General features: G+C 35.4%; 4 protein-coding genes and 2 long non-coding RNA genes across 8 annotated transcripts; 4 read left to right on the forward strand and 2 right to left on the reverse strand.

Moving 5' to 3' along the window:
* Positions 1-17,304: 17,304 nt before the first annotated feature.
* Positions 17,305-17,893, reverse strand: LOC127901953 (uncharacterized). Of its 2 annotated transcripts, XR_008054356.1 has the most exons (4): positions 17,751-17,893; positions 17,685-17,717; positions 17,520-17,585; positions 17,305-17,453 (listed from the first exon to the last, which is right to left on the reverse strand). It is a non-coding gene; the product is annotated as an uncharacterized LOC127901953 (long non-coding RNA). The 2 variants fall into 2 exon arrangements; XR_008054355.1 differs by having other exon boundaries at positions 17,685-17,823.
* A 17,297-nt stretch (positions 17,894-35,190) lies between these two features.
* On the reverse strand, positions 35,191-36,942 carry LOC102628585 (uncharacterized). The gene is made up of 3 exons (XR_371849.3): positions 36,359-36,942; positions 36,020-36,082; positions 35,191-35,379 (listed from the first exon to the last, which is right to left on the reverse strand). It is a non-coding gene; the product is annotated as an uncharacterized LOC102628585 (long non-coding RNA).
* Positions 36,943-43,259: 6,317 nt separating this feature from the next.
* On the forward strand, positions 43,260-44,910 carry LOC107178385 (exopolygalacturonase-like). The gene is made up of 5 exons (XM_025102810.1): positions 43,260-43,511; positions 43,586-43,909; positions 44,008-44,297; positions 44,345-44,579; positions 44,677-44,910. The coding sequence occupies exons 1-5, from the start codon at positions 43,260-43,262 to the stop codon at positions 44,908-44,910; spliced, it is 1,335 nt and encodes a 444-aa protein (XP_024958578.1).
* A 737-nt stretch (positions 44,911-45,647) lies between these two features.
* LOC102614588 (exopolygalacturonase-like) lies at positions 45,648-47,293 on the forward strand. The gene is made up of 5 exons (XM_006489190.1): positions 45,648-45,908; positions 45,990-46,319; positions 46,393-46,682; positions 46,761-46,992; positions 47,072-47,293. The coding sequence occupies exons 1-5, from the start codon at positions 45,648-45,650 to the stop codon at positions 47,291-47,293; spliced, it is 1,335 nt and encodes a 444-aa protein (XP_006489253.1).
* Positions 47,294-48,191: 898 nt separating this feature from the next.
* On the forward strand, positions 48,192-50,093 carry LOC102628288 (multiple organellar RNA editing factor 3, mitochondrial). Its single transcript, XM_006488969.4, has 4 exons — positions 48,192-48,630; positions 48,748-48,845; positions 49,412-49,477; positions 49,588-50,093. The coding sequence occupies exons 1-4, from the start codon at positions 48,287-48,289 to the stop codon at positions 49,824-49,826; spliced, it is 747 nt and encodes a 248-aa protein (XP_006489032.1). The 5' UTR covers positions 48,192-48,286; the 3' UTR covers positions 49,827-50,093.
* A 959-nt stretch (positions 50,094-51,052) lies between these two features.
* Positions 51,053-53,313, forward strand: LOC102627993 (uncharacterized). Of its 2 annotated transcripts, none has more exons than XM_025102783.2 (3): positions 51,053-51,210; positions 51,342-52,692; positions 52,850-53,313. In XM_025102783.2, the coding sequence occupies exons 2-3, from the start codon at positions 51,355-51,357 to the stop codon at positions 53,021-53,023; spliced, it is 1,512 nt and encodes a 503-aa protein (XP_024958551.1). In that variant the 5' UTR covers positions 51,053-51,210; positions 51,342-51,354; the 3' UTR covers positions 53,024-53,313. The 2 variants fall into 2 exon arrangements, with proteins under 2 accessions (XP_024958551.1, XP_052293902.1); XM_052437942.1 differs by having other exon boundaries at positions 51,092-51,210; positions 51,312-52,692.
* The last annotated feature ends 7,635 nt before the right edge of the window (positions 53,314-60,948 follow it).

The following is a 60,948-nucleotide window of genomic DNA, read 5'->3' on the forward strand; positions in this document are numbered from 1 at the left end:
CGTAGACACAAGTCAGAAGTCGATCACTAAACAGTCACCAGATCCTCCCATTTCCCAGGACTGAACTTCTATTATTATTATTGTTACAATGATTTCTATATAGGAATGGCAGCAACACAATTTTCATGGATGGAATCAGCTCTTCGGTAATTGAATGCCACTTTCTAGGAAAAGTTAAAAAGAGTAGAAGGGAAAAGATGTATTTAATTTGCGATAAAATTCAATAGACTGAGGATTTAGATCCTCTTTTGACCTTTCCGTTTGCTTAGACTTACGAAATCCATCGTGTTACTTGAAATCCAGCCCTGCCACTGATGCTCCATTCGTTCAAAACTAAACAGTAAACAGATGCAAAAGAAGAATCCTTTCTGGGGATTCTAGGAAAAATCCATTCGTTCAAAACTAAACCTTCCTGATAAAAGAACTTTCATTTCAATTCAATCCCGGGCAATATAATATTGTCATGTCCATCTTATCCTGCTTCTTTTGAACCTCAAATTATCAACAATGATTTTAAGGGTTATTTTTATCACTTATTTTTTAGATAGTGTATCAAATGCTAAATATCTTGTATCACCTTCATAGATTTGATGGGTTCAATTAATTAGCACCCACAAAAATAGTTATCATACTCAATCTGTTAACTAGAATGAGAATTTATCGCCAAATACTTCTTTGGGACCAAACATATTTATTTTTAGAGTAAGATCTTTATTTATGAATCTTGTTAGTTATCATTGCCGTATCCATTAAACTATCTAGTCTAAAGAAAGGTTCTAAAGCATCAACTCTGGAGCATCTCAAACCAATTAATTAATTAATGCATAATCATTCGGTTCTTTTTTCTTTTTTCTTTTTCTTTTTCTCCTTATAAAAAATTGTTAAAAAAAGTAGTTTCCTGAAGAGAATTTTCTTTTTCGCAGATGTATATCGAACACGTCAGAATGGATTGCAACTGAAGCTCTATCAAATAAAAGAATCTAGCAGATCCACAATCCCATAGAAACACAGATGGAATAATCTTCTTATTCTGATTTCTCCATTAGTTTATAGTGCTGCCGCCCTGCCCCTGTATAATTTGGGATATTTTGTTCTCGACATGGGGCAACAATGCTAGTAAAATAACAACATTGGCCCTATAGATATTTCTCAATAGCATCAGTTCTCAATTTAATGGCTTGCCCCTTTTTGCAGTTTTTTAACATTAATGAAGTGACATGATATTAATCTTTAATATCTAAAAGTGAAAGGGCTTTAAGATTTCTATAAAAGGGGCCTGTCCTCAAACGTTACTAGCAAGACAAACAAAAAACAAATTAAAACTGGTTCTGCTTCCTAAAGAAAAATCTTGTGCTCTTATTCACAATGGCCCGTCAAACTCAAACTCATCAAACAGAGAAGCTTGTTAAAGTTGCCAAGGAGGGCTTCGCTCTCCTCGACGAGTTCTACGGCAGCCCCAGGAAGTCCGAAGGGAGACTTAATCCTACTAAGCCAACGTACAATCATCATCAGTTTTACTACAAGAATCAACAGCCATACGTTTACCGTGGGCCCCAAGTCATCACTGTCAGGAAGCCAGTCGTCGATAGCAACCAGGCAGCTCAATTCTATGGCGGCATGGAGATTGTGGATCATACTATAAGAAAAGAAATTCGCAGTCGCAGGGCTTTCTGATTAGCCTTGTTTTTCTTTCTTGTGTATGAAGGTACCTAAATCACTACTTTGTACCAGTAGTAGTACTTGAAGCTTGCAGTTTAGTTTACTATGCACCAGCTTCATTGCCATCATTCGAGGAGAGAGCAAAGAGTCTTGTACTAGGTTGGCTTGCAGTACTTTTAATTTGCACTAGCTCCTGTAGAGTAGTTTGTATCATCTGCCTCTCCACCTTCTGTCATAAATAAGAATTCTGTGTTTTTATACATACATTGTTTCCTGTTTGAGCTCAAATCTCTCTCTCTCTCTCTCTCTGTGATTATTAATTATGCCTTTTAGAGTTGAATTAGTAATGGAGTATTTGTAGATCAAGGGTCCAATATGTTTGCGATTAAAAGGAATAGTTGAAGATCAACCATAAGAAATTGTTCAATATTGGGTTTGTGCATCTTATATGTTGTTTGTAGTCTACAATATTAATTTGTAAAACTTATTTATTCTAGCTGCAGCTCTTTTTATTTCTTGCACAAAAGCACAGCAGATATAAATCTAATTCGGCGAAGCAAAACTACCATAAAGATATGTTCCTCACACATGAAGGAAGTAAAAATGAAACAAAAACTCCCTTTTCGTGTTTTTTACAGTAATAGATGCGAGGGCCGAGGGAGGGAGTTTGAAGTGCGTGTTTTATTTACTTCTCGCTACGTGGACAAATACTTCAATCAATCTTGATAAAATTCATGAATATGTGGCAACCATTGCATGGATAAAGAGCAATGCTCCAAAAGCACCAAAGACTCTCTTATGAAAATAAATTACATTTTTTAAGGACTTCGACACTTTCAATGGAAAGCTAAGTAACAGGGAGTAAAATGGATTTTGCAACAAAATTTACAACTTAAATACCTATTTAATTCATCATGCCACTTTCTCTTCCTGCCTTATCTTAAATGAGATCAAAACAAGTGAAAAGATAGTTTATGTTATATATTCTGAGTCTGTTTCTTATCTCAAATAATTTCAAGTTTTAATTCACTCCAGTGATATTACATTCATCCGTTTAATGTGCAAGGACTCGTCCACCTTACAACAGTTTATGTCATATCCTTGAATAAAGAAATTGGGATAATCATTTTAGGATAATGAGTAGCATATAGTATATGCTATAAAATATTTGAATCGATAAGTCGTGTTGGACCGGAGTTGGACCCAGTCAACTTGTAACCCACATCCACCGGCCAGCACGTTGGGATGCTAATCTGTGCCCATGTTCAATATTCAGAGGTAAACGAAAAAATGCTCCTTTCGGATATACCTTCAAAATCTTTCATTCAGTCAAAGGGAAAGCATATTTATTGCTGAAAACATATAGGATCATCAAAACGCAGAGGGATAACAATTTTACACTTTTCAAGCAAGAAATCTTGTTTGAACAAGATTCCATTCCCTGATCACCTGTTAAACACGTTGTGCCACTCTCTTTCACACCGACATAAATATTTATAATTAGACCAAATCTTAGGAATCTTATTAGTTATAATTGCCACATCCAATAAAATATTACTCTAAAAGAGAGGTTAGTTAAGCATCCATTTTGGAGAGCATCTCAAACTTAATTAACGTTAAAAAGAAGTTAATTTGGGGTCCACAAGGGCAGTTCTTCTGCATATGTATATCCAATCTTACAAATCAATGATGGGATTATAGCTGATTTTTTTTTTCTGAAAAAGAATCTAACAGAGATCAAAATGGAACCATGGAAACCCAAATGATAGAAATCTTCTTCTTTTTTGGCTATTGGGCAGTTACTATAGAAATCTAACACAAACTTTTCAACAAATTTATTTTGTACAAACTCATGTGGCATGATAAGATTGGTTGAATTAAATATCACTTGGCCCACATGATTTTTTATTTTATTTTATATTTTCATTCAACCAATAAATTAACGCCACGTCAATTTGTATAAGATATGTTTGTACAAAAATTTATGGCTGTATCATCACTCTTAATTTAAAGTGCTATTGCCCTTCATAATTTGGGACACATTGACGTATTCCTCTATGGTTAATTCACCGTTCGAGTTATTACCATGGTTATATCGTTTTTTGTACCTTATCAACGGGAACAAAATAGAATAATTTGAACGGAATCACAGGAAGTTAAGATTTGGAGAGAGGCCATTTTGCCCGTCCATTTTAATATTAATGAAGTGAAATGAAATGATGCTATTTTCAATAATACCACAAAGCGTGAAGCTATAGAGGGCTTTAATGCTTTTTGGTTTCTGTATAGGGAGCTCAGCTTCAAACAGTAGTAGAAAGGCAAACAAGAAACAAAAAATTCTCTTGTTCAATTTCTAATAAAAGTAACTTTCTTGTGCTCTTATTTTTAGTGGCACCTCCAAAACATCGGAAAGACAAGGTTGTTGATGTTGGCCTGGAGGGCTTTGCTCTCTTGGACGAGTTCTATGGCCGCCCTAAGAAGTCTGGAGGAAGGCTTCCAATTAATCAAGCATATGATCATCATCAAATTCATCATCAATTTAACAACTACAGTCAATACCGTGACCCCCAAGTCATCACAATCGGGGAGCCAGTAATCAACAGCAATCAAATGGCTCAATTTTACAGTGGCATGGGAATTGTGGATTACAGACTCAAAATTCCAATTCGCTAGGCTTATTTGGCTTTCTTGCTTTCCTTTTAGTGTGTGTAAATGTACCTAAATCAGTAAACATATACGTACCCCATTTTGCAGAGTAGTAGCAACTTGAAGCTTGCAGACATAAATTATGCATGCTGCTGCTGAAAGTACGCCCTCCTTGTACTTTAAATGTACTTAATAATACAAATATATATCCTATATCTACTTTGAATTTATGTCTTCTTTATCATCTTTAATTAAATCTGTAAATGTTGTTTTCTTTTAATTTTGCACATTTCTTCTACGTTAAACAGGGTTCTACCAGTGCTCCTTGTAATCAATTAACACACCTCTAGTGGGTACCAATTGATTCAATTTAGTAAAATTTCTTGAGATGCATGGTATGAGAGTCTGACATGTGAGCATGGCCGCCTGCTCACATGTCCACTACATAGGCCAGCAGCTGCAGGGCCAGAACTTTGTTGGGTAAAAAATATGGACAATTACGCAATGTGCATACATCAACTTCGCGTTGCATGCATATATATTCCTCTTTCGCTCTTTTACGTTTCTCACCACAATATTCGACACTACCTACTGGCTACTGATACGTTGATAGATCTTTTGCAATTATAAGTCTGCTATAGCTCAAAGTTTTCGAAATTTTAAACTTAAAAGCTCCATATCTGAAAGAAAAGTACATTAACATACCCAAAATATCAAAAGATTGAACACATCAACCTTATGAATTAATTTTATCAAACGATTTGATAACATGGACTACATTGGATCAATTAAAGCATTTGATTTCACGGACTATAGATTATACCTTTCATGCTGGAGACGTGAACTGTACTTGACATTTTTAAGGACGAAAACGTGTTGGGATTTTTTATACACTGATCCCTATATAGAACACGTTGTCCCACCCTCTAACACACCCCTAATTGTTTATATTCAAGCCAAATTCTCTATGTATCTAGTGAATTATGATTGCCACATGCAACCAATAAATTATCAGTCTAAAAAGATACTTCTTAGTAAAGCAACTTTTTAGGAGCACGATAGCCCTAATTAATGTATAGTCCCTGACTTTCCCTTATTAAAAAAAATGTTACAAAGAAGATCATAATCATGCAAGAACGTGAAGTGTCCCAGAGGGCTGTTCTTGCTCATATCTACATCTAATCTTACAAATCAATAGTGGGATTGTAGCTGAGGTTCTTTTCTGAAAAAAGAATCTAACAGATCCAAACGCAACCATTAGAACCCAGATGAATAAAGCTACTACTCTTTTGGTTTTGGGGGAGGTATGATATTTCCCATTAATTAATACTAGTGCTGCCGCCCTTCATAATTTTGACACTTTGTTTTGTTCTTGATATGGGGCAACAAACTGCTAGTGAAATGATACTATATATGTTCCTCTGTCGTTATATGTTTTTATTTAACCTTATCAAATGGAACATCTTATCAGTACATATTTGAATGGAATCATAAAAAGTTAAGATTTGGAGAGACGCCAGTTGCCCCTTCTTTATTTCTTTTCTCCATTTTTAAGGTCAAAACGTTAAACTACAGACGGCATTATAGTTTCCTATATAAGGGGCAAAGCCTCAGATGTTACTAGCAAGACAAACAAGACAACAAAAATTACTTCTGCTCCTTGAAGCAATTTATTGTTCTCTTATTGGCAATGGCACCTCAAAAACATCATAAAGACAACCTTGTTGAAGTTGGCCTGGAGGGCTTTGCTCTCTTGGACGAGTTCTACGGCTGCCCCAAGAAGTCTGGAGGAAGGTTTCCAACTGCTCAAGAATATGATCGTCAATATCAAATTCATTATCAATGTCATCAATATAACTACTATAATCAATACCGCGGCCCCCAAGTCATCAATATCAGGGACAGGGAGCCGGTCATCAATAGCGACCAGGCAGCTCAATTCTATGGAGGCAAGGGAATTGTGGATTACAGTATCAGGACACCAATTCGTAGAGCTTATTAGGCTTCTTGCTTTCCTTTATTGAGTGTGTGAACGCACCTCAAACCACTTTAAACATATATCCACCCGATTTTGTAGTAGTGTTAACTTGAAGGTTGCAGCTGCTGAAATATATATATATATATATATAGGATCCCTCTAAGTTACATGCATGTACCTTACAACTCTCTCACATGAATACTGAGTGAACCCACATCATTCACTATTCATGTGAGAGGGGTGTAAGGTACATGCATGTAACTTAGCATTAGCCATATATATATATGCTCTCCTTGTACTCTAAAAAGTATTATATATAAATAATAATAAAAATGTAAAATATATATAGAGAGAGAGAGGGAGAAAAATGTTTTAATTCGGAATTTTAAAGTGTGGGAATGTCCGGGAAAACGTATAAACCATGCGGTTTAAGCGATTTAAGTTTTAAGTCTTTAAAACACCGCGGTTTTAAAATTTTCTCAGACGTTTCCCACACTTTATGATCCCGGACCAGAAAACCACTATATATATATATATATATATATATATATATATATAGATGTGTGTGTGTGTGTGTGTCTACTTTGTATATGCGAAGATATATCTTTTTCACCATCTTTCGTTCTGAAAATGTTTGTTGTGGTACATTGCTTGGATCACAGTATCAGAAAAGCAATTCGCAGTTGCAGAGCTTTCTAATTAATTAGGCTTATCGCTAAACACTCCACTAGTAGTACTTGAAGCATGCAGTTTTGAGTTACTACACACCAGCTTCAATTACTCTCAGTGCAGCTCGCTTTCAAGTCTGGATTATTGTATTAATTTATTGATATGTGCGTAGGGTTTATTACATTAATTATTAAGGAAAGGCGGCAGCACAAATTGAATTAAGCAACCAACTCCTGAGTAATTCAATGGCACTTTCTGGGATTTTTTATTTAATCTTTTTTTTAAAGAAAGGGATAGAAATTTCATTTCATGTCCGTTAAATAACTGTACAAAAAAGTCCACAAGCAAATGTCTAAATCAATTTAACAGACATGTGCACCAAGATATCGTCGAAGGATTGATCCCAACCTTCAAACAGAAAGCAGCAGAACGTGGAGAAATCTTCTAAGGATAACTTTCAAGCCATCGACTCACACTTAAAAAAATAAATAAATAAATAATAAATAATAATAATAATAATAACAATAATAATAAAGAAGGCACAAAATTCACTCCACACTGAATCCACCATACAACTTCTTTTCATCTTAAAATGGATAAGAACTAGAAGAAATATAATGCTATTTGATTCTTCCACTATTAATAAATAAATAAGTGCATATTAGTTCAGCGTTTCGAGTCTATCTAGCTGCTTTATAATAATTGTTGCAATTGTTTTCCAATTTTTCGTTACACATCTAGATTAAGGCGGGAGTTTATATCCAAATAAAAAATAAAAAAAAAAGGCCGGAGTTCATTATTTTAATGAGAGATGTATTAAAATTGAAACACACAGCTGTTTTAAATTACTCCTTTTTATTTCACGACTATCAAAATAATTCGTTACACCATCTCGCTTACTAATTATTTGGTGATGGAAAATTTGGGATAATCAATCACACAGTAAGTAGTGAATATGCTAAAGATTTGAACTCGCGAGGCTTGTTGGACCACGTCAACGAAAAATTATATCCTTATGGTCTCGGAATGCAACCCACCGACCACGACGGATGCTTTACCCACCAAAAGTGAAAGATGCAAATCAAGAAACGTTCTTCACGCAATGCAGATAACTTCAAATATAATTTTTATTATTTAATATCTAAAGAAAAAAAGAGAAAATAAATCTTTAGTCTTTAATGTATGCATGACTTGTGGTTTACAAATTCAACGAACATAGATAGCATGTCGTTTACATATTCAAAAGATAGATGCAATGCCATATGATTTCCACTCCAAAGTAAATATGCAAGCGGGACAAAAAAAACTCATTTATGTCTTTTTTTTTTTTAAGACAACAATTTGCCCTACTCCTATCCTATTAAATATCTTGTCCCATTCCATTTTCCTGAATAGCCCCAAATATAAATAAATAAATTTTGACATTTTTTTCTTTTAAATATCATCATAATTCAATATAACAAAAATCTTAAATAAATACAAAGTAGAATAATCAAATAATAGTTCTATTTTGACTACATGTGTATTCGAATGTAATTTTGTGCTAACATTTTTTAATTATATGTTTGCTTCCATTGCACATTAATATTAAGACTTATGCTTTAAGAACTACAGATTTAGACAGCAATCAACTTCAGCCATGTAAAAATATCTAATAATTCAACAATATAATAATAAACCAAACTAACAGTTAGGGTTAGCAATAGGACGGGATGAGATGGGATTTGTCAATCCCAGTCCTATCCTGTTTATTCAAGTGAGATAAAAAAAATGTCTCATTTCTGTCTCTTTAATTTTTTGGGGACAAAAATGTGTTCCAATTCTATCCCAAACAGGGTGGAATTCCAACAAGAAAAATTGTCATTTTTATCTACAACTGTCAATTATTTAAATGGAATTTATTGTTAATTGAAGTAAACTTCGGATGTCCTTTACTAAAGTTTTTTTTGTTGGTGTTGGATGATTAGGACTTGACATTATTTTCAGTTGAGATTTTTTAACGAAGAGGAAAGGTGAAAGTATTGTACCAAATAATGTTGTAATGTAGCCATTAATATTAAGAAATGATAATTAGATGGATTCAAATCCTCTATTCACCTTTCACTTTTTTTGAGATGGTTAATAAATGTCCATTATTAATAATTTGAATGGTTGCTATTTATCTTTTTTTTTTTTAATTTAACACCCACAAAAAATAAAAGCATTAGAAAATTCCGGTAAAAGGCAAGTTGAGTGGAGATCTCGATCCAGTATGTATACCATCTCTTTGAACAACATTTCTTCGTTCAAATTAGGTAATTTCATAACAGAGTAGCTTTACAAAGGCACAAATGTAAAAAACTAGCTTAAATCATATTGAAATTAGCAAGATGCGTCTAGTTGCTGGTGGAATATTCAGTCTAAGCTTTGAAAGAAAAATAAGTCCAACTTTCACTATGAATTAGAGGAATCTGATTCACCTAGACCTAACACTCATCTTTTACCTAAATGACGATTAATGTTTGGAATAATTTGAGCTCCCCAATTAGATGCCGTACAATCTCATCCATCCCTTGGGAAACAAGGTACCCATAGGAATTTGGAATTTCATTCCACACAAATTAATATTAAATTGTACATGGTTTGAACTTTGAATCTCGATTAATAAGGGCAAAACAAATGACATGCAAGCTAGGTGATAACCAGGTTTAATAACTTAAAACATTAATAATTGCTTCGTCATCTTATTATATTCCTTTTACTATTGCTTTTCTTTTCTTTTACTTTTTCTTTGTGTTAGATCTTGTAAATGTCGTATATGCACCTCCAAGGCCTTAACCATTCTATTGATAAGGACGAACATATATTGAAGCAATCATAAGCAAACTTCTCGCTATGTAGTCATATAGAAATTTAACAGAACATCATGAAGCTGAAAAAATGTGAAAAGTAGCATAGCTCTTACTTCTTTTTACCCAATATGTACATTAAAACTGCCAGCTAAAATATCAAGTTGATCAGGACTGAATGATAAAGGACAACATATACCGTTAATTAGTCGGTCTATATGTAAGTAAAAAATCAGTTTTTCTCATAAAAAAATTTTTAAGACCAATCTCATACAATATATAAGAATCTGTAATTTAGAAAATCATACATTGACAATCCGAGAATATGAACAATTGGAAGAAAACAAATCTGTCACCAAATAATCTTCCAAGTTATGACTCAAGTTTGATCAGCACTGGACGTGTAGCGTCCGTTTCACAACTTCCAAAACAACCGGCTTCTTTTGCAGTGTTTTTCTTAAAACATGTATTTTGAAATACCATCCCTTTTCTTCGTGAGAAAAATACACTTATATAATATTTATTGTAAAACCCTAAATATGTATTATCCTTTATTATAATTCAAAATAATTATTATTTTGAATTTAATATTATCTCTCCACTTACTTGAAAGCGGAGATCATGTGTAACCACTTTAGGGCCCACCTTTTAAAATAATATAAAGCCTCATTTGCACATGAATATAACACATAAGGTCTTAACAAATATTATAATTAGGTTTATCACCTAATATGCCAGTTTTCTTGTTTTTAAGTCTAGTAGTGATGCAGTCAATTAAATGAGCTAACCCGGGGATCATTTGGGAATATACAATAGTGGCTATAACAATTAAACCTGTAATTGAACAAGTCTAATTATTTAATTCCAACTCTACTCTACTATAAGATTGGAACTAACCTCTATAATTGTATGCTCGAATAACAATTCGTCCCAAGGCACATTGATCTCTTTACTGCATAATCATTTGTACCACATCGTTAATTAAATCGATATTTCAACTGTCCAATCAATTTAATTACATCTTGTTTATTGATACTTACTGGTTTTTTTTAATGATTATTTTCAATATTCTAAATATGTTGACACACTCCGGCTAAAAAATTCTATAATCAAGTACCGAAAACCCATCAAGAGATGTGTTGTACAAATTCTATATTGTTAATCTATAACTTCAATACTCATAATTGCTCCCACTAAGATACCTGGTAATCTTGACTACAAGTGTGTGTCGTGTCTATTGGTAACTCAAATGAAATAACAATTACAATCATGAAATTATAACTAACTCAAGATTAAGATTACAGTAAAATTAATGCCTATGAGATTTAATAAGTCTGACAGTTATTATAAAGTTAATTAAATCTCATATGTGATCATATTTAATGTAGTCGTACTACATCAATAAATTCATATATGATTAAGACAAATCATTCAATGAATTTATTACAGTCTATACCTAAATAAAGTGCCCAACTTTATTTATCAACTGCAAACTTAATTTATTTAATTATAAGACAACTTGTATTTATGTCTTCTGTGAATTTACATGGTGATCACATAAATACATATAATATGATTAAATGAACTTTACTCAAAATATTAATACAACTAAGATACTTGAATAAAATACATCTTTTATTTTATAAATAAGAAAAATTATTTATTACAATTAAATAAACACATATGCTTTTAAAGAGCATATTTTCCCAACACTATACTATTACAGTATAAAGAGAGCATATACGTTTAGCTCTTAGGAGCAACAAGCGTAGTTAAATTTTGAGCTGCAAGCTTCATGTTATTACTGTGAGTACATGTTCAGTAATTTAGGTGCATATATATTCATACTTAAAATAGAAAATAAGACTAATTAATAAGCCCTGCCAATGGCTTTTCCTATAGTATAATCCACAATCTCCATGTCACCATAGAATTGAGCTGCCTCGTTGCTATTGATGACTGGCTTCCTGACTGTGACCGCTTGGGGTCCCCAATAAACACAGGATTGTTGATTGTGGTGATTACGTTGATGATGATGATCCACAATCTCCATGCCACCATAGAATTGAGCTGCCTCGTTGCTATTGATGATTGGCTTCTTGACTGTGACCACTTGGGGTCCCCAATAAACGCAGGACTGTTGATTGTGGTGATTATGTTGATCATGATGATGATCACGATTATAAGCTTTAGACTTCTTGGGGTCACGGCCGTAGAACTCGTCCAAGAGAGCAAAGCTATCCTCGGCAACTTCGACAAGCTTATTGTTCTTCTGACGAGCTTGAGGTGGTGCCATTGGAAGGTAATAATATTAAGAGCACAAGAAAATTGATATTGCTTTAGAAAACACAAGTAGCATGAAGCTAATAACCTCCAGACTTCTTTGGTCCAGGGCCGTAGAACTAGCCCAAGAGAGCAAAGCCCTCCTCGGCGACTTCAGCAAGCTTATTGTTCTTCTGCTGAGCTTGAGGTGGTGCCATTGGAAATTAGTAATATTAAGATCACAAGAAAATTAATATTGTCGTAGAAAACACAAGTAGGTTTTGTTTTCTTGTTTCTCTTGTTGCTAATATTTTGAGGCTCCCCCGCCTTATATAGAAAACGATGAAGCCCCCTACATATAGCTTCACAGTTTATGACATTAAAATTTTAAAAAAGGAATAAGGACAAATATTGCCCTTTCTCCAAATCTTCACTTTTTGGGATTCTATTCAAATTTATTTCTATCAATGTTGAGGTGAGGACTTAACTCAAGTAGTAAGAGTATTATTTTCTTAGGGTTAAGGTTTTGAGTTCCAGTCTCATTAGGGTGAAATAAAGTATTTTTATCCTCTTATTAAAAAACAGTATTACTATTATAATCCATTTGGCAAATTACGTACAAAGACAATAAAGCCATTAATGTGAATTAAACTCAAAAAGTGAACTAATTGTAGAGGAATATGGTGTTTTAACTTATAGGGCCAGTGGTGTCCAAATTACAGAGGGACAGTACTACAATAATCTAATGTGTTAGCATCTGAAAAGGAACAAACCTTCAGGCCATTTCTATACTTTGCATGATCATCACTTATCAGTTTGGTTTTGGATCCCAATTAACTTCTTTTATATATATATATTTTAAAAAAAAAGCAGGATTCATGCATTAATTAAGATTAAAATGCTTCAAAATGGACGATTTAGAATCTTTATTTCGACTCAGAGTTTGTAATTAATTCGATCATGTGGTAATCGTAACTAATTAATTAATTAACAAGGAATCACATAAATAATTATCGTTCCAAATATTAATATTAATGTTTGTGTTAGAGAGTGGCACAACGTGTATGAGAGGGATTACGAGGAAAAGGAAAGAAAAAAGAAAGAAAGAACAATCAAAGCAAATAACTTCAGAAATGTATAATATATTAACATCTTTACGCACTCAATTTAGGACGGTATCCTATATATAAGAATTGTTTGACGTGAAAAAAAATACTATAGCTAAATATGTATAATATATATCCAATAGGGAGGGAGGGGGACAAGAACTCTTAAATATTATATTACAATAAAAAGTTGTAACCAAGCATTTTTACATCCCAGCTTTGCCATGCGAAAATTTAAAGAATGCCAGAGAAAAATAGTTTTGACTCTTTTTTATTTATATAGTTCAAAAGGATTAATTTATACAAGTTTCTAAAAATAGTAGCTACCTAAAAGTTGATATTACGTCCAAAGTCCCAATTCGACTCATCTGGTATGACTTTCAAATGGGTTAATGTCATTATGTTAGGAAACTTCTGTGAGCTATGGTTGGAAGGCATGGATGCACAAAAACATGGCCAATTCACCTTGAACCTTTACCTAAGCCTATTTCAGACCTTAACTCATTAAGGAATGCCTTGTACAGGCTAATGGAAAACCAATCATCACCAAACGGTTGTGGCTCAGTTGGCAATGCAGGCTGGGTAAGTGGGAAGAGTTCTCGGGTTCGATCCCCACTAAACACACCATTTGGGAGGGGTAAAGAGCCTTAACTGTGACTACACCCCGAATCCGAATTAGTCGGGGCCCAATGCGGTCGCCGGAAATCGGGTGGTTTAAACCAAAAAAAAAAAAAAAAAAACCAATCATCCTAAAAGACCTGAAGTAATATACAAACTAAAAGACTCATATTCCCAATTGAGGCCGTATTAAAGCTCCACGATATCCAAACACAGTATTATGTAATCTTCCAAAAGTCTTCCTTAAAACCCTAACTTCGGCCTAGCACATTTCCTACCCATACAAGGTATATGTTTAATGTTCAAGAAACTTAAATGGGATGCAGATAGGGTTGGCAAAAAAGTTTCGGCCAGCCTGGCCCGCATGGGTTGGGCCTAAATATGGGCCCAAAAGTTTGATAAGGACTTAGCAAAAAAAAAACCTCTTTTTTAATTTATAAGTAAAAAGTAAATTTAATTTAAATTAAAAAACTCAAAATACTAAATTAGTTTAATTTTTTTATATTAGTATTTGTTATTTATTAGGTTGTATTATTAATATTTTATGTATTGGACTATTATTCTATTATTTATTAGATAATTATCTTTAATTTAATTTTTTTCTTAATTAAAAAATTTATTTTATAATGAATGAAAAAGCCCAGGCCCGTCTAGGTCTAGCCCAAGCCCGCAAATTACCAACCTTAGATGCAAATCCTAAGATCTTAATTCAATTATGAAAGCAGTACTTCCTATCAAAAAAAGAGGAAAGAATCCTCAAAACCTATCTTATAGCATGATAATTTGTGCTACCTTCTAAGAATAAGACTCCTCGGCCTTATTAATTGGGTTTTCTCTCAAAAATTATTTATAGGCACCCTAAAATACGATCAACTGGGGTGAACAATATAGTAACATATACTTTAGCAATCCAGCAGTTATTTTAACAATCCCTAAAAACCTCCAAAAACTCATCTTTGCAATCAGCCATCATATTTGTTCAAGAAACGATCTCCTTATTGAATTAAGAACCCTAATTTTGGTTCCTTCTACACCAAGAAACCTTAAGTTAGCTGACACGACTTAAAAATGTTTGATTTTCTCCCAAGTATAAGAGTGTCTAGTTATAATATATCTCGGTGAGTCCGAGGTCGATCCACAGAGAAAAATTTTAATTTGTTTATTTTATTTTATCTAAAAATTGAAAATAAAACATAAATATAAGCAACTTAATTTAAATAAAACTATGAAATTGAATTAATTAGGGTTGTGGATCCACTCTTAGTAGTAAATAAAACTTAATAAATTCTTTTTGCCATTTTTTTTAGATTTATTGCCCAAAAGATTAATTATATAAATTATTATTATTTTCCTTTTAATTTTATGATGGATTAAGTATTTATTGTGCCAAAATTTAATTTGTCTACAATAAGTCAAAATATCATTTTACCATACCTTATATTAAGATATTAAGAATTTATTGTAACAAACTCCCTTATTTGTCTACAATAAATCAAAATTTCAAAATATAAAATATGTATAAAATTAAATAGAAAAAAAATTAATTTATAAAATTAAAAATAAAATTTGATTAAATCATATTTATTTCTTAAGAGTTTCACCTTCCCCTAATTATAAATATTTAGCTAAATATTTTTTAAATAAAGGAAATTATTAAAATTGAAAAACACATAATTAAAAAAATGGAATTTGAAAATTGAAATAAAACTAATTTTATTTATTGAAAATATATTAGAAAGAGAGATGAGAAGAAGAATTTGGGGGAAAGAAGAGAAGAGAAGGTGCGCAGAGGTGTGTTCACCCCCCTCTCTATTTATACTAATGCATGGTAAATCTACGCCACACAAATAAAAAAATCTAATTATATCTTAACCTTACATTTGTCCCACTAATAATCCCAATAATAAAATATAAGCCTAACTTAATCCACTCAAGCATATCCAACACATTCCACTATAAATTACCATACCTAATATGATAAAAACTTATAATTTTATAATTATCACATTTACCGTGGTAAAAACGTAAAAATTGACAACAAAAGTCTTGGCTCCTCCTCGACAATGACATGATTTCTCGGACTTCCGGAATCCAAATTTGATATCCGTACATTTGTTTGGAACCTCAAATTGCATGAAATTATTATTTTTACCTAATAAACACACAAAAAGACACAAAATCAAATATTTAGAAAAATAATTAGAAATTCACAATGTATTACACAATTACAAATATAAATTACATTAATAGCACAAAATAGCATTTTTATCCCTTAATAAACATACAATTTTTTAACACTAATCATTAGTCATTTTACCAATTTACCATCCCTGAAAACACCATAAGACATATTCCTTGAATTGCAACTGCACTAGGTTTTGCATTGGTTCCCCAGCCATATTTGATACTGAAAAAATATTATAGATTCGTTCCTCTTTTATTCATTGGCGTAATTTGCTCCCACGTCGCAGTTTACAACAAATGCCTTATCTTTTGAATCATAAGTCACCATCTGACAACTTAGCCATAGCCAAAGCATCAACAAGAGTTTATCTGGGTCAAATAAACACCTAGATAATCTTGTGGACACTCCTCGAACCACAAATGGAATGGTAGGTTCGTCGACCATCTCTAGTCTAAATCACAAGTTAGGCCCAAATTACATTCTCAATTGAAGAATAATTGTCTTCAGCCAATCTAGCATGAACATGTGGATGGATCAAAATCCTACCAAAACAAAAACTTAGAAAGAAAATATTGATATAATTATCATAACTTAAGAATAATAGCTGTCTTTAATTACATAATTTAAAAAATCAATCATCTTGTTAATTAATAAAGATTTAAACAATCAATCACTTTGTTTATTTGTCTTCCTTTTCATCTTTATTTTGATTCATTTCCTGCCATAAGCTTAGCTTGATTTATTATATATGCAAAATTGGTATAATACCTTATTTGCATTAGGAGCATAAAAAATAAGTTTGTTCTATAGATATTGGTAGGTTTATAATTAAAGCATAAATTTATATAAACAATAAATCACTCATTGGCCCACAAGTGGACACATTCTTATTGTTAAAAGCATTTGCTTGATTTTCTTTCAAAGGCAATAGATGGTAAGTTTTAAGTAATTAGATTGAAAGCAAGATGTTTCATTCAAGTTGGGAGAAATTTTAGAGGCTTTTTTCCCCCCCACTTTTACCAAGGAAGTTAAGTAAATTAGAGGAATCGGATTCGCCCAGAAATAATGTTTATCTTTTTCCAAGTGATGGATCGGAGGGAGAAAAAGTACGTTTGATTAAGCACACTTGGCACTAATAAGCCAATGCTTGCTCAGTCTAGCCAAAATTTATCCACTGGAGTTCAAATTATTTCAAATCATCATTTAGGTAAAAGATATATTTTGGCGAGACCAGGCAAGCATTGGCTAATCGATGCCAAGTGTGCTTAATCAATGCCCTTTTTCTATCCCCTGATCCATCACATGTGTTTGAGGAATTAAATAGAGCGACCATGATCTCCTCCAAGTGAAAGTGAGCAAATGGTTGAGCAGGTCACCTTGACCAGGTGGTATGAGCTTGAGCAGATCACCTCGACCAGGTACAATGAGGTTGAGCAGATCGCCTTGACCAGGTGGTGTGAGCTTGAGCAGATGACCATGTGGTATGAGCTTGAGCAAATCACCTCGACCAGGTGCTATGAGCTTGAGCAGATCACATCGACCAGGTGCTATGAGATAGAGCAGATCACCTCGACCAAGTGCTATGAGGTGGAGCAGATCACCTCGACCAGGTGCTATGAGGTGGAGCAGATCACCTCGACCAGGTGTTATGAGCTTGAGCAGATCACATCGACCAGGTGCTATGAGGTGGAGCAGACCACCTCGACCAGGTGCTATGAGCTCGAGTAGATCACCTCGACCAGGTGCTATGAGCTCGAGCAGATCACCTCGACCAGGTGTTATGAGCTCGAGCAGATCACCTCGACCATGTGCTATGAGCTTGACCAGATCACCTCGACCAGGTGGTCTAAACTTGAGCAGATCACCTCGACCAGGTGATGACCAAGAATAAAGACTCAGTTAAAATAAACCACCACAAAGCTCCTCCGAAAAAGCAGGGCACAAATTTGATCAATTAATGGTTATTGTCACGATCTAAGGTCGTGGGTGTGAGGTGTTTTATAAAGACCCCGAGAAAACCACACGGAGGAGATGGCTCTTTTTTCTCTTGATCTGACTGAGAAATTCTTTCTGGAGACTCTACTTTACTTTTCTGAAAATTATTCAAAAAACTTTTGGTTTTAAGGCAATATTTATTAAGCCATAGGAGAAATGGCATATTTGGTTTTTCCTATAAACCTCATAACTGACTTGAGCATCAGAGGGTTTACGCCGGAAAAACTTCCGGCACCTCTTACCATTCTCTGTAATTTCAGGTGCTTATTGATCGTCAGCTTGAAGATTATATGCTCATGAATGTTCTGCTCATAGTCAGAGAATATTCTCGGAGATTGACCAGCAGCTTCCCACCAACAAATTTAATGCTAATGCAGGGATCTGAAACTGAGTCACTAACCAATTGGTTCAGATTTCGGCATCAACAACATGGAAACGTGTCAGAAGGAATTTCAAATTTGCTTTCACAAACTTTATTGCTAGGTGGGTTTTAATTTAAATTTTAAAGGCTTTGGCATCTTATCACTTTTAATATTGTTTGTCTTTTGGTTTTCTTTTGTAAAAGAACTAAAGATCTTGCCACCTCGAGGCCTTACCTACCACAATGATAAACAAAAATATTTTGACAAAATCAGAAGCAAATTGCTGGCTTTTTTTATCGTCATTATTGAACGTCAGGAAGCTGATGAAATAAAAGGGCACATATATTCTCATAAAAGAATCGCAAATGATCAATATTTTCCGCCATCCAAAGAAACGAGAGGGTTCTAGGAGAAAATTCATTTGAATTTGATCCATTATTAATTTTTAATTAAAGAAGATCAAGGTGAATCTGGCGGCTTTTTTCTTTTTGATATGTTGAGATTAAGTTTAAAATTTTTAAGTATTCAACTCGAAAGATTAATCTATTGAATGGATGGTCATATATTATTTATCTTATTTTTCATGTAACCATATGATTTAATAATATAATAACATTATATTATTAAACTGTATAATTTAGTAGTTTTTCCAGACTTTAATAAAGTTTAAAATTCTGAACCAGATCAACACTATATACATATACAGAGAGAGAAAGGAGCATTTGAAACTTATAATGCTTAATTAGATTTTTTTCCCCTTAATTTAAAGGATGTCACCTGAGGGAATTTCAAATTTCCTTTCACAAACTTTATTACTAGGTGGGTTTTAATTTAAATTTTAAAGGATTTGGCATCTCATTCCTTTTTATATTGTTTGTCTTTTGGTTTTCTTTTGTAATAGAACTAAAAGATCTTGTCACCTCAAGGCCTTACCCACCACAATGATAAACAAAAATATTTTGACAAAATCAGAAGCAAATTGCTGGCTTTTTTTTTTATCGTCATTATTGAACGTTGGGAAGGTGATGAAATAAAAGGGCACATATATATATTTTTAAAAGAATCGCAAATGATCAATATTTTCTGCCATCCAAAGAAACGAGAGAGTTCTAGGAGAGAATTCATTTTGAGTTGATCCATTATTAATTATTAATTAAAGAAGATCAAGATGAATCTCGCGATACTTTTCTTTTTAATATGTTGAGACTAGATTTAAAATTTTTAGGTATCCAACCTGAAAGACTAATTTATCAAGTGAATGGACACACCTTATTTATTCTATTTTTCATGTAACCACATGACTTGATACTAGTATAATGATATTATACTATTAAACCATACAATTTAATAACTTTAGCTTTCTTGAATTTTAATAAAGTTTAGAATCCTGAACTAGATTGGCACTATATAAAGAGAAAGAAGAGCATCTGAAATTTATACAATGCATGATGCTTAATTAGATTTTTTTTGTTAATTTAAAGAATGTCAATTAAGAGCAGTTAATTAGGGATCCACATACACTAAACTGGTAAGATAAATATTGGATCAGGCATGTTGCCCTTTGCCTTTTTGCTTTTTTTTTTTTTTTGTTTAGGGGTAACATGATTGAAGTGACATGATATATTAATCTTTAATAGATCAAAGAATGTGAAGCAATAAAGGAACTTTAGATTTTCTATAAAAGGCGGTTGGCCTCCAACGTTAGAAGCAAGACTAACGGAAACAATTTTAAAAAAGGAAAAAACTTGTCTTTCGCTTCCTTATTAATTAAGCTCTTTGTGGTCTTGTACATACATCATGTCCCTAATGGCGCCTCCCCAAGCTCATCAGAGAGACAAGCTTGCTAGGGTCGGCAAGGAAGGCTTCGATATCTTGAACAAGTTGTACCCCACGAAACATGTAGGTACGCTTCCTCCTGATCAAGCATGCTATATATGTTCATCAACAATATAGAGTGTACCGCGGCCCCCAAGTTATCACAGTCATGGAGCCGGTCATCGATAGTAACCAGGCAGCTCAATCCTATGGTGGGAGGGTAGTTGTTGATCATACTGTAAGAAGAAATATTCGTAGGGCAGATTATTAATTATAATATCAATAAACACTTTGTATTGGCAGTAGTAAGGGTTGAAGCTTGCAGCTTAATTACTTATGCTTGCTGCTGCTGGAAGAGCATATATGCTCTCCTTGTATTACTTTAAGTATGTACTTTGTATAAATAATGTCTAGCGCTGGCCGGCCGAGGAAGCTAGTGAATTGAAAAAAAGGGAAAAAAATCCTACTTCCTATTTGAGCTGAAGAGTGTCTAGGCTCTAGCTAATTTGAAATTTCCATTGTGTTGTTTGTATTTTCAAACGTATAAATAAAAATCGTTTGCTGTTATGTAGTCTTCTATTTGAGCTCTGATCTCTCTCTCTCTTCAATTATATCATGAATTATACTGATTTGAATTATTGATGAATTTCACCGTTGGGTTTCGACTCTTGTATATTGCTTGTAATAACTTCGGAGAGCATCAATTTTTCTCTCGCTAAAATTGATATATATTATTTATTACCCCTACTGTTTTCATAATACCCAAAAATTGACACAAAAAAATTAAGGAAAAAAATGTGTAAATGGATCATTTGCTTGATATTTTATCTTTGGAATATAAATGGCTATAATTAGTATTTAATTTTCCTTTAAAAAGATAACAGTTATTTAACGATTTTTTTAACTCTATTAAATATCATTAAACTCATGTACATTTCACAGAAAAAAATTTTCTTCAAATTATTGACATTTACAAGTAGTTTTATAACTATTATTATATGTTTAATTTATTAATTACTAGTTGTTCTTTTAATTAGCATGCATTAAATTAAAGTGGACATACATAAAGGGGAAAAAAATATTAAGAGCACATCAACAGAATTATTAAAAGATAAACATGCTTAAAACATAATAATAATAATGACATTTTAAATCAACACAAAATTACTTAGAAATAAAGATTTGATTAAAATAGTTGGAGTGATAAAACGGGGGATAACCAAATTTGTTGAGAAAAAAAAGAAGATAGGGAAAGATTTAATTAAAATAATTTAGCTTGTTCTTATTTAATATCTCTTGAAAAGGAAAACTTATTTTTTCACAGAAGTAGGTAAATAAATATTTAAAGGGTAAAATTTGGTGGTGCTCTAAAAAAAATGAGTAGTTAATAATATGTAGGTTCCTGATTTTTAGCAAAATCACTAGAGTTAAGAGACATCTCGTAGTCTCTTTGATATATGTCCTTATTGTGATATTGTGAGATTTTATTTTAGTATTGTTTGATTAACTGCAACCCCATCACCTCCTCTACCGACCCATTATGTCTCATGCAAATGATATTGGAACTTGGGACCGCAAACCTCTTGTCTTTACCGTCAAGTTCCATTAGAAATGCGTACGTGATACCACTGAAATCAGCTTATCTATAGACTTATTTCTATCACGTTTTTAGCGGTCAGATTTTATTAATAAATTCTTAACAGAATCTAACAGCAGTGACCCGAATGAAAAAAAAAAAAAACAACAAAATGTATTTATTTGTGAATTTTTTAGAACTCAGTGGTCCAAATATTATCATCCCATGATAAATTGATAACCATATAGAGTACTGAGGGAGTTTCCTGAAAGATAAGATTCTGTGACTGTGTGTTTCTCCGACGACGCTTGTTGGATCAAGTCAATTTTATATGTACCCATTCACGCATCTTGGAATTTAACCCCCGCCACTTATATATGCTTTAAATTTCAAAAGTGAAATGCTTCCTGTGGATACCCTTCTGATTAAAACTTTTATTCAATCCCCAGCGGGCAGGCATGTTGATCTCAAAATAGAAGCATATATAGGATCATGATCAAATTCGTTTTGCTTTATCTGTATTTATTCTTTGCATGTCAATTACAAGGGTGAGAGATGCCCCCATGGAACATGCTTTGAAGGAGACTACAATCTCATCATGCCAATTTTGGACCTCACGTGAACTTGCCTGCTTCACTATCTTCAGAAGAATAATTTGTCTGAAATATCATCATAGTAACAGTAATGCTATTTAGCCATCGAACAAATGATTTGTTACCTAACTAATTATATACGATTCGTCCCATCGAAGAAACAAATATTAGTCTAAAGAAAGGTTCTAAGTCATCCAATTAGGAGCATCTTGATTTTAATTGACGCATAGTTCTCGAGTTTTTAATTTGTTATCTAAATGGAAGTTATTTGGGATCCACACAACTAATAATTAATTAAACAGATAATAATACAAAAAGATAAAGTATCCCCCGAGGCAGTTCTTTTTCAGATGTATATCTAACACTTTAATAATGGGATTGAAGCAGAAGCATTTTCTATAAAAAGAATCCATTAGATCCATACGCAAACGCAACCGGAAACTCAGAGTCAGATGAAAAAAATTTACTTCCGAGCTAGTTTTGGTTTTTGGGGCAAGTACTATGCTTTCCATTAAAATATATGGAATTGTTACTTTTTCTTTAAACATTTTTGGGGTTTTACGACTTACTTGTCCCTATAATTTTTATTGTAGTCGTGATCCTTTTGACATCAAATCTATAACACAAAAAAGAAAAAAGATGGTTTTAGTCATACTCAAAAACTAAATAAAGAATTGATGATTGCCCCAACTAATTAATATGCGATTTTTTTCCTTACTGAAAGTGTCAATCTCCCTTAACATATAGTGCTACCGCACTGTGTCATTTGGGACACTTTGTTTGATGACTATAAGACATGGCGACATTGCTAGTAAACGGAGACCGTTGAGCCTAGCAAAAAGAAATAATAATGAAAAAAAATTAATAATAAAATAAATTCACTATAATTAGTTTATATTCCCAAATTCTACCAAAAGATGGACTATTAGTACATATGCATTTGATTGGAATCACAAAAAGTTAAGATTTGGAGAGGCCAATTTCTCCCTAACCCTTTTGTCCTTTTAACATTCGCAAAATCATATCAGGGGATTAAGAGTAAACCTTATTGAAGGCCTTAAATTTCTATATAAGGGCACCTGGCCTCAAATGTTACAAGCAAGACACAAACAAATTTTTTTAAAAAAAATCTTATTTTCTTAATTAAGCATTCTGTGCACTTATACATCCCTAATGGCATCACCTCAAGCTCATCAGTCAAACAAGCTTGTCAGGGTTGGCATGGAAGGCTTTGTTCTCTTAGAAGAGATCTACAGTTTCCCCAAGAAGTCTGGAGGAATGCTTTCTGGTACTCAATCATGTGATGATCATCGGCAATACCCTGGCCTCAGGGGGCCGGTAATTGATAGCAGCCAGGCCGCTCGATTATATGGTGGCATGGTAATTCCGGATTCTAGTACAACAAAAACAAAATTTTACAGGGACTACGGTTACTAATTATAGGCTTATATATCGTCCTTTGATACCTAACACTTCACTTTATACTAGTAGTCGTATTAAATTGAAGCTTGCATCTTAAATTATGCATGCTAGCTGCTGCTGAAAATATATATGCTAGCTGTCCTTGTACTTAATTAAAAGTACTTTCTTTTTCACTCTTAAAAGTACTTATATATATATATATATATATATATATATATATATATATATATATATATATATATATATAACATTATATATGTAGCTGTGGCCGGCCGAGGAAGTTTGGGAGTCTGCTGATATCATCAGAGTATATAGTGAGTAAAAAAAAAAAATCCCACTCCGTTGAGCTGATGTCTGATGAGTACTACATATCTAGCTAGTTTGAAATTTGCACACGGCTTGTTTGTATTTTCTAAATAACTCTCCTCTTTCTGTTATAATGTTATGCTGTTATACAGTTTCCTATTTTAGCTGTGATCTCTTTCTCTATCCGACTAATTATTAGTTACAATAATTTAAAGTTGAATACATACATAGTGAATACAGTAATCTACTTATGTGAACAAATCAAGGTGATTAGATGTTTTGTTGACTACCGTGATTATTAATTTCCTTAACAATATTGTTGGTATCAAATTAAATCGAGATAATAAGATATAGGTCCCTAATTTTTTATAAAATCACAATTCAAAAAGTAAGATATATCTCGTAGACTCATTTCCCTCTCTGACTATTTATATTTGTGATTTTTTTAAACCCCGAGGATCCGAATATTATGATTGTGAGAGTGAGTTCCCTCAAAGATAAGATTATGTGATTATGTTTATGATTTTGTTCTATGAATCAGTTACAATAACAATAATGCTAATTAGCCATTGTAAAACTTATTATCTTAAACAAAAAAAAAAGTGTCATTCTTATTGATGAATTAATTTAGGGAAACAAAATAAACTTCACTCTTGTTTATTAGTATCTTTCAAAATCTGCATTAATTTATATGCAATAAACTAAATGACGTAAATTGAAAATAATAAAAAAGTATGTATAACGCCCTATGAAATGTACTATGTATAAGATGATATGAAAAATCCTCAAGTTAATATTTGAGTTGTTATGATCAAAGGGTGTAATAATAAAAAAAGACTTATGTATAACCATTTATGAATAAGGGGTTTGGGTGGCTTTTTTCTCCTTAGGTAATATAAGACATTTTTTCTATTTTACTTTTGAAAAGTTAGATAAAATAACTATTACTGAAATGACAAGGATGTTTTATCTGAATAGTACAAGGACTAACAAAATCTCATTATTAGCTCAAACTAAAGGGATTCAAATAACATTTATCCCTGAAATAAGGTGGCAATTTTTTCACCTACTATTTGTGTAAACCCTTCCACTTTGAGAAAATATTGACGGTAAATTCAAATTAATTTAAAAAAAATCAACAATAAAATTTTTACAATTAATTAATTAAATCTTTCTTATATCCTTTTCCTTAGATTTCTTTGACAATTCAAGTTGTTTCAATATAGGTTTTATTTGACTATTTAACCCTTATGATATATAATAAACAAATTGCCTAATAAATATACGTTTTTGTATGTAATAGTTAATGTATTTTAATTTTCATGACATATAATCTAACATTTTTAATTGAAATCTTAGAATTCTCAATACTCTACATGCAAATTATATAATTTTGATGATCTTATAGTTTACATGAGTATTTTGCCATAGAGACATTATATTAGTTTAGTAAGAGATTAATAATCATATTAATAAGGTTGAATTGACACATTATTTAGAAATAATGAATTTTGTATAAAAATTAAAAAATATTGAAGTGAAAGAAAATTTTGGGTACTTTACCTTTTAAGGGTAAAATAATCAATTTAAACTTAAACTAAAGCAATCTTAGTAGTCAAATATAATAAAAAAGAAATCTAAGTTAGAAGAATAATTAAGATAGATTTAATTAACTAATTCTCTACAATTCTTCTTTATTTGAAATATTTAAAATTTATATGCACTATTTGTAATTATTTTTTAAAATTGAGGTGGGTTAACAAAAGTGTTGGTGGAAGCATCACCATCCTTAGAAATAAGATATTAACATTTGAATAATTTAAAAATTACTCGTTGATAAAATATCTATATATCCCTAATCCCCTTATTTAAACACAACTATTATTAATTTTTCACATCTGAAAAAACAAACATTGTAAAGAAATGTTCTAAAGCGTCCATTTTGGATCATCTTAATCATAATTGTTGTCTATTTAATCCCCTAGAGTTTTTACTAAAAAGAATGTTAATTACTTTGGTATCCACATGCATGAAACTGATAAGATATTCGAAAGGCATATTGCCGGCGGGCCCCTTGCTTTTTTAATCGTTTTAACATGATTAAAGTGGCATGTTATCAATCTTTAATTAATAGGTCTAACAGTGAGTGAAGCATAGAGGTCCTTAAGATTTCCTATAAAAGGCACTTGGCCTCAAACATTAGAAGCAAGACAAAGAAAACAAGTTAAAAAGAAAATCTATTTTGTTCCTTAATTATCTCCTTGTGCTCTTACACACATACATCCCTAATGGCACTTCCTCAGGCTCGTCAGACAGACAGCTCTTACACACATACATCCCTAATGGCACTTCCTCAGGCTCGTCAGACAGACAGGCTTGTTAGGATTGGCAGAGAAGGCTTCGATCTCTTGGACGAGTTGTACGGTCGCCCCAAGAAACATGGAGGAAAGCTTCCTCCTACCCAATCATACAATCATCATCATCAATATACGAAGGCATGACAGTTGTTGATCATAGTATGAGAAAACCAATTCGCAGGGTGTGTATTATTAATTAGGCTTATAGTATCAGTACATACTCATTCGTACTAGTACTAGTACTTGTATTAGGATGAAGCTTGCAGCTTAATCTATTATGCTTGGCTGCTTGCTGCTGCCCAAAGCGTGTGTGCGCGCTCTCCTTGTACTTATAAAAGTATCAGAAGTACGTACTTTATAAATAATATATGTAGCCATGGCCTGCCGAGGAAGCTAGTGAGTAAAAACAAGAGTCCACTGACTTCCTTGAGCTGAAGAGTGTCTAGTTTGGGATTTGCATAGAGTTTGGGTGTATTTTCTATTTCTACTCCTTCTGTGTTATAAATAAAAATATTTAGCTTTTATATGCAGTTTGATCTCTCTCTCTCTCTGATAAATAAAGAGTTACACTGATTTTGTAGTAGTTGAATAATTAATAATGAATTCCAACGTTGCGTCTGGATCGGCTCATTTGAATATGTTGCTAAATTTAGTTTTAAAATTTACAGAATAATTATAACACCCCGTTCACATTTTTGAATGAAAATTATTAATTGATAAGTACGAACAATATTTTCGTCACGAACGTCATGCAGGTGATGAAAGAACCAAAAGAGAAACGAAATTTAAAAAAAAAAAGAAAGAAAAAAAGTTAAATTGATATAATAACAGATAGATCCCTGGTTTTTAACAAAATAAAAAAATAAACTATATCTTGTAATTTCTTGACGCGGGACCCCATTGTTAGATTTTGTTCAATGATTTTATGATTCACTGAAATCAGCTTATCGTCTTAACAGAACTAGTAGCTCTGCGGCACGACACCATGGCGATCAGCCAATACCCGAATGAAGAAAGATACAAACTCTAATTTTTCTGTATTTATTTTGAATTTATTAGAACACAAGGACCCAGATATTATTATCCCATTGTATGTTTCCCGAAAGATTATGTGATTTGCGTGCATCTGTGCTTATACTTGAAAAGGTTTTCAACCCACGAGGCTTGTTGGACCAAGTCAATTTAGTATGTATCCATTTATGCAACTTGAAATTTAACGTTCAGCACTTATCCTTTAATCTTCAAAAGTAAAAAGATGCTGAAGGAAGAACTGCTTTCTGTGGATACCCTTCTGATTAAAACTTCCATTCAATCCCAGGTAGGTAACATTGCTGGTCACAATATCAGGATCATGAGAAAAATCATTTTGCTTTATCTGTATTTATTCTTCATCTCAATTATAAGGGGGAAGAGATGCCCCCATGAAACATGCTTCTGAAGGAAATTACCACATTATCCTGCCACTTTCGGACCTCACGTGATCAGCATCAGCTTGCCTGCTAGATTATTTACTCGAAGAATAATAATAATAATAATAATTTTGTTGTCTTCTCCCTTTTTCTTTTGTACATGAAAAAGTTCTTGGTGATAAAGAATTTATTCCCGAGCGCCCTTAAACACATTGTCCCACTGTATATTTAGCTAACAACATCAAGTTTTTAATTATATGCTTAGTCACATTCAATAAACTGTATGAGTCTAAAGAAGGATCCTTAAAGCATCCATTTTAGAGCATCTTAATCTTAATTAATGTGTTATCCTCAACTCAACTTAATCATGCAAAAGCATAAAGTACTATCCGAATTAAGAGCTAGTTGTTCTTTTTAAGATGTACAGCATTTCCAACATCATCGATAATTGGATTGTAGCTGAAGCATTTTTCTGAAAAAAGAATCAGATCCATACGCACCGATATGAAAATATCTTGGGAAATTTATACTGTGTAGATTATAAAATCATTATCAAAACTAACCATAAAACAAATTTTTTTACCATAATAGCCATTTATACCCATATTTGACTAAATTATCCCTAAAAGAGCTTGGTAGGCTGCAGGCGATGGAAGTCATCACTCGTGTTGGTTGTTTATAGGTGATGGCTCGCGGGCTATGGAAACCATCAGTTACATTGATTGTGGGTGATAAGAGCCATTGGTCGCTGGTGATGGCAGTCATTGCATGTGTAGGTTGCAAGCAATGGAAGCCATTGCCCACATTGGTTATGGAAGTCATCACACATGTTGGTTAGTTGTAGGTGATGGAAGCCATCGCCCGTGTTTCTTGCAAGCGATAGCAACCATCGCCGGTGTTGTTTGTGGGCGACGGAAGTCATCGCCTGTGTTGGCTGGTTACGGACAGTGGAAGTCATTGCCTGCGTTGCTTGCGTGCCATGATAGCCATTACCCACGCTAGTTGGCTTCTATCGCCTGTGTTGGTTATGGGCAATAAAGACCATCGCCTATGAGAATGGAGATGATGGAGCCCAACGCCCATGTGTATTGAGCTCAATGGCCCGATTGGCATGCTTTCATTTCTTTCTCTTACACTTAACAACATGATTGAAATAATCTTCTTAGAGACATTTTAACCAACACTTAATCTGTCATATGGGACACAACCTCATCTTAACAAAATTAGTTTGAAGGGTTAAAGAAGTAAGCTTGTTGGTTGTTGAAGGAAGTCGTTGGTGAAACTAGTAAAAACCGTGAAAAGAGATGGGGATGGTGTGAGCAATGTCATGCTTGTGGATTTAGATCCGTTTTGTTTCTTTTAAGGGCAATTTGATCTAAAATGGGTATACGTGGTTATCATGGTAAGAAATTCAGTTACATAGTCTGTTTTAATAATAATTTTATGAAAATGACTAGATAGGTAAAATTTTCAAATATCTTCTTAATTTCTTTTAGGTTTTTGGGCAGGTAATAATTAATTTATAATTATAATTTGGGACATGTTCAATGGACCGTTACAGTGTATATTTGAACGGAATCATCCCGAAAGGCGAAAAGATAAGATTGGAGAGACCAATTTTCCCTTCCTCTTTGCACTTTTTAACATGATGACGTGATATTAATCTCTAATATCAAAGAGTGCTCATGAAGCTATAGAGAGGGCTTTAAGATTAATTTCTATAAAAGGCATTGGCCTCAAACACTAGAAGCAATACTACGAACAAATAACAAAAACTTCTCTAGTTTTCTAAAGTACATATAACTTCTGCTCTCATAGTTAGCTAATGGCTCCTCCAACTTATCAGCAGAAAGACAAGCTTGTTGAAGTTGCCAAGGAGGGCTTTGCTCTCTTGGACGAGTACTGTGGCGGCTCCAAGAAGTCTGGAGGTAGGCCTCCTACTAATCAATGCACATACTTGTATCACGGCCCACAGATAATCACTGTCAAGGCACCGGTCATCGATAGCAGCCAGGCAGCTCAATTTTATGGTGGCATGGAGGTTGTGGATCATAATATTAGAACAAAAATTTGCAGGGCATATTAATTAGGCTTTTGTGTTTTCCTTTCAGAGTATAAATTTACCTATATCACTAGACATGTATGTATATATATTCTCCACTTTGTAGTACTAGTACTAGTACGGGGTAATTAACTTGAAACTTGCAGCTTAATTTATATGCTTGCTGCAGCTTATCAAAGCATGCTCTCTCCTTGTAGAACTGTTTATAAATAATATTCTTCCGTACTTTCTATAATCATGTTGCCAATTTGGAGTTCCGCTCTTTCTCTGTCTCTCTGATTCATAATGAGTTATAGTGATCTTTAAAGTTGAATTTCTAGTGAATTTCAGTAATGGGTTTGTTCTCTTATATGTTGTTTGTAATTGTAATTCACAATATTAGTAAAAACTACTCATTAGTTTGGGCGGCAGCCTCTTTAATCTTTTATTTGCATGCAAATTTTAATTAGTAATTATCAGAGATAGAAGACAGACGTTCCTAATAATTTAAACATCTGATCCCCATTTCTCAGGACTGAATTTCTTTCATTCTTTTTTCTTTTTTCTTTCCCTCATAATCTGTGGATATGGCAGCAATACAATTTGATAGAAGGAATCAGCTTTTCAGCAATTGAACGCCACTTTCTAGGAAAAATTAAAAAGAAAAGAGAATCATGCCACCACTCACCTTAACTTTTTTTTCTTAAATGGGATAAGAACTGGGTGGAAAGATAACTAGATAAGGTTATGTGATTCGGTTTAGAGGAAGGCAATGTTATGTATTCATCTTAAGTTTCCGTTCATCAAATGGATAGTAAATTTCTAAGACTTTAAAAATTATCTATTACATCATTTCATTATCTAATCTATAAATGTCACATCAATTTTACTTGAATCCATGAAATTTAAAATTTAACCCCCACCACTAATGCTACTGATCATTCAAAATAATCATCTTATCCTGCCACCCTTTGTAATTTGGGACACTTCTTTCTTTCTTGTGGGGCAACATTAATGCTAGTATATAAGCTGACACCACTGGCCGTAGTTTAAAAGACACACTGTTATTTTCCTCCATAGCCATTGTTTATACCGTCTTTCTATTTCATCAAATGAATCATATTCCATACATACCAGTATATACATGAACGGAGTCCTCAAAAGAAAGATTTGGAAAAGCAATTAATGAAGTTACTTGATATTAATCTTTAATATCTAAAAGGGCATGTGGAGCTATAGAGTATGGAAGGCTTTAAGATTCATATATATATATGAGGGGCTTAGCCTAAATTGTTAAAGGCAAACAAGAAACAAAATTAGAACTAGTTCTGTTTCTTAAAGCAATTTCTTGTGTATTTTTTTAGTAAATATGGTTCCTCAAACACAAACTCATCAGACAGACAAGCTTGTTAAAGTTGCTTTGGAGGGTTTTGCTCTCTTGGACGAGTTCTACGGGCGCCCCAGGAGGTCTGGAGGGATGCTTAATTCTACTACGTCAACATACGATCATCATCAATCATATGTTTACCAGGGGCCCCAAGCAACACAGTGAGGGAGCCGGTCATTGATAGCACCCAGGCGGCTGTATTTTATGACGGCGTGGAGATTGTGGATCACGGTATGAGAAAACCAATTCGCAGTAGCAGGGCTTTTTAATTACGTTCTTATAATATATTTCCATTTTTGAGTATATATATGTACCTAAATCACTAAACATGTATGTATATACACTCAGGTTTATTGTACTAGTAACAACTTGAAGCTTTGCAGCTTAAATTATGTGTTTGCTGCCGCTCAAAGTATTCTCTCCTTGTAGACTTGTAGTAATGCTGATTATAAATAAAAACCCTCTGTAGTTATTAGAATTATGCTGCCTCTTTGGAGCTCTGCTCTGCTTTCTCTCTCTGTGTCTCTCTGATTGATTATGAGTTATACTGATTTTAAACTGAATTTGTAATGAATTTCAGCATTGGTTTGTGCTCTTGTATGTCGTTTGTAATTTGTAATATTAGTAAAACTCAATATTCCAGCTGCAGTGTCTTTATTTGCATGCAAATTTTACATATTAATTAGAATTATCGTAGACAGAAGTCAGAAGTCGATAACTGAACAGTCACCAGATCCTCCCATTTCCCAGGCCTGAATTTCTATTATTATTATTATTCCAATGATTTCTGTATAGGAATGGCAGCAATACACTTTTGATGGATGGAATCAGCTCTTCGGTAATTGAATGCCATTTTTTAGGAAAAGTTAAAAAGAGTAGAAGAGAAAAGCTGTAATTAATTTGCGATAAAATTCAACAGACTGAGGATTTAGATCCTCTTTTGATCTTGCCGTTTGCTTAGACTTACGAAATCCATCGTGTTTCATCAGCTTCCGTTTTTATCTTAAATGAGAAAAGAACTAGTGTAAAGATGATTCTGTTTGGTTTCATCTTAACTAATTCCAAGATTTTAGACCCAATTTCCCTAATAAGACAGCCATTTTTACAACTTCAAAAAGAGGAGGGAAAAAAATCTACACCATATTTACTATCCAATTGATGAATGTCATGTCATTTTTTTTCCTTTTTTTAATCCATTCATGCAACTTGAAATTCAGCCCTACCACTGATGCTGCATTCGTTCAAAAGTAAACAGATGCAAAAGAAGAATCCTTTCTGGGGATACCTTCCTGATAAAAGAACTTTCATCTCAATTCAATCCTGGGCAATATAATATTGTCATGTCCATCTTATCCTGCTTCTTTTGAACCTCAAATGATCAACAATGATTATAAGGGTTATTTTTATCACTTATTTTTCAGATAGTGCATCAAATGCTAAACATCTTGCATCGAGTTCATAGATTTGATGGGTTCAATTAATTAGCACCCACAAAAATATTTATCCTACTTAATCTGTTAACTAGAATGAGAATTTATCGCCAAATACTTCTTTGGGACCAAACATATTTATTTTTAGAATAAGATCTTTATTTATGAATCTTGTTAGTTATCATTGCCCGTATCCATTAAACTATTTAGTCTAAAGAAAGGTTCTAAAACGTCCACTCTGGAGCATCTCAAACCAATTAATTAATTAATTAATGCATAATCATGCAGTTCTTTTTCCTTTTCCTTTTTCTCCTTATAAAAAATTGTTAAAAAAAGTAGTTTCCTGAAGAGAATTTTCTCTTTCACAGATTTATATCTAACACATCAGAATGGATTGCAACTGAAGCTATATCAAATAAAAGAATCTATCAGATCCATAATCAACCATAGAAACACAGATGGAATAATCTTCTTCTTTTTCTGATTTCTCCATTAGTTTATAGTGCTGCCGCCCTGCCCCTGTATAATTTGGGACATTTTGTTCTTGATACGGGGCAACAATGCTAGTAAAATAACAACATTGGCCATATAGATATTTCTCAATAGCATCAGTTCTCAATTTAATGGTTTGCCCCTTTTTTCAGTTTTTTAACATTAATGAAGGGACATAATATTAATCTTTAATATATAAAAGTGAAAGGGCTTTAAGATTTCTGTAAAAGGGGCTTGTCCTCAAACGTTACTAGCAAGACAAACAAAAAACAAATAAAAACTGGTTCTGCTTCCTAAAGAAAAATCTTGTGCTCTTATTCACAATGGCCCCTCAAACTCAAACTCATCAAACAGAGAAGCTTGTTAAAGTTGCCAAGGAGGGCTTCGCTCTCCTCCACGAGTTCTACGGCTGCCCCAGGAAGTCTGAAGGGAGGCTTAATCCTACTGCACCAACGTACAGTCATCGTCATTATATCTACAAGAATAAACAGCCATACGTTTACCCTGGCCCCAAGTCATCACTGTCAGGGAGCCAGTCATCGATAGCAACCAGACAGCTCAATTCTATGGTGGCATGGAGATTGTGGATCATACTATAAGAAAAGAAATTCGCAGTCGCAGGGCTTTCTGATTAGCCTTGTTTTTCTTTCTTGTGTATGAAGGTACCTAAATCACTAAACATGTATATACTCCACTTTGTACCAGTAGTAGTACTTGAAGCTTGCAGTTTAGTTTACCATGCACCAGCTTCATTGCCATGGTTAGAGGAGAGAGCAAGAGTCTTGTACTAGGTTGGCTTGCACTACTTTTAATTTGCACTAGCTCCTGTAGTCTGTAGAGTAGTTTGTATCATCTGCCTCTCCACCTTCTGTCATAAATAAGAATTCTGTGTTTTTATACATACATCGTTCCTGTTCGAACTCAAATCTCCCTCTCCCTCTCTCTCTGTAATTATTAATTATGTCTTTTAGAGTTGAATTAGTTGTGGATTATTTGTAGATCAAGGGTCCAATATGTTTGCGATTAAAAGGAATAGTTGAAGATCAACCATAAGAAATTGTTCAATATTGGGTTTGCGCATCTTATATGTTGTTTGTGGTCTACAATATTAATTTGTAAAACTTATTTATTCTAGCTGCAGCTCTTTTTATTTCTTGCACAAGCACAGCAGATACAAATCTAATTCGGCGAAGAAAAACTACCATAAAGATATGTTCCTCACACATGAAGGAAGTAAAAATTAAACAAAAACTCGCTTTCGTGTTTTTTACAGTAATAGATGCGAGGGAGGGATTCTGGAGTGGGTGTTTTATTTACTTCTTAAAACGTGTACATATACTTTAATGAATCTTTGATAAAATTCATAAACATGTTGCAACCATTGCATGGATAAACAGCAATACTCCAAAAGTACCAAAAAAGTACCAAAGACTCTGAAAAGACCAGTCCCCGAATCTCTCCGGGTGAGTCAATCTAGCCTCATCAAAACGGATTTAATAATAATTTTATTAGTAAAAATTCTGCCGAAAATTCGACAGTCTCATTTATAAATATAACACTCCCAATCTACAAATATGAATATAACACTCTCAAAATCATTCAATATACAACAAACTCCAAAGATCAACATCCTCAACAAAAATACTGAATTTTACTCAAGATATCTCCAGAGTCTCAAAAGGTAATATTATAACTAATTTTAATATACTTCAGTTTATTCTTAATCCCAAAAGAATAATATAACAAAATTATACATTCCCAAAATAACGAGATAATAAAGATGTTCTAACAAAAATCATCTATATCTTCAAATACCATCACGTGGCCAAGATTCAAAATATATTTACAATCGTTGGGTTTGTATGGGGTACTTGCAACCTCCTGGTGAGGGGGGTAAAATATAATAAAAACAAAATGAGTTTGAGATCAGTGAGTGAATAGTAGTTTTTGAAAATTATTTCTTACTTTAAAAAAAATAATCATATCATTTCCAAACACAATTTCATCAAACCATATGCGAGAAACCAATAATAAATTATTTAACATTTAAATCATACTAATAACCATGAAAAGCATATATAATATCGTACCAAATAACCATGGAAATCACATCATAATATCATATAGAATACACAAATCTGAAAAACCATCACCAAACAAGTACCCAGGGAAATAATCTCGTCGTATCCAGACCTCAACGGACGGGCAATGATGTACTATCTAGGTACCGTCACACCCCGAAGCTACACGGATAGACAGGGAAATACAATCACATATCTCATCATATATGATTATATGTGCATGCATAATCTAGTCTCCAAAGGACAAAAGCGTCCAAGCACACGGCCCAAAGCCTCTGTGTGTACTCAGACGAGCCCCAAAGGCCTGTATCTCATCCGTATTATATGTATCATTTGTATCTCAATATCTGTCTGTATCTCATATTTGTATCTCTATAATCATCATACCGCACACATATGCCCCCAGAAGGCAAAAACTCCTAAACACATGGCCCAAAATCTCTATGTGTGTTCAAACGGGCCCCAAATGCCTCTAATCTCATTTGTATCATTGTATCTGGAAGGAAGGATACTGTCCAATGATTTTAAAAACAATTTCTATACTCATATTAATGTACATTTTAATCATACATTTCTTTTCATTATCACATCTAAATACATTTTTCTCATCTTTAAAATACTATCATATTTTATTCAATGTCGATACGAAAAACCATTAATCAAACATTTTAATATAATATCAATGCGTGAATAAAATCCATTTCGAGAAATCATTAAATCAGAACATTTAAAACACTTATTTTGCAAACATGTATTACTATCATAATTAACTATGAAAATAAATTTTATATATTCCACTCACAGTGATAATGTTCACACTCGGTTATCATCCACATCCGCATATCGGTTCTCGCTCGCAAATCTCCTAAATCAAGGAAACGACATAATTATTTTCCGTAAATCAGAATTAGAACTAAATTTATGCAATAAACTCAAAACAAACATTCATTCATAATTTACAACTCCTGTATTGATAGAATTACCAAAATACCCTCGAATCCATAAATCATTAAAATACTTTGAAATCATAAGTCACCGAATTACCTCGAAATCGTAATTACACCCTATCCTCAATTTCAGGAATTAATAAAATATCCACAGGCTCAGAAATTACAAAATCAACCCCCAAATGTGTAATTACCGAATTGCCCTTGCCGGTCAACGGTGACCGAAATTTAGTCGACGCTGGCCGGGAAGCTCAAGTCTGAAAGTTCCAATAACGCTGAGTCTAATAGTGTCGGCGATGAGCTCCCACGCACAGCAACGACGTCAGAATCTAGCTCGGTAGCCGTGAAACTCCAACAATTGACCGGCGGCGAAACAGTGACTCCCAGTGGCTATGGATGGTCGGAAATGGAAGAGGGAGTCGTGGGGAACAAAATCCAACCGGTGGTGTCACCCAAAGCTGGCGAAAATCCCGGCGGAGCAAAGTGAAAAAGTCGCGGGTTTTCAAGCTTTGGTCGCCGATGTTCTGGCTGTTTTTCAGCGACGTGGATGGGACGGGTATGATGGCCGGTCTTCAAGCTTTAGATTGGTACCAAGCTTGACCATTGGGGTGGCCGGAATCGCAAGATATGGCCGAGTCGATTTCGGGTCAAACGGGGCGGGTTTTGGGTCTGTAGTTGGGTCGGTTTGGCAGCTTCCCTTCTCTCTCTCACGTGTGAGTATATTCCCCTTTTTTCCAGCTCTTTTCTTTATTTGTTTTAACTTTAACCGCCTCACTTTTTTTTTTTCTAATTTTCACATATGTTACAGACTCTCTTACGAAGATAAATGACATTTTTTAAGGACTCCGACACTTTCAAGGAAAGCTAAGTAACAGGGAGTAAAATGGATTTTCCAACAAAATTTACTACTTAAATACCTATTTAATTCATCGTGCCACTTTCTCTTTCTGCCTTATCTTAAAAGAGACTAAAACAAGTGAAAATATATTTTATGTTATGTATCCTGATTCTGTTTCTTATCTCAAATAATTTCACGCTTTAATTCACTCCAGTGATATTACATTCATCCGTTTAATGTGAAAGTACTCGTCTACCTTTTACAACAGTTTATGTCACATCCTTGAATAGAGAAATTGGGATAATCTTTTAGGATGATTAGCAGCATATAGTATATGCTAAAATATTTGAATCGATAAGGCGTGTTGGACTGGAGTTGGACCCTGTCAACTTGTAACCCACCCCCACCGGCCACCACGTTCGGATGCTAATCTGCCCATGTTCAATATTCAAAGGTGAAAGATGCAAAAGAAAAAATGCTCCTTTCGGATATACCTTCAAAAACTTACATTCAGTCACAGGGAAAAGCTTATTTCTTGCTGAAAACATATAGGATCATCAAAACGTATAGGGATAGCAATTTTACACTTTTCAAGGAAGAATTCTTGTTTGAACAAGATTCCATCCCCTAATCCCCTGCTAAAAACGTTGTGCCACTCTCTTTCACACACACATAAATATTCATATTTAGACCAAATCTTAGGAATCTTAATAGTTATAATTGCCACATCCAATAAAATATTCGTCTAAAAGAGAGGTTAGTTAAGCATCCATTTTGGCGAGCATCTGAAACTTAATTAACGTTACAAAGAAGTTAATTTGGTCCACAAGGGCAGTTCTTCTGCATATGCATATCTAATCTTACAAATCAATAGTGGGATTGTAGCTGAAGTTCTTATTCTGAAAAAAGAATCTAACAGAGATTAAAACGCATCCACAGAAAACCAAATGATAGAAATCCTCCTCTTTTTTCACTTTTGGGCAGTTACTATATATGGTCCCCATTAATACAAAGTGCCGCCGCCCTTCATAATTTGGGACACATTGACATGTTCCTTTATGGTAATTCACCGTTCGAGCTATTACCATTGTTATACCGTTTTCGTACCTCATCAAAGGGAACAAAACAGAATAATTTGAATCGAATCACAAAAAGTTGAGATTTGGAGAGAGGCCATTTTGTCCTTTCTTTTTAATATTAATGAAGTGAAATGAAATGATGATATTTTCAATAATACCACAAAGCGTGAAGCTATAGAGGGCTTTATTTTTGGTTTCTGTATAGGGAGTTCAGCCTCAAACATTAGTAGAAAGACAAACAAGAAACAAAAGCTTCTCTTGTTTCACTTATAATAAAAGTAACTTTCTTGTGCTCTTATTGTTAATGACACCTCAAAAACATCAGAAAGACAAGCTTGTTGATGTTGACCTGGAGGGCTTTGCTCTCTTAGACGAGTTCTACGGCCGCCCTAAGAAGTCTGGGGGAAGGCTTCCAACTAATCAAGGATATGATCATCATCAAATTCATCATCAATTTAACTACAATCAATAACGTGACCCCCAAGTCATCACCATCAGGGAGCCAGTAATCAACAGCAACCAAGCAGCTCAATTCTATGGCGGCATGAGAATTGCGGATTACAGTATCAAAAATCCAGTTCGCAAGGCTTATTAGGCTTTCTTGCTTTCCTTTTAGAGTGTGTAAATGTATCTAAATCAGCAAACATATACGTACCCCACTTTGTAGAGTAGTAGCAACTTGAAGCTTGCAGACATATGTTATGCTTGCTGCTGCTGAAAGTATGCCCTCCTAGAATTTTAAAAGTACTTAATAATATAAAATATATATCCTACATCTACTTCGGATTTATCTCTTCTTTATCACCTTTAATTAAATCTATAAATGTGTGTTTTCTTTTAATTTTGTACATTTCTTTTACGTTTAACAGGGTTCTACCAGTGCTCCTTGTAATCAATTAGCACACCTCTAGTCGGTACCAATTGGTTCAATTTAGTAAAATCTCCTGAGATGCGTCGTATGAGAGGTCTGAGATATGAGCATGACCTGCTTACATTACCGTTATGTAGGCCTGCTTACAATACCGTTATGCATACATCAACTTAGCGCTCCATATATATCTCTTTTGCTTCTTTAGATATCTCACCACCTATATATATATATATATATATTTCAAACTAGAATTTTAAAGTACAGGAAAGTTCGGGAAAACACTTAAATCGTGCGGTTTAAGTGATTTAAGTTTTAAGTCTCTTAAACCTTACGATTTTAAAGGTTTTCCAGATTTTTCCTATACTTTAAGATTTCGGACCAGAAAATTAACTGCACACCCAGAGGATTCTAGCTGAAGCTCTTTCTTGCAAAAAGAATCTAACAGATCCAAACGCAACATAACAACCCAGATGAATAAAGCTACTACTATTTTGGTTTTGGGGCAGGTACTATATTTCTCATTAATTAATACTAGGGCTGCCGCCCTTCATAATTTAGGAGACTTTGTTTTGTTATTTATATGGGGCAAGTGCTAGTGAAATGACACTATGTTCCTCTATTGTTATATGTTTTTATTTAACCTTATCAAATGGAACATCATATCAGTATACATTTGAATGGAATCATAAAAGTTGAGATTTGGAGAGGCGCCGATTGCCCCTTCTTTTTTTTCTTTTTTTTTTTTACTATTTTTAAGGTCAAAAAGTGAAATTATAGACGGCTTAATGGTTTCTTATATAAGGGGCAAGGCCTCGGAGCTAACAAGACAAACAAGACAACAAAATTTACTTCTGCTTCTTAAAGCTTTACTGTGCTGTTGTTGGCAATGGCTCCTCAACAACGTCAGAAAGACAAGCTTGTTGAAGTTGGCTTGGAGGGCTTTGCTCTCTTGGACGAGTTCTACGGCTGCCCCAAGAAGTCTGGAGGAAGGCTTCCTACTACTCATCAAGGATATGATCAACAATGTCAAATTCATCGTCAATATCATCAGTATAACTACTACAATCAATACCAAGTCATCAATATCAGGGACAGGGAGCCGGTCATCAATAGCGACCAGGCAGCTCAATTCTATGGAGGCAAGGGAATTGTGGATTACAGTATCAGGACACCAATTCGCAGAGCTTATTAGGCTTCTTGCTTTCCTTTTTTGAGTGTGTGAATGCACCTTAAATCACTTTTAACATATATCCACCCGATTTTGTAGTGGTGGTAACTTGAAGCTTGCAGCTGCTGAAAAATATATATGCTCTCCTACTCTAAAAAGTATTATATATAAATAATACGATAATTATATATATGTCTGTTTTGTATATGTGAATATATATCTTCTTCACCATCTTTAACAGACATGTGCACCTAGATGTCGTCGAAGGATTGATCCCAACCTTCAAACAGAAAGCAGCAGAACGTGTAAAAATCTTCTAAGGATAACTTTCAAGCGATCGACTCACACTTTAAAAAAATAACAATAATAACAAAGAAGGCACAAAATTCACCCCACCCTGAATCCATCATACACTTTCTTTTCATCTTAAAATGGATAAGAACTAGAAGAAATATAATGCTATTTGATTCTTCTACTATTCCCCGTAATATTACCAATCTCAAAATTTTCACCCTTTTCAATAAATAAGTTCATAATAGTTCAGCGTTTCGAGTGCTTTATAATAATTGTTGCAATTGTTTTCCAATTTTTCGTGACACATCTAAATTAAGGCAGTAGTTTATATATATAAAAAAAAAGGCCGGAGTTCATTATTTTAATGAGAGATTTTTTAAAATTGAAACAAACAACTGTTTTAAATTACTCCTTTTTTTTCACGACTATCAAAATAATTCGTTACTACACCATCTCACTTACTGATTCTTCGGTGATGGAAAATTTGGGACAATCAATCACACAGTAAGTAGTGAATATGCTAAAGATTTGAACTCGTGAGGCTTCTTGGACCACGTCAACGAAAAATTATATCCTCATGGTCTCGGAATGCAACGCACCGACCGCGACGGATGCTTTACCCACCTAAAGTGTAAGATGCAAATCAAGAAACGTTCTTCACGCAATAAAGATAGCTTCAAATATAATTTTTATTATTTAGTATCTAAAGAAAAAAAAGAGAAAATAAATCTTTAGTCTATAATGTATGCATACTTGTGGTTTACAAATTCAACGAATGTAGATAGCATGTCGTTTACATGTTCAAAAGATAGATGCAATACCATATGATTTTCACTCCAAAGTAAAAATTTTATGTCCTGTTGTTTTGTTTATATCGAGGAATGTGTATGATAGCATAGACGACATTTTGCATTATTAACCTATTGAGTTATTTAAATAAAATTAACTCAGGTTTACTTATTTTACATTATTAAGTGTAAATAAATAAACATACGTAATACTCTGGGACATCTCAATCTTGATTAATGTATAGTCCCTGATCACTTTCCTTACAAAATAATGTGGCAAATGCAAGCGAAGATCATAATCATGCAAAAAAGTGAGGCGTCCCAAAGGGCTGTTCTTTTTCTGATGTATATATAATCTTACAAATTAAATCAATGGTGGGATTGTAGCTGAGGTTCTTTTCGCTTTTCTGCGCTTTTCGGCAGATACCATATATGCTTCCACATTAATTTATACTAGTACCGCCGGCCCAGTGTAATCTGCTAGGACACTTTGTTCTTGATACTTGATATGGACGGGCAACACTGCTAGCTAGTGAAACGATGCCATTAATTTTCCCTAAGAAAACCACTATGTTCCTCAGCACATATCAGAATGGAATCGTAAAAAGTTAAGTTTTGGAGAGAGGCTAGTTGCCTCTATCCCTTTTTCTATTTTTATTGTCATAAAGTGAAGCTATACATAGAAGGCTCTACGGTCAATTTCCTATATAAGGAGGAGCTAAGTCTCAAATTTTACTTGCAAGACAAACAAGAAACAAAAGCTTCTCTTGCTTAGTTTCAAATTAAAGTAAGTTTCTTGTGCTCTTACTGGTAATGGCACCTCAAAAACATCAGAAAGACAAGCTGATTGATGTTGGCTTGGAGGGCTTTGCTCTCTTAGACGAATTCTACGAGCGGCCCAAGAAGTCTGGAGCAAGGCTTCCTACTGCTCATCAAGGATATGATCATCAATATCAACTCCATCGTCAGTATCGTCAGTATGACTACTACAATCAATACCGTGGCCCCCAAGTCGTCAATATCAGGGAGCCAGTCATCGATAGCAACCAAGCCGCTCTAATTTATGGTGGCAAGGGAATTGTGGATTACAGTATCAGAAAACCAATTCGCAGAGCTTAATAGGCTTTCTTGGCCTTCTTTTTCTCTTCGTCAATTACACTCCAGTCTGTAATATAATAATAGTAGTGACTTGAAGCCTTGTTTCTTCTGAATGTATGTTTCCCTTGTACTTTAAAGAGTACTTTATATAAATTATGTGAAATATATATTCTATGTCGGCTTTGTATGTAGTATATGCCTTCTTCATCATCGTCAGTTCCGTAAATGTCTGTTGTCTTATATAAAAAACAGAGTTGTATGGCTTATTAATCCTTAATTATCATGATCAATTAACAGGCCCCATATTTGCAAGATTGTGAGGTGGGGAAGCATTCACTCATTGAATTTACCGATTTGCCCTTTCTTTTCCTCTTCGATTGGCACTTCTTCCGCAGAGACCGGGGTCTCTAGGTGTGAATGGGTGTCGTGATCATTCTTGGTCACTTGGCAAGGAGGGATTGGCTGGGGGAAATCCAGTCACCTACGCATATGAACCGAAACAGTTGTCATAATCTTTGTCGTGTGGTTGCTTGGTGACTTCGGGTCGCGAAAGTGTCACAGTTCCTGGTTCTTAGGCAGATAAAGCAGCAAGTACATGCGCAACAGTCCAAGCTAGTTCGCTGCCTTGTAACAAAACCTTGTTGAATTATTTAGTTGAATGTTTGGTACAATACTGGTGCTTAATTTGGTGGAGAAGATTTAGCCCCTCTTCAAAGAGGAACGGCACCGCTCCTATAGTTCCGAAGCCAATGCACACAAAGCAGCACTTTATTTAGGACTAAACATATTAACAACATGCCCGACATAACATTCTATCGATATAAAGCACTAGTGGATCAAACTTGTTTTTGCCATAAATAAAATATAAAATGAAAGGCACAAGAAAAGAAAAGAGCTTTATCATCCCCAATTTACTTCAATTTTTTTTTTTTTGATGAAATAAAATTTCATTTGCTACAATGGCCATCGCAAAAAGAGCTTGCACCAGTATTGCTGCCATATCTCTTCTCTTGTGCTACTCAGCTGTGGTCTCTTGTGAGGTCACCACGGGTGAGGCCACTGGAGAATTCAATGTCTCCGCAGCTAATGCTCGCGCGAATGCTATAAATCGAGGCATTTTAGACCCTACCGCGAAAGTTTTTAACGTGTTACAATTTGGTGCAAAGCCTGGCGACAAGGAAGATCGTCATAACATTGACAGTAACCACATGGTAAGGCTTCAAATGTCACATGTCGAACAAGATAATACTTGATAATATTTGAATTTTTGGTTGGACACTTGTAGGCATTTGTTAAGGCATTTGAAGCTGCATGTCATCACGAGGGGAAAGCAAGGCTTGTTATACCAAGAGGTACTTTCGTGCTTGGCCCTGTCACGTTTATGGGGCCATGCAACAACACTCCTCTGATTGTTCAAATCCAAGGAACAATCAAAGCCATTACTGATATTTCCGAATTTCCTGGACAAGGAGAAGAATGGGTCAATTTCCAAAACATTAATGGATTAGTAGTTACTGGTAGTGGCACATTTGATGGCCAAGGTGCTTCTTGCTGGAAATACCGTGACACAAAGAATGACAACAACGTCCCCGGCCAACGCCTCCCAGCAGTAAGCTAGCTAGCTCAATCTGAAAACAAAACTTCATCAAACATTTATTACAATCATTCGTGGTTTCAATTTCTTCTTTTTCCCCCTCTTTGTTGCAGAATATACAATTTGTTGAGGTGTCAAATGCAATTGTTAGAGGAATCACTTCAGTTAATAGCAAAGGGTTCCATTATTTCATCACTGGATGCAAAAACATTAGATTGTACCACCTCAATATCATTGCCCCGGATGAAAGCCCCAACACTGATGGCATTCATATCAGTCAATCTGACGTAGTGAAGATAGCCAAAAGTTATATTGGCACAGGTGATGATTGCGTTGGTATGATCCGAGGATCCAGCAACGTTAGTGTCAAGAAAGTCACTTGTGGCCCTGGACATGGCATAAGGTAATTGTACTCTTTCTCGAAATGCTTTACGACCATCAAAAATTCAGAGAGATAATGTTCCTTTACAGTGTTGGTAGCCTTGGCAAGTATGATAATGAGGCTGATGTGAAAGGGATCATTGTGAAAGATTGCACACTTGTGGGCACTCAGAATGGACTGAGAATCAAAACATATGAAGGCAAAAGTGAAAGTCGAGCCTCAAGCATGATTTTTCAGGACATTGTTATGAAAGATGTTAAGCACCCCATCATTATAGATCAATTTTACGGAGGGAAAGATAAGGTTCATTTTCCTCAACATATTTTGCTTTAGTAAAATTTCCTTTCTGGGTTCCCATCAACTAATTATATTCACTAATTTGGTTGTCAACGAAATGCAGGATTCAATAGTAAAGATCAACGACATTCAATTCATAAACATAACAGGAACCTCGGTATCAAAAGTAGCTGTGGATATTGCATGCAGCAAGCATTATCCTTGCCAAAATGTTCACCTCCGCAACATTAATCTCAAGTACAGTGGAAATGACAATGATCAAGCGCCGTTCTCCTCCTCATGCGTTAATGCTCACGTGGGCTATCATGGATTGCAACTCCCACCACCTTGCCGATAGTTGTGTATATATATATGGTCGAAATATGCAATAGGAGAATAGAAGAAGATTTTAGTAGTGCTGCAATTAATTAGGAGACAAAAAGCTTAGTGCGTCAACCATATTATTATTATCATTGTTTACTGTTGATCGTGGTATTTTTTTACCGGTGATATTTTTGTGAACAAACTTTAGACTACGTGAGAAATTTATTAATTTTATTTTAATTCTTTAGAAGATTTTTTGCAAATGGCAATTCTGAGAGGCACAATCTTGAAAATGCCCAAGATTAACCGTTAGTTCACATGCCAAGAGCCTTATAAATTCTTTCTTAATAAGCCTAATTAGAATATATACACATGTGCATTCAATTCTCCGCAATCAGCCTTAACAGCGGTCCATTGTTCCTAAATGAAACTGCTCTTCACAGAATTTTTTCAAGAACTATAGCTTAAAATTTGATCAGCAGTCACCCTTATGAACAGAATGGTATTGAATTAAAAGACTTGAAGTAATGGAAGAATTTAACACAAGAAAATTAGTAAATGACCTGTAGTTTAGCTTATAGCAAGCATTTATTCATTCACTTGAATGCAAAGAAAAAGATGTTACTTCTTGAAAGAAACTCCTCCCAAAATATAGCTAAACATTCAGCAAGAGAGTTTAATGCAATTAAATACTTCGGTTCAGTCTATAAAATGCCAAAGATATATAAAAAGGCTTCGAAATTGCCATACAGCCCTGTTTGATTAAAGAAAATGGTGGCACTCGGCATGAGCAGCAGTGTTGCTTGTTTGTCCTTTCTTTATATAACGTCCGTCCTGTCTGCTTCGTGGCAACCAACTCCAGCTCCCAAACCCAATTCACCTGTTTCATCTCCAAATCCAGAAGCCAATTCCCCAGACCCATCTCCTGCTACAGCTGATTCTCCTGAAACACAGTTACCGCCTACCGCAGAAGGCCTTTTTGATGTCACCGACTATGGAGCAGAACCTGACGGGGAAACCGAGACTAGCTCCGTATGTTTCTTCATTGTTACATTAATCTTGTGATATAACAATATTCATTCATAAATCATTGAATCTTTTGTTTTTCGGCAGCCATTCTTAGAAGCATGGAATGCTGCATGTTCACACAATGGAGACTCAACTTTTTACATACCAGAGGGAACATTCTTGCTCGGTCCAGTATCAATTACCGGCCCTTGTCATAACAACCAGCCCCCAAAAATAGTGATCAAAGGAACTCTAATGGCTCCACCAAATCTCAGTGCTTTCCCTGATACCAATTGGATTGTCTTTCAAGATTTGCACGGCATCAATATCAGTGGAGGAAATGGTGAAGTGCCAAACATAGATGCCCAGGGTGAAGTAGAAGCCTGGAAACGGAATAGCTGCAGCAAGTCAGAGAAATGCAACAAATTAATCACAGTAAGCTCCACTTTCTTGCATTACATCACTGAATTTAGAAATTTTAATCTGCATTGTTAATTCATTGATGCAGTCACTGAGATTCAACAATGTTTCCCATGGGACTATCAGCAACATTGCTGTATCAAATAGCAAGGGCTTCCATGTTGCTTTCCTTGACTGCGACAACATTAATGTCTACAATGTTAGTATTAGTTCTCCTGGTGACAGTCCAAACACTGATGGAATCCACGTCGGTATGTCAACGAATATCAACATTACATCATCCAATATTGGAGCCGGTGATGATTGCATCTCCATCGGACCGGGCAGCAGCAACATTTCTGTTGCTGATGTTAAATGTGGTCCAGGCCATGGAATCAGGTAACAATTCTGCTCCTTATACCATAATTTGTCTACTACTCTTCGTTTGAATCACTGAGATACTTTGCCATGTGACAGCATTGGGAGCCTTGGCAAGTACACGGATGAGGAAGATGTGGTAGGCATCAATGTAAGAAACTGCACAATCACCGGCACACAGAACGGCGTTAGAGTAAAGACGTGGCCTGGAGCTCCAGCTAGCCGTGCTTCTAACCTCATGTTCACAGACATTGTCATGATCAATGTCTCAAACCCCATAATCATAGATCAGGAATACTGTCCATCAAATAGCTGCAAGAGTACTTCTGAGGTAACTATGATTATTAAACAAAGTTACATTAAGAACACTGATGGATTTTTCTTTTTCTTTTTTTTCAAATTTTACGCAGCCCTCATTGGTGAAGCTCAGTAACATTCACTTCAAGAACATCAGTGGCACTTACAACACCGAATCTGGAGTCACTTTGATATGCAGTTCTGGTGTCCCTTGCGAGAACATACACCTTATTGACATTAATCTCAACCCCACAGAACCAGAAACGCCGCGGGAAGGCAGATTCAATGTGAAGGGTGTTGTTAATGGATTAGAAATTCTTAATTCTAGCTTTTGATTGAAACAATATCTTTTAAAAAGAATATATATAAAAATTATAGGAGATTGGCCATTAACTGGCTGATCGGATTCTTGGGCAAAAGAGCCGCTTTGGTTACATTTTTAGTTGTTTCTTCTTGTCACAGCAGTTGCCTTAGAAGTATTAGGATACATTTCGGATTGAGATGCTGTAACTACAGTTGCTGTGAAAAAAAAAAAGAAAAAGTGTAATTATAAAATAAAAATTAGTAATATATAGTAAATATAAATTTTAAATAATAATTTTAATAAAATTATTAAAGATATAATAGATTTTCTATTATACAGTTGAAAAATAATATCTACATAACTTTTAAGTTACAGCAGTTAGTGTTTACTAAACACTTTAATATTATAACTTTTAAACTACAGTTGTCCAACTTCAATACCAAACACACTTTAGCCTCGTGATTTTTCATTTCTTCCGGGTAGTTTGCAGACTTTTGCCATGTAATTGTTTGCAAATTACAATCATATAAAGCATAAACCGTCTATGATATTGATATAAATTTTAATCGAAGTTTGTGCGGTTAACTTAAAACGGACTTTCCAATTTTGGGGGAAAAAAAATTAAACAGATTTATTAAAAATAGAAAAAATGACTTCTAACATTTGGACAAATTTCAATGAACATCACAGCGTGACATTAGCAGTGTTATTTGTTATATGAGTGTAATCCTCAATTTCGCCTATTGTTTATGTTTTTATCGGCGTCAGCTCTGTATAAATTAATTTGTAACATTGGACACTATTGTGCCATCAAAAAAACATTGGACATTATTGTTATTTAATTAAAAATAATAATTATAATTATAAAAACATGTTTGGTTAGAACGGTGTCGTTCCAAGGGGCAAAATTTAACTCTGATTTTACAGCTCAAATAACCACCACCACGTCCAATACCTAATTAGTCGAAAGCCGCGACCGACGGAGTCACACACTCTCGAGTCTCAGACCAAACTCAGCAAAAACATGGCGCACCTTGCCGCGCGGCGCACAGTAGCATCAATCATAACCCGCACCCTCACTTCTCCTCGCTCCCGCCTCGCTATACCTATTCTCAACAAACAACAACCGCAAATCGGCCCGGACCCAATTTGCAACCCGGCCCGTTTCAAAACATCCGGTTCGAGCTACTCGCCCCTCAACGACCCGTCTCCGAATTGGAGCAACCGGCCGCCGAAAGAGACAATAATGCTCGACGGGTGCGATTACCAGCATTGGCTGATTGTTATGGAGTTTCCTAATCCCTCAGGGCTCAGTGAGGAGGAAATGATCAACGCTTATGTCAAAACACTCGCTGCTGTTGTTGGCAGGCACTGAGTTAACTTGCATCTTTTCTTGTCTGTATAAATTTTACAAAAAAATCTTTTTCTCACTTTTTAATGAAGAGTTTTATTTATTTATTTATTTATTTTTGGGGTTGGTTGTAGTGAGGAGGAAGCGAAGAAGAAGATATACTCAGTCTGTACGACGACATATACTGGGTTTGGTGCACTTATTGATGAGGAGCTTTCTTACAAAGTTAAAGGTATTTAATTTATTTGTATTGGTGATGCTTATGGGTTTTCCAGGGTTTAAGGGATAAATGTTAATCTTTTGTTTCATCGGAATTGTGGGTGCTTGATAGAATGGGATTGACATTTACATTTTATCCAAAAAAATCGAAGGTATTCATTTACTTCACTTGGGGTTTAGGGTTTTAGAGGTCAGGTGTCCTTTGTTTGATTGATTTAACCGTATTTTTTATAGATCTTTGGGTGCTGAAAGGTTTAAGGTATTGGGATGTTTTCAAGTCTTTTGCTATAATTTAATCATTTGTGGTTGATACTGGGATTTGCTTTGCTCTGTTATTTCTTTGAAGTACACAAACACTCTCTTGGGGTGTTTGATGGTACCATGGAATTTAGGGATTTAGGGGTTACTTTGTCATCTTTCTCAGATTTTAAATAAAGTAATTGGCTTGATTATTTGTCACTGGGGATTCTACGTCAGGGATTAGAAGTCTAATTCATGTTCAGTCTTGAAATTCAAGTTATGGTATTAAGTACATTTAGCTTTGAATTTATATTGGAATTTTTTTTTTAAAAATAATAGGTCAGCCTGGAGTTCTTTGGGTTTTGCCGGATTCATATATTGATGTTCCCAACAAAGATTATGGAGGTAGGTATTTTCTGAAATTAAATTGATGAAAACAAGCAATTTTGTTGATTTGTGTTACCTATAAATTGTGACTTTTATTTTATGTTCATCTCTTCTAAATTGATGGCTAGGGGATTTGTTTGTTGATGGCAAAGTTATCCATAGACCACAATATAGATTCACTGAGAGGCAGCAAAGGCCACGCACACGGCGTCGAGAAACAACACAGGCCGACAGGAGAAGGCTCTGGGCTCAGAACCAGAGTGCTCCATCGCAGCAACCAACCTCAATGAGTAACCAGAATCCTGCTCAAGCTGGTGGGACAAATTTCTCTATAAACCAAGGACAAAATAACCAGAAGAGTGCTTGAGAATTCACAGTATAGTTATGGGGCTATTGGGTTTGTGTTGTCAGTGGCATTTCTTATTCGGTGGATAATTACTGAGTTCCCTTGCTTTTTATGTTCCATGGCAATTATATGCATATTTCAAGTCATGAACATATGTGAATATAGTTATTGAGGAATTATTGAAAAATCAAATAGGAGATGATGTTGTGGGAGACTTGAAATGTTATTTGTTATGTTTTAATGAAGAAGAACAGCTCTTGCAACTAAAATGCATTATATTTCTTTATATATGGTTGTTTCATTCTCAAATTGTTAAGTTATGCTATGAGACTGAACATTTCTTTTACAATTTCTTTTTTGCTCTCCCTTACCATCATTTACATATGTGATTACTTTGTTCTTGCTTTCTTAGAAGATAAGGCACTCAATGGTGTACTAATAGCTGCTGCTTCTAACTCTTTAGACCTCGTTTCAGTGAATTTTATAGTCATTCATTTCTTGGAACTGCCTTCCTTATTCCTCTGTTTTGATTCTTGTCATGACTTGAGTGCATATTCCTGTTCTGTAAAAAAGGGACTGGTTCCATATTTCTACCAGAAGAAAAACGACCAAAGAAACAGTGTGGTTTGATCATAAATTTAGTTTTTTCTTTTTCTTTTTCTAATACCAGATCAAAACTTTATTCAATCAAACATAAAAGTATATTAAGATCGATTTCCAGATGATCTATTATTATAGGAAATTGGTGTAACCATGATCCTCTCACCGATAATTAAGAAGGGAAATTTCACACGTGATCTATTACGAGTAAGTAATAATATGCTTGTAAATATGTAATTTATATTTATTACATATTATTAAATTTTATTTTATAGTTACAGTTTTTTTTTTCTAAAACAAATAGAGTTTAAAAATTACAGTTCATCAATCCCAAAGTGAACCTTAATCAGTGAAAGATAATTTTTATACACGCATGACAAGCAGTAAATGAATAATAACAATGACAAAAGTGATCTGAGGCAGTGTAAGACATTCCAAATCTTAACTTTTGATTTAAGTCTTAGACCGAAACCACAACAGAGTCATAGCACCAGAGAAACAACAAATACAACCATGGTTGTTCACTTTTGAAACGGGTCGATCCATAATAATCAGCTAATGCTGGAATTTGGAGCGCGTAGACTAAAACGGGCCCTAAAAAAATATAGATTGGCAAAAATACCCCTATCAAACGAGCAAAATCACCGCCAAGTCTCTTGAAAAATATAAAGAGCCCTTGGATTCTAAATCACATCACAAGCTGTCCAAATTCCAGAATCACCACTTCCCCTCTCTCCCTCTTAATCCGCGAGATCGCTGAGCTCCTCCTCCGATCTCGAGAATTCACTAGATCCCATTTCACCAGGTACGGTTTCAAATCAACTCAGTTTCTCAAATTCATCTTTGTAGATCTAATTAATTTTTACTTCGCACATATTTCATTTCTCGTTTTATTTTTGTAAAAAGCTTTTCTTTTTAAATATAAAAAAAAAAAAGTCATAGAACAACAATGAACTCGAATTACAACAACAAATCGAAAGTGTCCACACCCGGCATGCTGAACAATTTCAATTTCGATCTTGGGGTCGGATCGAACAAACCCGCTTCACTAATTGATCAAAGGAACCGAACGACGCCGTCGTTTACATCTTCATTTACGTCGTCAACGACAGCAACTCAGCCAAAGCCCGCCTGGCAACCCAGCAAGCCGTCATGGACTCACCAACCAGCGCAGACCGGGATAGAAAGCGCTCCCGTTTCTATGGTGGGTGATATTCATGGCAAGAGTTGGGCGACTACGGCCCCGTCCAAGTCCAGTTCTGGGATTGGGATTGTCGATAAGAATCCGAATTTGTTTGGCGATCTTGTGAGCTCTGCTTTAGGCCAGGGTAATGATAAGAGTAATAGTAATGTTCCTTTGAAAAATGCAACACCCACTTCGAACAAGAGCTCGTATTCCATGGGAAATTTGGCTGATTCATTGCCAAAAACGAGTAATCCGGTGAAAATTAGTGGGAATTCGGGGACTGGACAAAGTTTTGGGAGTTATTCCAGTGGATATAGTGGTAGTAATAATAGTAGTTATGTGAAAACAAATGCGAACGTCAATGTGAACGTGAATGTTAATAAGAGTTCAAATCTTGGGGCTCCTCCAATGAAAAATATGAGTGGAAATGGAATTCGTCCAAATAATGATCCATTTGGTTCCTTGTTTGATATGGGGTCGAAGCAATCAGGTGGTAGTCTTAATTCAGCGAGTAAAGGGGGTAAGGCTGGTAGCGGGGATGATGGTTTTGGGGATTTTCAGAATGCTTCGAAACCTAGTACCACAGCATTCCCTTCAAGTAGTTTTTCTTCAAGTGATAATGATTTTATGGGATCGAATATGGGTGATTTTGGTATGCCTGCTATGGACCACAGCACTCAGAATAAGCCCTCAAGTCAAAGTCAAAGTACTGGTGGTGATCCACTTGGCATGTTCTTTTCATCGTCTTCAGCCTCAGCCGGAGTTGGTGCTACTGCTTCTGGTGGAGGGCAGCCGTTTTCAGAAGTGGATGATTGGGGTTATTCTGATTTTGGTGGAGCAACCAATGATGGGGGTACTACCACTGAGCTTGAAGGGCTGCCTCCTCCTCCTGCTGGGGTTACTGGTGCTGCTGCTAAGAACAAGGGTGTAGATAATCAAAAGGCGGGCCAATATGCTGATGCTATTAAGTGGCTGTCTTGGGCTGTGATTCTTCTGGAGAAATCAGGTGATATGGCTACCATGATGGAGGTTTTATCAACCAGAGCTTCATGTTATAAAGAAGTTGGGGAGTATAAGAAAGCTGTGGCTGACTGTTCAAAGGTATCAACAATCACGTCATTCTTAATAATTTGTTATGCATTTTAGTCGCTGCCTTTAGTCTGATTACTTAGTTTACAAATAAAAATTGGTGAATTTATTATGTTGGTTTCGGTGTGTAATGATGACTTGTTTTGTATTTCCGAATGATGCTGTGCAGGTGTTGGAACAAGATGATGCAAATGTATCTGTCCTTGTACAGCGTGCACTCCTGTATGAAAGCATGGAAAAGTATAAACTTGGAGCTGAGGACCTGAGGACTGTTCTGAAGATTGATCCCAGTAACAGGATTGCAAGAAGTACCATCCACCGGCTGACTAAAATGGTTGACTAGAGAGGTTATCGGGATCGTTTTCTATTTATATTAGCATCATTTTAGCTTTATACATTTTTCCCACTGTACTCTTAAGAAATCATGGGGAATTATAGCACTTTTCCTGGAAACATGGAATTCGTTTGATATTGTTGCCTGTTGAAAAATTTTACTGGTACAATGTGTTTGAGATCTTCTTTTGTTTGCCGATTGGAAATTATTTTTCCTTTTTACCAATTATTCAGCTGATTGCTGTCTTCTGTTTCTGTATTTTTACAATATAATTAATAGTATTCTTGTATTTGCAGACAGATTTCTTTAATATTATGAACAGTATATATTCTTGTGACAACATAGGTGTTACATAGGGAGGTGAATTGATAGGAAAATGATAATTTTCATGGGCCTGATGTCTCTTGAACTTGAGATTTCTTATTTGTTGGTTTGGGTGGACGGCCCAAGCCCAAAGTCCAAAATCATGACTAAGGAAAGCAGTATGGCGGGCTTGAACGAAAAGTAGCATGTCTCTTACTTTGTCGAAACAGCACGTGCAGAAAATGGGTGTGAGGAGGCGGCAGAATCGGAAGGGAAAAATGGGACTATGGACGGGGGAAAGACCCGACCAACAAATGATAAGCGTCGATGCTTCCTGTGTCAAAGTACTTGTCTCATGCGTAGACGGTACAAATATCTCTTGCTCGTTACCTGTGTGCTGTTTCTAGTCTGCGTTCTGACCACTTTATACCAAAAAGATCCACAGTCAAAGATGAAAGAAGTCAATTTTTTTGCGGCATATATTTTTACAACTTGTTTGTTGTGTGCTACTTTAGCAATACTTGAAGATAGGGGAGGTGATGATACAACCAACAATGCGGCTCATATGATAAACATTGAAGCTGTTGTGGTACTTATCTTATGTGTAGAAGAAGGTACAAAGTTCCATGGCTTGGGTACTTTTGTTCTGTTCGAGTCTTCATTTTTTACCACATTGGGATTAGATAGTTTGAACTTTCAAAGTCAGAGATGAAAGAAGTCTATTTTTGGCAATGATCTCTGTTTATACCATAAATGCCAAAACTCACTCTCTTTTTTTTATTTTATTCTATTTCCTTTTCTACCAAGCAATGTGGGTTAATTAACAAAAATGGATGACATCACTGCAGAAGATTTTTTTAGTTTTTAAGCCCAAGGCAGAATTGAAAAGGACAATATGCAGCAGTTATGATTATGATTTCCCAATTCAAAGCCACAACGTTATCAAGAATCGTTATAACCTCTAGATTTTAGAAGGGCAAGGTCAAATGCAAGAAGATATCAGATTTTTATTTTATTTTCTTTTATTTTTTATATATAGCTTTATGGCTCAAAAGGGAAAGTTATTGATACAACTTGGCCAATTGTTGTGAATCAGATCGAGCACAATGAGACAGCAAAGGAAGAGACCCAGCCTGCAGAAATGGAAGAAGTCCAACCCGTGAATGAGACACAAGCTAGAGAGCAGCTCAAGACAGGTCCAGCTCGCGCGAGAAAGAAACCAGGATGGCTCAAAGACTTTGTCATTTGAGGAATGTTCGAGAAGGCTAGAGATATCATAATAACGAATATTGTTCTGTTTTCAATTATTATTTTGTTGTTATCAATTTTATTCTATTTAGTTAGTTAAGGGTGCGTGGCTGTTTTTGGAAGGGAGAATATATTATACTGTCAAGGGACCCGTGAGGCATATGAAAAAGAATATATCATTTTGTCCTCTTTTCAGCTTCGTCTTCTTTCTCTTCTCTGCAACTCCCCTGTCCCCTTTCTCTTTCTTCAAATTCTTTTCCCCACAGATTGGAGCCTGCACTCGCTCAAAGAGTGTCGTATCAACTGGTGCTTTCATTGCATTTCATCTCTTCACAAAAACAACAAACAAAAAAAAAAAAAAAAAAAAAAAAAAAATGACTCTCACAGAACCAACGACTGATTCAGCAGTTCTCTCCACCATGAAGACGCTTATTGAAAATCAAACGCTTGCTGTTCATCAGACCTTACAACAATATATGTCCACGGTGGATTCTCGATTTGAGGAGCTACGTTCCCAAATCAATGGTTCCGTCGGAGCGTCAGTGGGTTCTTCACGACCAATGGCACCGGAACCAGCGTCTTCGACTGTACTGTCAGGTGTTTCTGATATATCTCCTCTGTTGCGTTCTATGAAAATGGATGTCCCAAAATTTGATGGCACTGATCCGAATGGTTGGGATTTTCGAATCAATGAGTTCTTTGATTTTCACGGCACCCCTGACCATTTACGCCTTCGTATTGTATCTTTTCACATGGAGGGAAAAGCAGCAGCATGGTATCAATGGATGAAGGCCAACAACTTGCTGAGCTCTTGGCAGAATTTTTTACTCAATCTTAAGCAAAGATTTGGTACATCCATGTATGAAGATCATCAAGGTAACCTGTCCAAGCTCTCCCAAACGTCGACTGTTGCTGATTTTCAGTCTGCCTTTGAGGATTTGATGAACAAGGTCACGGGCATCTCCGAGCCACTGTTGGTTAGTTTCTTTATCACGGGCTTAAAACCTGATATCAGACGAGAATTATTATTTGCAAGACCCACATCTCTCATGGAGGCTTTTGCTTTAGCCAAAGCTTATGAAGCACGATCGGAAGAAATCAAGACATCTAGCCGTTCTTGGACAAAGTGGACACCCTCATCTACTCACACCCACCAATCCACCATTACTGCCTCCCCACATCCTGCATCATATAAAACCCCAACACCAACTCCTCTTCCTAGTTTGTCAGCCGCTAAACAGCCACCTCAACCCCCATTATTGCCTACTCCCACCTTGCCCATTCGTCGATTAACTCCAGCAGAATTAAGAGAGAAAAGAGAAAAAGGGCTCTGTTACAACTGCGACCAAAAATATAGCGCCACACATCGCTGTCGTAGCAAGTTTTTGTTATTAATGGGTACGGATGATGAAGATGATGAGCCAAGTGAGGACGCTTTTAGTCATGCACAACCAGACGAAGTAGTCACAGCGGACATATCTAGTTTGAATGCCTTGGCTGGGCAAACTAATCCACGGTCTTTAAGGGTGCTGGGCACCGTTGCCAGCTATCAGTTTCAGGTGTTAATTGACAGTGGCAGTACCCACAATTTTCTTAAGCCGCCATTGGCTGAACGCCTTGGCCTTTCCGTTCAAGCTATAACTCCTTTTCGAGTTTACATTGGCAATGGCGATTTTCTTACTTGTCGATTTCTCTGCCCTAAAGTGCCTATCACTATGCAGGGGCATGAATTTCTTTTGGATTTCTTCCTTTTGCCAATCGAAGGCCCTGATGCTGTCCTTGGGATTCAATGGTTACAAAGCTTGGGAAGAATTTCTACGGATTACTCTGAGATGACGATGGAGTTTCAGTGGGAGGGAAAATCAGTCATTCTACGGGGAGACCCAATTCCAAACCCGAATTTAATCTCTTTTAACCAGTTTCATGCCTTGCTATCCAACTCCAAAATCGACAGCTTATTTGAACTTCATTCTTTACCAACTGAGCCATCAGCAACTCACACATCTACCAACACATTGCCAGATAATGCCTTCGAATTTCCAAGGTCGTTGCCTGAACCTATTACTACTCTCCTTCAAAAATTTAAGGCATTATTTGCTCCACCCACTGGTCTTCCCCCTCAACGGCTATTTGATCACAAAATACACCTTATTCCCAATTCTAAACCAGTCAACGTTCGCCCATATCGGTATCCTTATTTTCAGAAAACCGAAATGGAGAAATTGGTGAGAGAAATGTTAAATCAAGGCATCATAAAACCCAGCCAAAGCCCGTTTTCTTCGCCGGTAATGCTAGTAAAAAAAAAGGATGGCTCATACAGATTCTGTGTGGATTACCGCGCTGTGAATGCGATGACGGTGAAGGATAAATTTCCCATCCCCACCATTGATGAACTGTTTGACGAACTTGGCAGTGCTAGGATTTTCAGCAAACTTGATCTAAGAGCCGGTTATCACCAGATAAGAGTTCATAAGAGGGATACTTATAAAACAGCGTTTCGCACGCATGATGGACACTACGAGTTTCTTGTTATGCCGTTCGGTTTGACCAACGCGCCGTCCACTTTTCAAGCAACAATGAACCAACTATTTGCTTCCTTTTTACGTAAATTTGTTATTGTCTTTTTTGATGATATCTTGGTCTATAGTGCATCATTGGCTGATCATGTGTATCATTTGGGGCAGGTCATGAGTTGTTTATACACATCTCAATTTTATGTCAAATTCTCCAAATGTTTATTTTGTCAGGAATCAATTGATTATTTGGGCCATATTGTGTCGGCTCGAGGAGTGCACGCTGATCCGCAAAAGATCACAGCCATGGTAGATTGGCCCTTGCCTAAATCGGTGAAACAACTGAGAGGGTTCTTGGGGTTGACAGGGTACTACCGACGTTTTATTCAAGGCTATGCAACCATCGCAGCTCCTCTCACTGAGTTGCTTTGTAAGGAGGCTTTTCATTGGAATCTGGCAGCTACTCAAGCTTTTCAAGCATTAAAGAAGGCTCTTGTGGAAGCCCCTGTACTTCACTTGCCGAATTTTGCCTTGGAGTTTGTCATTGAGACCGATGCTTCTAATGTCGGGATCGGTGCTGTGCTAATGCAAGCCGGGCATCCTCTATCTTATTTTAGCAAAAAGTTGGGTCCTCGAATGCGTGCATCCTCGACATATTTGAAGGAATTATATGCTATTGTAGCTGCGGTGCAAAAATGGCGTCAATACCTCCTTGGCAGATTTTTCCTTATACGAACTGACCATAAAAGCATAAAGGAACTATTTCAACAAGTTATTCACACCCCAGAGCAGCAATTTTACATTCGCAAGTTGATGGGTTATCAATTCAGAATCGATTATAAAGCTGGTACCTTCAATAAAGCTGCTGATGCTTTATCTCGAATTCATGGGGACAACGTGACTGAAGAATCCAAACCAACAACTCTCTGTTTGTCGTTTGTAAGCCAACTTTCTAGTGAACTATTGACAAATCTGCACAAGGAAAATTGCTCTCTTCCTGATATGAAACAACTCCATCAGAGGTATGAAGCCGGATCACTTTTTTCGGACTTCTCGGTTCAAGAAGGGTTTATGCTATTTCGACATCGATATTACCTCAGCCCCAACTCATCATTAAAAACCGTGTTACTCAAAGAGTTTCACGAGACACCTATGGCAGGACATGCTGGTATTAAAAAGACATTGGTACGTCTTTCATCGACTTTCTTTTGGCCTAAGATGAGGAAAGATGTTGAGCAACATGTAGCTGCTTGCCTTGTTTGCCAGCAAATTAAATACTCAACTCAAGCGCCGGCGGGTCTGTTACAACCCTTACCTGTCCCTTCATTAGTTTGGGATGAGTTAACCATGGATTTCATTACAGGGCTGCCACTTTCGAGAGGATTTGAAGTAATTCTGGTTGTTGTGGATCGTTTATCAAAGTCAGCTCACTTTGGAGCCTTGCCTTCTCAATTTACTGCCATCAAAACAGCAGCTTTATTTGCTGACATGGTTGTAAAATTACATGGATTTCCTAGCTCTATAATTTCAGATCGTGATCCTATATTCATGAGCAACTTTTGGCAGAAATTGTTTGATTTAAGTGGGACACAGTTACGCCATAGCACAGCTTACCACCCTCAAACGGATGGCCAATCCGAAGTAGTTAACCGAGGGCTTGAGCAATATTTACGAGCCTTCACACAAGACAAGCCACAGACATGGTCTTCATTTTTAGGCTGGGCTGAATTTTGCTACAACACCAGTTATCACAGCAGCTTGCGTATGACTCCCTTTCAAGCCCTTTATGGCCGTTTTCCTCCCACAATTCCAAGTTACTCAAGGGGCTCTACTTCAATCCAAGCTTTAGAAGACATGTTAATTGAGAGGGATGCCATGCTTTGCTCATTGAAAGAGAACTTACGACAAGCTCAGCATCGAATGGCTCAAAAGGCTAATTTACATCGCCGAGAAACTCAATTGCAGGTAGGTGATAAAGTGCTGGTGCACCTTCAGCCATATCGCCAGACATCAGTTGCTAAGCGCTCATCTCACAAGCTGGCAAGGCGCTATTATGGACCATTCACAGTGGTAGAGCGTATTGGACCTGTGGCTTACAAGTTAGAGTTACCCACAAATTGTAGAATTCACCCGGTGTTCCATATTTCCTTACTAAAACCTTATGTGGGAAACTCCCCCATTGATGTTTACTCACTGCCTCCAGGAAGTGTGGATAACAAGCCCCTGTCATCGCCAATTGCAGTATGTGCTGAGCGAAAGATACTTCGACAAGGCAAAGAAATTCCACAAATTTTGGTGCAATGGTCTGATAGCTCACCAGAAAATTCGACTTGGGAGGACTTTGAGGAATTTCGTAAACTCTACCCTACACTACACCTTGAGGACAAGGTAAGCTTTCAAGGAATGGGGAATGATACAACTTGGCCAATTGTTGTGAATCAGATCGAGCACAATGAGACAGCAAAGGAAGAGACCCAGCCTGCAGAAATGGAAGAAGTCCAACCCGTGAATGAGACACAAGCTAGAGAGCAGCTCAAGACAGGTCCAGCTCGCGCGAGAAAGAAACCAGGATGGCTCAAAGACTTTGTCATTTGAGGAATGTTCGAGAAGGCTAGAGATATCATAATAACGAATATTGTTCTGTTTTCAATTATTATTTTGTTGTTATCAATTTTATTCTATTTAGTTAGTTAAGGGTGCGTGGCTGTTTTTGGAAGGGAGAATATATTGTACTGTCAAGGGACCCGTGAGGCATATGAAAAAGAATATATCATTTTGTCCTCTTTTCAGCTTCGTCTTCTTTCTCTTCTCTGCAACTCCCCTGTCCCCTTTCTCTTTCTTCAAATTCTTTTCCCCACAGATTGGAGCCTGCACTCGCTCAAAGAGTGTCGTATCAGTTATCCTTTAAATAAATGGATCTTACAGTTCATTAAATCGAGTGACAAAAATGTGGACATGGTGAGCACCCTTTACAGGCCAAGTTGCCAAAGATGAATGATCAGCAGTGGACCACAAGATCAAGAGAGAGACAAATAGATGAATGTGTGTGAGAGGAGGTTCAGTTTGTTTCCCGGGAAAAGGTTGAAATGAAAGCGTTGGGAGGCAGAAACAGAAAGTTTTTTCTTAGCAAACTTCAGCCTTAGCTGTCCCTTAAAAGCCTGCAGCAACATTTTGGTCCCTTTCTTTCGTATGCTTATGACATGTTATCTTCTAAATTCATTAATGCGTAAAAAAGCCCTTAATGCCCATGCCTAAAAATCACAAGAAGTGCTTCCATTACCCTCCATTACTATTAACAACTAACAAGACTTTTGCTGCTCAAGACAACCTGTAAAAATCTTTGCTGCAGATTCTCATTGCGGCGGAGAAGCTGCAGTAAATGCTAGAAATTGCGGAAAATAATAATGAGGTCCCTCAGTGCTTGTATTTTTTTTTTTCAAAATAAGGTTATCTTTTACCTATTTGTATAAAGTAGGTCCCTGACCTCTGTTGAGATGATCACAATACCCTTAGTATTGAACTTTGACCGAACCGTTGGTAATTTAACGACAAGTGGTATTGCAGTCATTGCAGTTAGGGGTGGGCACGGTTCGGTTCGAAATTAAGTAAAATTAATTTAAATCGGTTGTTTTATAAAAAGAACCGAACTCAAACGGTTTTTTTCGGATCGGTTCGGTTCGGTTCGATTTTTTCGGTTCTGGACTTATTTTAAATTTTTAAATTTTTAGCCCATTGGACCTCATGAATGTAATAATTTTTTTCAACAATTAATTTATTCTAATTTTATTACAAATATTAACAATAAATACAAAGTATTCAAAACACATTTTATCACTAATATCTTACTAACTATTAATAAAATATTCCCAA

This window comes from Citrus sinensis, chromosome 1 (assembly GCF_022201045.2).
Source record: "Citrus sinensis cultivar Valencia sweet orange chromosome 1, DVS_A1.0, whole genome shotgun sequence".
NCBI lineage: Eukaryota > Viridiplantae > Streptophyta > Magnoliopsida > Sapindales > Rutaceae > Citrus > Citrus sinensis.

What these genes read in the sequence shown, in the direction of transcription:
- LOC107178385 (XM_025102810.1), top strand. Translation starts at nt 43,260, where the DNA reads ATGGCCATCGCAAAAAGAGCTTGCACCAGTATTGCTGCCATATCTCTT. An exon ending in ACATTGACAGTAACCACATG is followed by an intron (nt 43,512 to 43,585) that starts GTAAGGCTTCAA and finishes GGACACTTGTAG; the next exon opens with GCATTTGTTAAGGCATTTGA. An exon ending in CCGGCCAACGCCTCCCAGCA is followed by an intron (nt 43,910 to 44,007) that starts GTAAGCTAGCTA and finishes TCTTTGTTGCAG; the next exon opens with AATATACAATTTGTTGAGGT.
- LOC102614588 (XM_006489190.1), top strand. Translation starts at nt 45,648, where the DNA reads ATGGTGGCACTCGGCATGAGCAGCAGTGTTGCTTGTTTGTCCTTTCTT. An exon ending in AATGCAACAAATTAATCACA is followed by an intron (nt 46,320 to 46,392) that starts GTAAGCTCCACT and finishes TCATTGATGCAG; the next exon opens with TCACTGAGATTCAACAATGT. An exon ending in GGTCCAGGCCATGGAATCAG is followed by an intron (nt 46,683 to 46,760) that starts GTAACAATTCTG and finishes GCCATGTGACAG; the next exon opens with CATTGGGAGCCTTGGCAAGT.
- LOC102628288 (XM_006488969.4), top strand. Translation starts at nt 48,287, where the DNA reads ATGGCGCACCTTGCCGCGCGGCGCACAGTAGCATCAATCATAACCCGC. An exon ending in CTCGCTGCTGTTGTTGGCAG is followed by an intron (nt 48,631 to 48,747) that starts GCACTGAGTTAA and finishes GGTTGGTTGTAG; the next exon opens with TGAGGAGGAAGCGAAGAAGA. An exon ending in GCTTTCTTACAAAGTTAAAG is followed by an intron (nt 48,846 to 49,411) that starts GTATTTAATTTA and finishes TAAAAATAATAG; the next exon opens with GTCAGCCTGGAGTTCTTTGG.
- LOC102627993 (XM_025102783.2), top strand. Translation starts at nt 51,355, where the DNA reads ATGAACTCGAATTACAACAACAAATCGAAAGTGTCCACACCCGGCATG. An exon ending in CTGTGGCTGACTGTTCAAAG is followed by an intron (nt 52,693 to 52,849) that starts GTATCAACAATC and finishes GATGCTGTGCAG; the next exon opens with GTGTTGGAACAAGATGATGC.